Source organism: Lepisma saccharinum, chromosome 15 (assembly GCF_977018435.1).
Source record: "Lepisma saccharinum chromosome 15, izLepSacc3.1, whole genome shotgun sequence".
Taxonomy (NCBI): Eukaryota; Metazoa; Arthropoda; class Insecta; order Zygentoma; family Lepismatidae; genus Lepisma; species Lepisma saccharinum.
The window spans coordinates 26,821,156-26,893,244 of NC_139243.1; the positions used below are offsets into that span (position 1 = coordinate 26,821,156).

Here is a 72,089-nt window from a genome sequence, read left to right on the forward strand (position 1 = left end):
TTTAAATGTTCATGTAGGAGATAAATCAGAAATAAATTAAGTACGCACAGCAAAATCTAACTTGATTGAAATTAAAGATGCCAAAGAGATAAATTAGTCGAGAAGAAACTCGTTAATATGTCTGACAAAAATTGTACAATTCATGATGGATAAAAAAAAGAAGATGCTTTTTTTAATTTTGCCTTAGAATATGCTTTTAAGAAGGTAAAAGAAACGAACGAAGTACTGTTAGCATATGCAGATGATGTAGACTTACTGGGGAATGATGTAAATACAATTAAGAATAATACTAAAAATATTTTTTTTTTCAAAAAGCAGCTTAAGAGATAGGTTTTAGAAGATAGCAATGAGAAATCTAAAGATATGTGCTTACAGGCCGAAACCAAGTGATAACAACTTGTTTGAACCAATTTTCCAAATCCAAATACTTAGGAGTAATACTAACAATGAAAATGATATTAAAGAGGAAATGAAAAGAAGGCTTAATTCATGTTACTTTTCTCTTCATAAAACTTTTGTCTCCTCGTTTCATATCTAAGGAACTAAAAAAATTAAATATATATATATATAGATCTTGCTCAGGATAAGGACAAATCGAACTTTCGGGTTCAAGAAGGGTAGAGAATTAATTAATTAATATTCAATGTAATATGGTTTCACATATTAAACAAAAACAAAATTAGTAATAAGGCATTCATATTGACAAGGGAATTCTTACAAATTTATTCTCTTCGTAAGTTTGCCAATAGCATTTTCATCATTCTGTGTTATTTCAAATCTTCAATTATGCAATGCAAAAAGGAGAAGAATTTCCATGGCATGATAACATGAATTTGTACGTTGAAAGAAAAATGAAAACGAAGAGCTGTGATAAAAAAGAACGCTTGACTCTGACGAGCGGGAAACATAATAGAAATCAAGGACGGAAAATATGAACAGGGGAAAGGGGATATTCAAAAGAAGGTGGCTCTTCCATGATAATTTTTACTTTTCTCAATCCGAACAAATTCATAAACATTATCATCATTGAATGTTGTTGTTGTTGATGAGTTGGTGTTTTAAGTCCACTTTATGCACAGTATGACTAATCGAGACTGGACCTACAGTTTAAAGTGGGATCCGAACCACGATGTGCCTTCACCAGGTATCAAACCTGGAACCCTTTGATTACAAGGCGACAACGCTACCACTGCGTCATGGGGAGGCCCCATCATTGAATGGTTGGTTACGTTGTCCCTCCGAACGAAAGACGGAATGCATACAAGCCTGTGCCTCCTAAGTTCATCGTGGCTTGCGAAATGAAAACTTCCGATGATTTTTTTTTTTTTTTTTAACATGCTTCGCTAGGGAGGTCAAAAGTACAAGTTCCGTAATTCGAATAACTTGTTGATTTTATTACGAACGAAGAAGGAATGCATGGCACTTAAAATGCTGTAGTATTATTACATCAGATCATCTTTTTGTCTTGCTCGCGTCGATTAGTCTCCTTACGTTTCTTCTTCTCCTTGTCGTTTTCGTCCAGAATCGCTTCCATCTCTCCTGTTATTACATTCGCGACTTCTAGATTATCACTTTTTTCTCCCTGTAATTTTATAAATATAGTTTTTTTCATGATCATCTAGAGAACACCGGATAAATTTCAGCAATATCGATCATCTAGAGAACACCGGATAAATTTCAGCAATATCGATCACTGAAATGGATATCATCATCTTCGTCCAATACAATTCTTGAAAATTTTATATAGCACTTCCAGGAGTAGGTCGGTTAAAAAAAAAAACGCGAGCCCGAAGATTCAACTTTTATCTTGTTCTGTCTTGTTTAACCGATTTTGAATTTGAGATTTTTTATTTTTATTTGCCATTCACAACACGTTCGACTATTCGTGACAATACGTTTCAACCTTTCTGTATAAACGTTTCAACGTTCCGGTAAACGTACTTAATTTATTTCTGATTTATCTCCTACATGAACATTTAAAACGTCATTAAAGTAGTTCTTCCATCTATTTAAAATAGTCAGCCATTTTTTTTATGAAGTTTACTTTAGGTTGCCACCCCTTTCTCAATTCATTTGCACCTCTGATACTTTTATTTCAATTTCGTTAATTTTATTTTTCAAGTAATCTTCTAAACATGGTGTTCTTTAACCACCTAAGTCTATTTCTATTAGGTTATGCGAACCATGGCTTACTTTTTCTTGATTTATACTTTATTTAACTGCTGATTCTATTACACCCTTATAGTTAATACAACAAAGAGCATTAGATATGAATCATCACAATGTTACGTAATAACTTGTTGCAAAAACGTTGTGCAATAGTATACCCTTATAAGTAATACAATTAAGAGGTGCTTAATATGAGTCATCACAATGTTATGTAATAACTTGTATTGTAGGCTCCACGTCATCGCCATGTTACGCTCGCCATGGTTTTTTTTCCAAGTCCATTAATTGTTAGGTTAAGTTGTGTCACGTAAGATTGTGAGCCTCATTTATTAATTGTTAGGTTAAGTTGTATCACGTAAGATCGTGAGCCTCGCCATAGTAAATCGAACGGCTCATACTTTTCTGTTTAGAAACGCTCCAATTACCCTTCTACTCTGGAGCACGTAGAGGCTCTCGTGTAGTTTAGCACGTAATAAAAAAAATGCAAAATACCCCGACAACGTTTCAGCTACTAGGACCTCATTACCATGAGCCTAATCCTAGTAAGCCACATACACACCTGTTCTTCGTATCGCATATGCTAGTAAGTCAGATGACATACTGGGAGAATCACATTTCGCCCAATGATCCCACCACAACAAACGTCGCACATGCTAGAAGAAACAGGATCAGGATATTTTATGCTAAATTTACGGCTGCCTGTATGCAGTTATAGGCAAATCATTAAAAGAGCGCTCTAATATACAATAATTTCTCCTACCATGTACCCTAACATACAATTTAACATAACACGTAAAATTTCGATTCGTCTATATATACTCAACAAAACTCAGAAACTGTCATACGCGAGAGCTTATATTTTTGCAACAACTATAATTACCCAACACTAGCAACAAGAACAAAAAAAATTATATCAATTACTTGTATAATATTAATTAGTAACTTTAGATAATATTAATTATTAGTTTTCAGTTGTAATTAATTTAAAAAAAAACAATTAATAACATGTTAGGTGATGATAACCAAGTGCAAAAAGCATTGTACACACAAACAAAGCACCACTTAGTTCATCGAGTCTCGGTGTCGTCTCTCCTCCCATACCAGGTCGTCATGGAACCATTTTTTTTTTTTTCATCAATCGAAAATTTTCTAAGTCCACAGCGTTAAAAAAAATCTTAAATTGCAAATATCTCGAAAATGGTAAGAGTTATCGAAAAAAATATCGAAAAACACCCCCATCCCGGTAGCGAAGCTACCCCCCCTGTCGATTTTGGAGGTGGAGAATACGTGTACCAAGTTTTGGTGGTCCTGGGGCCAAGGGGTAAGAAGTTAGCCCACCTCCCAAAACTTTGATCACTCGTAACTTTTGAACGAATAGTTGTAGAGAGGTCGGGTTTAGTGCGTTGGTCGAGTCTCGGTATCCTCTGTCCACCCATACCAAAATGAACATAGGTCGTCATGGAACCAAACTTGACCCCCATCTGTCGAAAATTTTCCAAGTCCAGCGTTAAATTGCAAAATGTCTCGAAAACAGTAAGAGATAGCACGAATATCCTTCCCGTTGACCCTCTTGTCGAGTTTTGGTGATGCAGAGTACGTGTACCAAGTTCTCGGAGGTTCTTGGAGGTCAAGGGTGGGCCAATTGCCAAAAATGTTTTTGATCACTCTAAACTTTCGAAAAAATAATCATAGTGAGCTGGGATTTCTTGCGTTAGCATCGTCTCGGTGTCCTCTATCCTCTCATAACAAAATTGGCGTAGGTTGTCATGGAACCAATTTTTTCATCAATCGAAAATTTTCCAAGTCCAGCATTAAAAAATCTTAAATTGCAAATATCTCGAATTTTTTGACAAACAGGGTCATAGAACCCTCCAATTCATGACTTGGGAAAAATATGTTTGCTGATTCATCATGTACACCTATACGTGAGAAAAAGTATGAATAGAATCTATGTTCGGAAATCCAAAATGGCGACCGGAAGTGGGGTTATCTTGGAAACGGTAAGACTTGGGAAAAATTTGTTTGCGGATTCATCATGTACACCTATACGTGAGAAAAAGTATGAATATAACCTATGTTCGGAAATTGAAAATGGCGACCGGAAGTGGGGTTATCTTGGAAACGGTAAGACTTAGGAAAAATCTGTTTGGGGATTCATCATGTACACCTATACGTGAGAAAGAGTATGAATAGAACCTATGCTCGGAAATCCAAAATGGCGACCGGAAGTGGGGTTATCTTGGAAACGATAAGACTTAGGACAAATCTATTTGCGGATTCATGATGTACACCTATACGTGAGTAAAATATGAATAGAACCTATATTCGGAAATCCTCACAGAGCGGACCTTTACCTTCAATTCGACGTCGTGAAGAAAGAAAACGGAGAAGCGTTTCCCGCAGCAGCAAATTTGATACTCGTGGACAACTTCGTGCCTCACCTGTTCTCGCAGGTGGAGGTGAGGAAACACGGTACCGTCATCGACAGAATAGATTATCCAGGCATCACGTCGACGGCAGTGGGAACGTTGAAATTATCCAAAACGGACGCGGCGTACTATCAGGCGGGAGGATTCGAAGCCGGGACGAAAATATCGACGACAAGTCACACGGTGCTCTTTCCCATGCGTCTGCTGCAGGGATTCTTCTCCGACTACAAGGAGATCATGTGGAAGGGAGGACTGAGAGTCACCTTTCGAAGAGCGGCCAACGACAACGACGCACTGATGCGATACACCAACTTGAACGCCGACGGCACGCCGATAGCCAACACATTACCCGAAGCGGCCAAGTGCGTCATCCGGAGCATGGAATTGAGAATGCCGATCGTGGAATACGAAACGAACTACGCCCTCAAGTATAAAGCCGAGATATTGAAGAGTCCGCAGGTGCCGATTCACTTTCACGGTTACCAGTGCGTGCAGAAATTGGCGTCCGGAAGTCACATGGAATTCGACGTGACAACGCAGTTCAACAACATACAGTTCGACATGCCAGATTTCGTCATTGTACTCTTTCAGACCGGGCGCGATAACAATCAGGAAAAAGATTCCAGCAAATTCGACGACTGCAAGATCAAGAACGTTTATCTGAAGAACGGCAGGAACGAAGTGTTCCCGCGCGAAAATTACAACCTCGACATGACCAAAAACGATTATCTCAAACTTTACGAAGCGTTTTCTGCTTACAAGCGCGTGACCGAGGGAAGCGTGGACATGTACTACACGCCCAGCGAATTCAAAACCCACAGACCCATGACCGTCATCAACACGACGAAGAGGAAGCAGGTGGTGGTCAACGATCGCACCAACATCAAGGTCGTCTGCGAGTTCAACAGTCCGTTGCCCGAGGATACTCTATGCAGTGTCATCCTGGTCGCAGAGAAGTCCTTCGCGTACGACGTGAAGAACGAGAGGGTCACGGAACAGTTTTAAAAAATAATTCGTAAAAAAAAAAATAATTGCCACATACTAAAAAAAAATCAACAAGGTTATATAAAATACAATGTAAGTTAGTTCGATGCGCAAATAAAAAAAATAATAACTCGTGAAACTCTATACAGAGGCAAATGGCTTCGATAGCCATGATCATTTTAGAACTGGTGTTGGGCACCACGCGCACCCCCCCACTCTCTCTGTGGCGGGATATTATTTTTTTATTCTTTTTTTTTTTTGAGGGTCTTAACAAAAATAATTTTGATTATCGCGCACACACACACACAAAAAAACATCGTAGCAGATTACGCTGAGAGCACACAAGGTCGTAGTAGATTACACTGAGGGACCTTTTACAGTAAGAGGAGACAGCAGACTTATAGGAAAATGTCGTAAGTCATTTGAAAAGTGTAGGTCAAAAGAGCATAAGAGCAGGAGGAGCTTAAAAAAAGTGATGCCAGAGCTCTTTTTTTTTCTGTCCACTTTTCTCTCATTGTAGGTTAGATTAATCCGTAAAACATCGTAAAATAATAAAAAAAAATAGATCAAAAGGATGGTTCCAGAACGTACCATACCAACCTTCGTCAGGCACGGAACGTGGAGAGAAAGTGAGGTTTTTGAGGTTTTTTGGCGAACCTCAATTAATAAAAATGAGTTTTTTTTTTTTTGAGATTTTGGTGAACCCCAATTGGTCGAAGTGAGTTTTTGATGTTTTGGTGCTGTTTTCTTCGCTGCGAAACATCGTCAGCGCAATAAATGAGGCGCGGAACGTGGAGAGAAAGTGAGTTTTTGAGGTTTTTTTGAACCCCACTTGGTGGCTTTGAACCGGGCTGATTACACTACTAGCACGTAGAGGCTCTCGTGTAGTTTAGCACAAAAAAGAGGATAGGTTACGTTATATCACGTAAGATCGTGGCATTCGTACCAAGTATGAGTGGGAAAAAAAGGGAAAAAATGGGAAATTTACAAAAACATCGCTAAACGCTAAAACGTCGACAAAAATTGTCAATATATGTCAAAAAGTGATATTCAATTGATAAAAAAAGAGGCTAAAAAAGAGCTCGTACCAAGTATTACTTTGAAACAACTAATTAGCACTACTTATAATTAAAGTGACGGTGTTCAGAGTGTTACAGTACGGGCTGTAATGAGAGTAGCAGTCTGAAACTTCGTAGATATGCTAATGAAGCAATGCGCTCGTGAATTATGCAAAAAAATAATTAGTTCCAATTCTCGCCACCAGGGTAAAAATGGCGCTGTAAGGAGTCAAAACTTGGTATAGTTACAGGAAAAATACTATAAATCGCAGAAAACAATACTCTTTGTAATAAAATATCGCTACAACTTCACTATTCGAATTACATGAACATTACTAAAGGAAAAAGCAACAAGCGTCACCAACCACAACCAGGGAGCTCACACAATGGTTAGGCAATGTCACCGACTTTGACGTCAGAGTTACGGAAAATTCCACCTTTTGACTGCTTACAGCGCCAATTTTTATCCTGGTGGCGAGAATTGGAACTTTTCTTTTTTGCATAATTCGCGAGCGCATTGCTTCATTAGCATATCTACAAAGTTTCAGACTGCTACTCTCATTACAGCCCGTGCTTGTGTACACTTAAGGAACCACTGCACGACACGAATAAGAAAATTATCCTGAAACAGATAAGCCACTCTCTAGTTTTAAGTAGACAGAAGTCTAGAATATAAGGTATTGTCCCTTTCTAGCTCAATAAGTCTTTTTGGAAAAAAGTGGCGAGAATTTAAGATCATCATACAAGTCCTCCAATTTCCACAACTAGCCTGAGATGCTAATATTACCAGACTGCTAGATTTTCTCGCTCTAAAACAAGCCATCTTAACGTGACCATGCCAGAAGCAATCATCAGAAAGCATTAGTTTAGTAAAATATTAATACAGGGTGTTTCAGCTGATTTGACATGATTTTGATCTATTTAAAAAGTACTGCAACAGATACAAATTTATACAAGGTACCGTTCGATAGAGAAAGGTAAAAAGTTTATTTTAGTATAATTCAATATGACGACCATGCTTTTTGGTGACACGACGAAGGCGAATACACATGTCGAAAATATGTTTCAACGTTTCTCTCAAAATGCTTTCGAGTATTCCAACTAGTAAACTCTAGACTTGTGGGAAGCCACAACATGCCATAGTTCACATTTCAGAATATTGATTCGAAATTGTACGTACACCAGACAAGACATTTGAAACTCAAGTGGATTCTCGGTAGCCCAAAATCGAATGTTCTGTTTATTCGTTTTTCCGGTGAGATGAAAATAAGCTTCCTCACTTATCCGTAAATTTTCCATCACACAATCATCCGAGAATTCATGCGGAAAGTCCAGGAGTTTCCGTTTCCCTGTCTTCGACATCGACTACAGTTCAGCGCAGTGCGGGAAATATTGACAAACTGGTGGCGCCAACTATTTGTAAAACCTTGAACCTTCCCCTTTCCAACGGTGCCTCGTATAGGTTTGTATCCGTTGTAGTAATTGTTTTAATGAAGATTGAAATCAGAGCAAATCAGTTGAAACACCCTGTATGTTCATGAAATGAATAGCTGTGGTCATTAGTCCATTTAAATAGATAGCTATCCGTAAAACACAAGTAAAGCGACATACAATATACCTAGGATCATCTGTGTAGTATTTTAGATTCTAATATAAGTACCAGGTGGTTATAATTAAAGTGACGGTGTTCAGAGTGGTACAGCACAGGCTGTAATGAGAGTAGCAGTCTGAAACTTCGCAGATATGCTAATGAAGCAATGCGCTTGCGAATTATGCAACAAAAAATAGTTCCAATTCTCGCCACCAGGGTAAAAATGGCGCTGTAAGCAGTCAAAACTTGGTATAGTTACAGGAAAAACACTATAAATCACAAAAAACAATACTCTTTGTAATAAAATATCGCTACAATTTCACTATTCGAATTACATGAACATTACTAAAGGAAAAAGCAACAGCGTCACCAACAACAACCAGGGAGCTCACACAATGGTTAGGCAATGTCACCGGCTTTGACGTCAGAGTTACGGAAAATTCCACGTTTTGACTGCTTACAGCGCTATTTTTCACCCTGGTGGCGAGAATTGGAACTATTTTTTTTGTTGCATAATTCGCAAGCGCATTGCTTCATTAGCATATCTGCTAAGTTTCAGACTGCTACTCTCATTACAGCCCGTGCTGTACCACTCTGAACACCGTCACTTTAATTATAACCACCTGGTATATTCGTGATTTTGGGTACAGAGGTTTGAGCTGTAAATGCATGTAAAAAGGTTTAACACTACCTTCCCTTCTTCCCTACTTTTAGGGGATGAATTTCGGAAAAGGCCTTCTAAGTGGGTGCCTAAGCCAAAATAAGAAAACACTCTAAACGTTCAGGTTTGTTTGTCCAGGAATTTTGCTGTACGTTGACAAGTCACTGAGCGAGAACAAGTTAATTAATGCTTAGTAAACAGTGAAAAAAATTAAAATTGCCATTACGTAAAAGACTGACCAGAAATAATATTTATGAAGTTATTAATAAAATAGTGTTTTAGTATTTTTATTTGAGTTACCTAATGCATTCCTGTAAAACGTTTTGATACATGAAAATATTTTAAATTCATTTGAAACACATATCTCACGCTGTCTTATGCTTTAAACTGAAATTCAATACCCAATTTATCTTACATCATTATTCTACATATTTTCATGGAACACAAATAGAGTTTATTATGAGACACAAGTGTTCCCATAGCATTTTTATATTTTGCCACCCGAGAATTCATGTGTAAAATCCAGGCGTATCTGCTATCCTGTCTCTGTCCCATGACTGGATATATTGACAAACTGGTGGTGCCAACTATTAGGAAAACTTTGAACCTGCCTTGGTAAAGCCTAATTTAAACAAAATTCGCAGCTCTTCTTGAACTAGTACTTTCATTACAGACACGATTGTGAATTTAATGTACACATATTTACAGATATTGCATAGCGTAAAGATATGATAATTGTGCATAAAGGGAAAGGAAGGATAATCATTGAAAATCAGGAAGAGGAAATTAGTAATATAAAAGATGTCATTTCTCCCAGACAGTTAACAATCAGCCAGCTAGGAAATATTAATTGAATGCTTATGTCAGTTATTGCCGAGTTGGATTTACTGAGGAGGAGAAGCAGGAAGTGTGCGAGTAGGAAGGATGACACCTGAAGAACTGGGGATTGTTATGTGGAAAGAGAGGAGAATAAAGAGTGAGGGGAGTCAATCGGGAGTCGTTGGTGAAGCAGGTATTGGGGAGGATCTGGAGAGTTCCAAGGAGAGCCATGTCTACCACTGAGACTGGTAAGAATCCTTACTTTCATATCCAAATATGTGTCGGGTCCAACCATGACGATAGAAAATGCATTTGACTGTGCGAGTTCTTTAAAGTTATTTTAAAAGTTGTGTTTTCACCTCTCGCAGCTGAGGCTATGGAGGCTTATCATTATTTATAATTATAGCTCTTTTCAGTTCTTACGGCTGGCGCTCTAGAAGCTGGCAGGGGTAGTGGGGAGCGGGAAGCGACCAATCCAGCACGGTAAGAAACGTAGCGGCCAGTAGAACGAGTTTCACGTAGTACTTTTTCCGGCCGCGTCGTGTCTCTCGGTGCCACTGCTGTTGTCTGGTTGGTCTGTTGCATAATCGCCGCTCCCCACTTCCCCTGCCAGCTTCTAGAGCGCCCGCCGTAAGAACTGAAAATAGCTATAGTGTGTAAATATGTACCGAGAGTATGTTACCCAAGGAGGCGAGCCGGTTTTTACGTCTTCCTTCAGCTGGCATTTGTGCGTGTGCGCGCGAGGATTGAACTTTTGTACCCCTTCAAACGAAAAACTTTCCAGGGGCACTGAGCAGGTGTATCTTTATCATATAAATTTATTAAATTGTTGTAAAATAGTATCACAAACTTTTCTTATAACAATAAAAAAACAAGTTTTGGTGTGTCTTAACAAGGAAAGTGTGACATTTCCACGCTCCAAGTGAATCTGAAAAAAAGTTCAGGATAGGGATTATATAATTAATTAGGCTGAATTCAGGAAATGCATGTTTCTTTTCTCTTCATAAACTTTTGTCTTCTCGTTTAATATCTAAGAAAATAAAAGTTAAAATATACAAAACAATAATTTTGCCTGTAATATTATATGGATGTGAAACTTGGTTCCTTACATTGAAAGAGGAACATAAATTGATAGCATTTGAAAATATGATACTTAGAAAAATATTTGGACCTAAAAGGGATGAGGAAACAAGTGAGTGGAGAAGGTTACATAATTTAGAAGCACCTAATTTATATGCTTAGGTGGGCAGGCCATGTGGCACGAATGGGAGAGGAAAGAAGAGTTTACAGGATACTTGTTGGGAAACCTGATGGTAAGAGACCAGCAGGAAGACCAAGACGAAGATGGAGGGATAATGTTGAGATGGACCTAAATGAAATTGGTAGGGATGGAAAAGAGTATATAGATCTTGCTCAGGATAGGGACAGATGGAAGGCCTGTGTTCCTGCAGCCATGAACCTTCGGGTTCAAGAAGGCTAGAGAGTTACTTAGTTAGTTCTAGGGATTATAGTATATTGACATGGCTAACTTACCTCAGATACGGATGACCCCTGAATAGTGATGATATTTCGCGTCACATCCTTTTCATTGTTCTTTCCACCCCTTCTCCATCTTCCACGCAGAAGAACAATAGCATACTCCAACAATGCAGCGACAACAAAGGACATGCATGCTATGATCCACAACTCCACTGGCTTCACCCCTAGGGAAGGTCGAAGCTTCTCCCTGGTTGAACATTAAAAAAGAAATCTGAAAAGATTACTTTTCCATCATCCTTACACATCTAAAGTCCAAATATTAACTCATTCATAGCAACAAATGTAGTACATTTTCAAATATGGTAATTTATTCCACACTAGGGAAACTTGAACCGTAGGTGAATAATAGTGGCCAAATGAAAAACAGAATCTAAGAAGACCACTTTATTTGTTGTCAGTGGTAGTAGAGGCAAAAGTTAATTGTATCATAATAATCTAATAGGGCTACTGCTAAGTCATTTCAAATACAGTAAAACCTCGTTAATCCGGGCCCCGATAATCCGGACAAGCAAAAGGCAAAGGAAAAGCAGAATGCAAGGTTTTAAATGTGGCTAGAAGTTAACACGAGAACTTCCCAAAAAAAAGCACTCAACCACTGATGAAATTCTGTTTCCCGCAGACTTTGTACTGTACTGTATAGTGTATTTAGGCCTATGCCCTTTAAATACACCATAATAAAAGTGTTTTGTTTTCTGTAAACTGAGTTTTAATTCACTTTCTACCGACATTCCACAAACCGGTCAACTTATCCCCCCATTAGTTCGGATTAACAAGGTTTTACTGTACTATTTTATGCATCTCTCCCTTGCATCAATATCACTACTATCGGATTAAAAATTAAAGTTACTCGAGTTTGGACTCCAATTAAAAATTAACGGGTAGACCTACAAAAATACAAATTACATCAAAATTTAGCTTTTTCAATTCTGCGTTAATCTATGCTAACCAATTTGTTTTTCGAGCAGGCCTTTCATTTTTATCGTCGTGAGAACAAAAAAGGGCCGGTTTTTTTAGATTTGAGTAGTATAATTGATGCTTTAACCAGGACACTTATAGCGTAGAAAAGAAGAGCTCATATGATTAAACAGCCCGATTTGCCCACACTTAAAACTATGCCAAGATGCCTATAAGCCCCAATCGGCCATGTGTGTACATATTTAAATCTAAAGAATCTTGAATCCTAGTGTAGAAAAGAAGGACCCTCAAAGACAGATTTGCCCACACTTAAAACTATGTCAAGAGGGGGCATATAGCCCAATCGGCCATGTGTGTACATATTTAAATCTAAAGAATTTTGAATTCTAGTGTAGAAAAGAAGAACCCCCCTCAGACAGATTTGCCATGTGTGTAAAAGCTACATCTGCCAGATTGTTGTCCATAAACTTGTCAAAAATATGCCCCTCTTGATTTTGTTTTGGCTACACTTAAAATTAAGGCAAAAAGCCACTCTCACCCACCCACACCCATTTATATTTACTTCCGGTCCGGTAATATGCAGAAATCTTCTAGAATTGCTCTGTGACTCTCTCATTTCTTACATCATAAACATATGATTTTTCACCTATGAGAATAACACTACATATGGTGTCATCAGGTAATGCCTCATGGAATTCACAGATAATTTTAATGTTTGTCCTGTCATTAACCACAACTTGTTTTCTTTTTGAAGTGTTGATGACAAACATGGGTCTCTGTGCTTTGAATTCATCTGGTGTGTAATACATGTCGGTACTGCCAGTAGTGACCCTTTTGTATGCTGTAAATGCTTCATATAATTTGAGGAAATCATCCTTGGACATGTCTAAATTATAATTTTCTCTAGGAAATACCTCATTTCTGCCATTTTTAAGATATATGTTCTTGATGTTGCAGTTATCAAATTTACTTGAATTTTTTTTCCTGATTATTGTGTCTTCCAGTCTGAAACAGTACCACCACAAAATCCGGCATGTCATATTGTATACTGGAGAATGAATTTGTAGCATCAAACTCATAATAAGTACAAGCGGCAGGCTTCTGTACACATTGATATGTATAAAATTGTAAAGGAATTAATGGATTTTTTAGAATATCTGCTTTGTATTTAAGAGCATAACTGGCTTCATATTCAACAACCGGGATTCTTAGCTCCATAGTCTGAATAATGCATTTGCCTTCATCAGGTAGGGTATTGGGCAGAGCTTCCCCTGTAGAGTTTAATGTGCTGTACCTCATCAAAGCATTATTATCATTGGCAGCTCTTCTAAATGTGATTCTTAAACCACCCTTCCACATAATATCTTTGTAATCTGAGAAGAATCCTGGCAACAGGCGCATGGGGAACAGCACTGTGTGGCTCTTAGATATAATTTTATCACCAGCCTCAAATCCACCTATTTTGTAGTAAGAAGCCTCGGTCTTGGATAATTTTAGTGTGGCCAAAACTGTGGAGGTAATGCCGGGATAATCTACTCTGTTTATAACAACACTATGTTTTCTGATCTCAATTTCAGAGAACAGATGTGGCACAAAATTGTCTACCAATCTTATATTTGAATTTGCCGGATAATCTGTACCATCGAGCTTTACAACATCAAATTTGATGTATAGATCTGCTCTGTGGGGGTGTATAAAGCCATCCCCTACATCAAGATCAACCTCAATCTCTGTGTTGGCTTGACTTAAATTTGCAAATGTCCTCCTGTTTGGGGGGAATGATTGTAGCTCATAACTCTCAATATTTTCCATTTTTTTGTATGTATTTTTATTTAAATATTAATCTCTAGGATAGCAGTTGTTGTGGCTCCAGCAAAATCAACTAATTCTTCTTTTTCATTAGTGACCATCAATTCAATGTTATCTATTCTATTATGGCACACAGGAAAATATAATGTTGGGGATGGAGTGTAGATGATGGGCTCCATAAATTCAGAATTAGGTTTAAATGTTGCAATGATGCCAGTTTGTTTGTGAGTGCCTATGCCATTTGATTTGGTGATCATACCCTCAGCCACATTACAGTGAATATTCAGAGTCTCTATTGCTAAGAATTTAGGTATATTAATAGCAGTGTGTTTGATGGCTGGATCAAGTTTTGTGTTGTTCTCAAAGCCTAACAGCTCTCCTATAGTACCCAGATCCACTGTTTCTGTAGCAGATACAATCTCTACTCTGTGAGTGACAGAATTTTGAGTTAATACTATACCTCTGGGTAATTGAGCATTTAGAGTGGACAGATTATATTGCCCTGGAGTGATGACAATTTTTTGATCACCAACTGCAATTGTGTTGTTGTGGTGTGTAATATTAGGGATCAAGTGCATGCCATAAAATGCTCTGAGAGCTATTGTTTTGGGATACACTATATCATCATGTAATTTGAGTTTCAATATTGAATTTTGGCTGGTGAGATGGAATACCCCCATGATATTTTAAATACCACAGGGCCTTTTTAAAATTTTCAATTGATGGTTTATTTATTTGAGACATATATCTAAGAACAGATAAACACAAATGTCCACAATTGACATCTTTGAAGTTTTGAACACGGGCATTATTGTAATAAAGATTAGTTGATTTTAGATATTTTATTAAATTTTCAGGTGGAATACCTCCAAATGAATCAAACACAAATGCCTCATTGTTTAAATATTTAAGATAAAAAATCCAGTGAGTGCCCTGATTTTTGTACTTATCCAAATTAACAATGCCACACTCTTTGTTGAGTTGCAGCCTCTTCTAATTTCTTGTCTGCAACATGTCTCTTGTCAAGATCAGAATGTGTGTTGTATGCTATGTCATGGTCTCTACAAGCAGCATCTAGGGGATTAACACCAGGATCACCTCTGTTTAATCTATGGTCCAATTTTGTGCCTGGACCACAATACTGATAGCCTGGAATGTGTAGTTCAAATGGCAGCTTGTTTATAATGTCATTAACCAGTCCCCGGCCCTCAGAAATATTCCAAAATTTAGGTGGTAGAGTATTAATAATTTTTATAAGATATCCAATCCCCTTAGTGTCATTCACTATAAAATTAGACAATTTTGTGCTTATCATGTCCATAATTCCAACCTTTTCATTGTAAAAATTGTGGTTGCCAGCATTTTCCTCCCCAGCTATCACCAATAACCTATCTACAAGTTTCCTGACATCATCAACCCAGACAAATTCTTTAGGCAGGGTGTTGTATTGTTTGATTCCACTGACTGTTTTAATTTGTGACCATATGGGCTTGATTAAGTTGTTATATTTTGCTCCACTGCTAGACTTGACTCTTTTTTGTGTGGGATCATTGTTCTGGTATAGAGCATCTGATTTTATTAATATTTCTTTGTAATGCTCATAATCTTGATCTGTATAGCTGCCAGGCCTTTTCCTAGTCATCAGTTCCCACAATCCAGGTGTGCCAGGATATTTAACAAAACCACCTTTTTCTCCAAGATGAGATTCTGAATATACAATTAGATCATCTCCCATAAATGTTACTCTGAAATTGACAATTCTATGTATGATGCTACCATCACGCTCTGTGTCAGCATATAAGCCAAGGACCTCATCTTTGTTGTCTTTAGGTGTGCTTAAATATTTTTGAGCAAGAAGACCCAATTCAATAGGATCCTGAGTAGCTTCAATTCTTCGAGGAGCAACAGGACTAGGTGTATGAATACTAGAAAGTGGGGTGATTGGATAATCTAATATGTTCCTAGCAGCTACAGGTACAAGCTCTGTAATCAAATTTTGATTTTGCTCTGTAACAGTTTTGATATTTTTACCTAACTCACTAATAGCATCAATAATAGGCTGTTCTGTTTGTTTGTGTTGTTCATAAATTCCTCGGTTCTCTGATTTCCATCCCTTAAATCTTTTTACAAGATAATCTCTTAATTTAAGATCATCAATGATTGGCCTTTTCATGGTTATTTATATATGTTTCAATGTCTAGAAAATTGTTGATTTTATTTCTGTATTTGCCACTATTGGGTTTTCTTGTCATATCAGTTGTCACAAACCCATAACTGTTTTGTTTCCAGCACCTACTGCAAAACTTGGAAAAATCATTGTAGCTCAAGTCCCCACCTACATATTCAACATGTATGTGTTTGAGGTTGGTATGATCTTGATGAAACACACATATAAAATTGCTGTTGTCTCGGATCAGCTGCTTCGGTATTTTAGAAAAAGTCTGTGCCAGGTAGAAGCAATCAATGTTTTTGTGTCGGCCCTGTGTAAAGAAATTTCTAACCTTGTTTTGATTATCCAGTATAATGTCATCAAACACAACAACAGAATTATCGAGACATTCATGAAGTGGCTTAACATCTGATTCAAAAGTGGCAATATCCAGTCCATCATATAGCTTCATCAGCTGCTGATATTTCAATTGTTCCAAGCTCTTAGAGAAAACATACAAGTGCCTGTTTTTCCAGTCTAACCAGTTGGGTGCCAATAAAAAATTATCAATAATTAGTGTAGTTTTACCACAAGCTGATGGCCCAACAATAAGACATCTAATATTATCAGGCAGCAACTTGCCATTTCTCTTAATCTGCTGTTCAGGTTCTGGCAGCCTTTTTATAACATCCCAGGTGCTCATATTATCACTTTGTCTGCATCGATCCAGCTGTGTTCTGGAAGTCCTAGCCGTTTGACAAATAATTTGTTGCCTTTTCTGCGGATGATTTTTTCTATGAGATATGTGTCAGGCTGTTTAGTTTTGTTGAGTTCTTCTTCATAGAACCTGCCTTTGAGAATTTCTCCTCGGTGGTCTTTTATTATATATGTGTTAAGGGTCCCAGGTTTAATTTCAACCACTGTAAATAATTCAGTGCTCCAGTTTCTTGTAAAGCCTCTTTTGAATAAGTGCTTATATTTGCTGATTCTTACTTGATCACCCACCTTGTATTTGGCCTTTCTTGTTTTTGGCTGGTATCTAGGATAATAAACAGTCCTGATCAATTTTTGCTCATCAGATGAAGTTACTTCAGAGGGTTTCATGTTGATTGTGGAATGGAACGAGTTGTTATATTTATGTAGAAGTTCTGGAAGAATATTAAGCCATTTATAATTACCTTGAAGTGTAAATTGTTTATACATAAGATTTTTAGGGTTTTGTTGAATCTCTCTACAATTGAGGCCTTGAGATCACTGTAACTCGAATAATGTTGTATTGACTGGCTTTTAATAAATTGTTGGAACACAGAATTATAAAATTCCTTGCCATTATCTGTTTGCAAATAGCGCGGTGATCTTCCACTCTGATTGATGATTGTCCTGAAGGCTTCTGTAACACATTATCCAGTCTTGGATTTGAGTGGCACAGCCCAGGCAAATTTTGAAAATGTGTCTATTACAGTGAGTAGATACTTGTAGCCCTTGTTCATTTTGTCTAAGTTTTTCAGCTGTCCACTTGCCATCTCAATCAAGTCGCTCTGCCAAAAATCATCTATGCCTTTTGTAACTACTGGCAGTCTCTTATAATTATGTCTGGCTTGTCTGTGTAATTCATCAACAATAATTTGTCTAGACATAATATGTAAACAGGAATATTGCACCTATGGGGTGTTCAGCAGCTGATACTACAGGATTTTCTAAATATAATTTGTCTCCTATTTGTGGGCCTCCCCGATGGCGCCGTGGTAGCGTTGTTGCCTTGTAATAAAGGGGTCCCGGGTTCGATACCCGGTGGAGGCACAAGTGGTTCGGATCCCACTTTAAACTGTAGGTCCATTCCCGATTAGCCTTACTGTGCATAAAGTGGACTTAAAACAACAAATCAATCAATCAAGTCTCCTATTTGTATATGCAATTCCAGAGAGCCATCATCTTCAGCATAAGATGTTTCTAATGTATTGGGATCTGTAAAATCCTCTAACTCTACACTGGTGACCTTTGCTTTGTTATTAGCATTTGTTATTGATAAGGTAGGGTAGTGGTGTGCCTGTGGTTGTAGCCAATATTTGATCTTGATTGGTCTAAGTGTGCCCCCAACAAAAAACTGGTAATAAAATTGTGCAGGGGACAGCATATATATTTTGCCACCTGGTGTAAATGGTGAATCATATTCTTTGTTGGGGATGCTGTACAATTCAAGAATTACTGTATGTTTTGGATTCTCAATTATGCCGGTTATTTCTTTTTCTGCTGTAAGCAATCTGCTTGTTACAGATTCAAGGTGCTCATTGATGGTCCTAACAACATCATCATGGCCTGGCTTGATCTTTATGTCCACAACAAGTTTCTTGTATTGTTGCACAATCTCTTGAAGCTGGGTGGCAAAAACAGACAGAGCATTTGCTTGATTGGATTCCATGGTCCCTAGCTGTTGCTTGATATTAGCTACAATTTGTTGCAAATTTTCAATAACTACCAATTTTGAATTTTGAGCAGTAAGATCATGGACCTGTCTTCTGATATCCTCAAACAGGGCATGCAGTTCATTAATATGTTGATTAGTTGGTAGAGTGGCCACTGTCTGAGTAAGTTGTCTGATCTCTGTCTGGATATTCTTGATATCTTCTGATTTCAATATGCGATTCACTGCTCTCTTAATATTTTTAAGTTCCTGTGATGTAGGCAGATTTGTTACAGTATCTTGCAAAGATTCAAGTGCCAATTTCACATTATTTAATTCAGAAGCATCAGCCACATTTTGCATAGCATTTTGGAGCAGGGCTATATCTGCCTGAGTGGGTGTTGATTGTTGTAAAATTTCAAGTTTTGTTTGGATATCATCGATCAAGTGATGAAAATGAGATAGCTCAGATTCAGTGTTGAGGTTTTCAAGCTTTGTGATCTGTTGCTGGACACTGACAAGTGTGTCTACAATACCAGGCAGGCGGGATTCTAGAGATTCTTGTATATTTGTCTAATCACTTTGCACTGCTGCTATTGTACCCTCAAGATGGGTTATGGTACTTTGAATTTTTCCAAAATCTTCATATGTTTCAAGTTGCAGCTTAATGTTGGCAACACTCCGAGTTATAGCACTCAAAGCATCAGAAGATGGCAAGTTGTTCATAAAATTTTCAAGTGTCTCAATTTTTTCTTTAACCTCGGCAATGACATTGTTCAAGGGGTCCAGATTAGGTATCTGGAGTGATTGAATCTGTTCCTTTAGAGTGGAAATCACTAGATCAAAATCTTCTTGTGATTTTATGCTTTTGACAATTGTTTGGAGCTGTGTCTGGACATTATTTATCTGCTCTTCCAATTGCTGTTTCAATTGCTCAGAGTTGGTGGCCTGGGTCTTAAATTTGGCTTGAAGAGCTGCTACAGCTTCTTCTAAACTTTGAAAATTATCCAATGTGGCCAAGTCAGTATATTTTTGAAGCAGCAATTTGAGTTCAGAATCAATTTTAAGAAGAGGGTCCATGCATTGTGATTGCAAATTTGTAATTTCTAGTTGAAGACTGGCATTCAGTGTGGTTTGTAAAGCTTGTAAATCACTTCTTAATTTCTTGACTCTGACATCAAGCATCAGAATCTCATCACTGTGATCTTCATGTCTTGTATGGCCAAATATATCATTAGGCATTTTTTGTTTTAGTGGTTATTTATTACTGAATATCTGATTCTTAATTCTATAAAAAAAAGTATAAGCTTGTCATAGGATCCAGGGACCTCAATATATAAGCAGTCACCAGCAGAAACAGTATAAACAGTGCCAGAAATCATGTTTGAGTGCTTAATTCTATAAATATTTCTCCCTATTGAAATCTTGACATTACCCTCAGGGGTTGTAATAAATTGCAATTGACCACCTACAGGTAATTGGTAATGATTTAAATTATTGTTAAATATGTACAATGTTTTACCTGTTTCATCATCAACATCTGTAAGTATGCTGTTCAGATGAATAATTAACAAAGCACTTAGTTTAGATATCATATCAGAAGAGGGTTGTGGTGTTGGCAGGTCCATAATAGCCTGTTTTTTGAACCCAAATAAGTTCATAGGCATGTTTATTTATTTCAAATCATGCTCTGTAATTGGGCATTGATTACCACTTTTCAAATCACAATGACCCCATGGTAGAGTATGTATGCCACATGATAAAATGCATCTCTTATCATCATGTGGATCCAGAGTCACTTTTCTTACAATATTTGTAGTCAACAAGTGATCCACACTCTGAATTCTGGATTCTGAAGTTCTGATTGTGCTACATAATTTGAGGCAATTTTTGTAATCTTCAAATTCAAGCTCTTTGTCTACAGTCACTCTGCCAATGCCCTTGGCCTTTTTGGCAACAGCGCCACTACATGTTTCAAAACTGTACATCTTGGCCCTTAGCCCAGCAAATGCCACAATAACATCACGAAGTGTCTCATCTTTTAACTTGCCAGGCACTTTTTGTTGTGGGGTTTAATTTTTGAATGTTCAGTGGTATCAAAATATTTAAACAATTCAGGCTGTGTTATATCTTGATAAACATCTTCTGTTTGAATATCAAGAACAAAACTATGTGTGTCCATGTACATCAGTTTTACACGATCCTTATAAAAAGGCTTCAACACATTATAAAACAATTTTAACATGTGTAATTTGGCCAATTCCAATATCACAGCCCCTACATAAATAGGCTTATCAAACTTAATCTTTGTTTTTTTCATGTTGAAAAGTGCCATATTTTCATCATAAATTCTTCTATAATTGAAGTTGGGCTTTGCTATCAATTTTTTGCTCCGGCTGGGGTCAGTAATTAATTTAACATCAGTATATTTTCTGACATTTTCTATTGTTTTGCCATACACAGAATTGACCATCAATTTAAACAAGGTCTTATCAAATTGGCTCATTGCAGATGTTCGAAGCTATGTGTTTGTATCAATATATGGTTTCAACCATCTTGAGTGCCTGAACCTCAAAACTTTTCCAACTTTGGTCACTTGGACACCATGATTTATTAGGAACTGGAGGTTTTTGTAATATAAGACATAATCCTGTTTTGGCTCTAGAGTCATCATCAATTTCTTCTGTTTAGAGCCAGGTGAGCACTCAACCTCAGGAATTGGGGGCAGATCAGAAAATATGTTGTGTAAATTATCAGGAATTGTCAGATCAACCTCTAAGAACAGGCCATAGTTACTGTCATCAAAATCCTTAAGATTTTCAATATTGAAATCTTCAATCCACTCAAGCCCTGCATATGGCAGTTTTTTCATCATAGCATAACCATAGAGGCTGTTGGCATCTACATACAGTATATAATTTGATGGCAGTGCTGGATCATAATCAGGAATATATTTGTTATTTGCTCTGGCATATCTCTGACAACATTGCACCATGCCTCCTCTTATACATTGTTCCATAAACAGATACATATCTTGATCCTGGATCAGATCCAATTGCATTTTAGTGTTTAAAAACATTGCAGACCATGCTAGGCCCGGAGCACTGTAAAAATACATTGGATCCAGCTTATAATTTTCCATGGAAGATTTTCTAAATGGCTGAAGTATATCAGCTAAGAGGGTCACATCAAGTTTTAAATATGCCTTGTGATAATCACCAAATGTCTGGCATTTTAAATTGTTCCACATCAACTGGGCATGGTGATAATCATCATCAGTAATTCCAGATGCTCTGATTTTGCTGTAAAACTCTTGTTGTGGTGGCAGAGAACACTCATCAAATTTAGAAAAATCTGTAACATAATCATATGGATATACACCCTTCCGCCTAATTAATTTCAGGTCCTGATTTGGAAACAAAGCACATGTGATTTTGAATTGATCATCAGATAATTGAGTGGCCAGTGTAGCCAGGCTAGCAGACAGAATTCTGTATGAATCAAGAAATCTTAAGTGAATAGGAACACCATTAACTTTAATTATTTTGCTAATGGCAATATATTTCTCATTATTTTCAGCTAAAATATTTAAATTCTGCTTGTCAAACCCCTCGTACCTGATCAAATGATGAAAATCATAATTGGATGCACCATGGCAAAATATGGGGACAAATTTTGGTCTCTGGATCTTAATATTACAGCTATTACACAGGGCCATTAAGAATTTACCATCTGTATGGGAATGGTGATGAATCTTGATATTTGCATCTGAAAATTCAGAATCACATACCGGTCATTTTTCTGCATTGTTGAAATCTTCAATCTGTTCCTCTGTTAAAGGCAACATGGGTTTTGATTTTAATAAGACATTAGATGCTATGTCATGGCACTCATTTTCTATTCTATGTGCAAATTCTTTGATGGCATCTGCTCCCATGTATAAATATTCTTTACTAACAACACCATCCTGTACAATCAAATAATAAAAACTAGAAGGTTCATGTAACTGGTATGGTGTAATTGAAGATTCCTCAGGATCTGGGCTACAGAATGCAAGAGGTTTGAGATTTGATTCAAAATCACAGACTATATAAGCTGGGTGTTCCAACAAGGCTTCAAATTTTTTGAATTTGGCATTTTCACTTGGATTAGGCATCACCATATGAACAGGTTTATGGTTGCCACAGTATTTCAGATGCTCAATTAACTTGTTTTTAGCAATTTCTGCATTTTTTCACGAACCCCATTTACCATTTTTTGACCATCAAATACAGTTAAACATCTTCGGCACAACTTAAATGTTCTATTAAATTTGTCTAGTTGTGTTCTGACTAAAGCTTCAAGATTTTGTATCATAGTATAATGGTGTGTATCATCCCCTTCAATTAAGAGCAGATCAATCGGAACAGCAGAATCATCATCAAATGTACTGATTCTGAGAGGTGCTATCAAGCAATTGCCACGGCCAGTAGAACAAATAAAAACATTAATAGATAATTGTTTACCATTGATATTCCTGGCCTTTTTTTCAAATTTATCAATATTCTGAACAGACATTGGATATTCTAAACCCTCCATTGCTTCATCAAAATCATTTTCATGTTGTTTATAATAACTTATTCGCTCAGGATGCCTTGAAACTGGATACAAAGCAGCTAAAATACACCACAAAAAGGATTTCTCATCATTATTTTTTATATTAACCACGGCTTGTTTGTTTTTAATATTGGCAGGCAATGGCAAATATGCAGATCCTTGTAATGGGCTGAATTCAGAAATATTAACATAGAGCTTGTGTGGAGATCCGCATAGGCTCCATCCAGACTCTTTTCCAGCAAATTCAGAGTGTTTAATATTCAATTGATCTATCAAACTGCTTATTATTTTGTCTGAATTTGCATTTGAATATACCGGTACAGTTTCTGTTATGTGGGGCTGTGTAAATTTTGTGCCATTTGGCTTCTTATATTGTGTAAACAATTTGAGGGACAGCTTATAAGAGCCATTTTGTGCATTTAGAATTGCCTGCACATCAGAATTTATACTGTTCAAAAAATTCTTAATGTCACATTTTGGCTCTGATACAAACCGGTGATCCCTAAGTTGGCCATTAAAACTGCTATGGATAGGTGCATAGCGTGGCTGCTTTGCTGCTCTAGCATTAACAGGTGCTTCATGCTTCATTTTCAGACCAGATGTAGATGGTTGTGGGGGCAATGTTGATGACTGTTCATAACAAATACACTTAAGCCATTTGTAATAAGCCTTGCTTAATATTTGATGGCATCTTGGACACATTTTTGTGGCCTTTCTGCATTTCTTAGGGTCACAAATATGCCGGTGTCTAGACCAATTACAACTAGATATATTTTTATTCCACTGATTGCAATATTTTTGATTTGGCATTTTTATTGTTTGTTTATATAAAATTTCTTGCTCCAAAAAAAAAAACAGAACTATGGACAATATGCCAAAACAATTATAACAGCAGTTAGTGGCTGAGCTGGTGCTTTTATACCCAAACAACAGCAATAACTAGGCTCTGGTGATCCCCAATATAAAATAGTTTTGCTCTTTTATGCTGTTGTACAACACACTTTACCAGGTTTCAAACCTCAGCTGTATATCAGCTAGCAGTAAATATTCTCAAAATCTCACGTGTGGAGATATTATTTTGCCACATGTATTTCAATCTTACATATTTTATCAGGACTCAAACCCAGAGCTCTTGTTTACAAGGCAACAATATTAACACTTTGCCATCAGAGGAGACCTCACATTTTACCAGGACTCAAACGCAGAGCTCTTGTTTACAAGGCAACAATATTAACACTTTGCCATCAGAGGAGACCTCACATTTTACCAGGGCTCAAACCCAGAGCTCTTGTTTACAAGGCAACAATATTAACACTTTGCCATCAGAGGAGACCTCACATTTTACCAGTGCTCAAACCCAGAGCTCTTGTTTACAAGGCAATAAGCCATGAGACTATGTCCATATTCTATTGAGCATCAGAACCCAGGAGTTATGAGCTCTATATCAGCTAAATACAATTCAAAGTTGGACTTTGAACTGTGCAATGAATATTCTGTAAGTCTCACTCGGGTATATATTATCAGAACAAGGCAAAACCTGAATCCAATTCAGGCATATATGACAACTAAGAATTTCCCTTGGAGTCAATGACATGATGGCATGTATGGGGAATTTTCCCTGAAAGGGCACAGTGTAGATTTTATCTCATGCATGCAAGCATATAAAATCTCCCAGGCGTGCATAATTTATTGCTGGCCGGGACATGAAACTGATCAAAGATTAGAAAAAACATGAAACCAATTTGCTTGCCTGCCCTTGTCCTATTGTATTGATCTGTAAGTTCTAGAGGATGAGAATAGAAGCATTTTTGCCCTAGTTTTAAGTATAGTCAAAACAATATCAAGAGGGGCATATTTTTGACAAGTTTATGGACAACAATCTGGCAGAGGCAGCTTTTACACACATATGCAAATCTGTCTGAGGGGGGTTCTTCATTTCTACACTAGAATTCAAGATTCTTTAGATTTAAATATGTACACACATGGCCGATTGGGCTATATGCCCCCTCTTGACATAATTTTAAGTGTGGGCAAATCTGTCTGAGGGGGGTTCTTCATTTCTACACTAGAATTCAAGATTCTTTAGATTTAAATATGTACACACATGGCCGATTGGGGCTTATAGGCATCTTGGCATAATTTTAAGTGTGGGCAAATCGGGCTGTTTAATCATATGAGCTCTTCTTTTCTACGCTATAAGTGTCCTGGTTATAGCATCAATTATACTACTGATTTGCAAACGGTCGCTCTTTTCAAAATTCTATAAGTAAAAAACGGGTTGTCTGATCGTGATGAAATTTTAGTATGGTGCGAGCAAAAAGGTTTTAAATATAAATCGTAATTTTCAGATTTTCAAAATTTGTTAAGAAACCGTTATCAACAATTTTGGAAAACAACTTTTTCTTAGTATTGGGTAGTCTTACAAATACAATATTGGTCTTGCTTTGAAGATCTTGGAATCTGTTTGTTTAAAAAAAAAACAATATCGTTGTCAATTCACACTGATAAACCGATTTTATACAGACTTTTATTCAGCGGAATAAAGATGTTCGCGGAACACAGCGATATGCGATGAACCGTGGAAACTGCTAGGCTGGCTGGCACTGTTAGTCCGTGCTTGCGTTTTTTATTATGGTGCATTTATCAAGATTGTTTTAACTAAAAAAGTACAAATCAGAATGTTTCAGTCGTAAGAATTATGATTAACGTACCTGAGAGAGTTGAACATGGTAACTAGTGTAAGTAGAGTTGTAATCATGAAGGTAATTCTTCCTGGAACCAGTTCTGGCTTAATGATGAAGCTGCACCAGGACACCACCACCATAAGTCCACTCGGGAAATATATCATCAAGAGGTGGGTTGAGAGTTCCCGGTAGAGATAAAGCGTAAGACGCAGCATCTTGGGAATGGATTCTGTAATACAAATTTTGTGTACCCGTCAATCATTTCTGTTATGGTATGAAATTTCAGAACTCATAGGTGAATTATTGAGTCTGGCATGCAAGGTTACACTCCATTAAACCTTTTCTCACTAGGGATGGTGAGCTTATTACATAGCGGTTCGTATCTTACTTGAAACTGCTAATCCAAGTCCCGATTAGCCTATCTGAGCAAAAAGTCATTTTCAACTAATAGAACACTTCTGAGTCAAGTTTAGAGTGTTGACAGCAGTGATTTGGGAATATACTTTTGATTGATTGATTGAGTTGCTGTTTTAAATCCGCTTTATGTCAGGTGTTATATATAATGCAAGGCCGACAAATATATTTTGAGTCATAACTTCGGAACTAAGAAAGATAACATAGTGAAACAACTTTCAAAATAATCATGAGAAACACTACTTTACTTTTTATCATAACCATATTTTCGATCTGACTGATATTTACCATGTTATGAGACAAAACATAATTTGAGAGCCAAAAAAATATATACATTTGAAAGTATTTTTTTTCTATAATCGAGGGATAGAAAGAAAACTTAGTTTGATGGTAATCTTATACTTCGTTGAAGCTTTGTCTTTCGAATGACACTAATTTCGCAAATCTGTCTAGCATAGTAACGTTTCAATCTTGAGAAATTGTAAGCTAAGTGTACTTGACTTGCCGCCATTTTGAATCCAGTATGGCGGCCACCGTCCCAGGTTGCGAAGTAGGCAACATCACTCTTTACACTCTCTATGATAACGTCTTTCAGAAAAATAGTGTTGCCGCTTGTGGCGGTGACGTTCCCACGAGGTGACAAGTTTTGGCCAGTTTGTCGCCCTACTAAGGCTAATTGGGACTGGACCTACAGTTTAAAATTGGCTCCGAAACACTATGTGCCTCCACCGGGTATCTAACCCGGACCCTTTCATTACAAGGCGACGACGCTACCACTGCGCCATCGGGGAGTTTCTTTTGAGAATAAAGTGCTCTCCCCTTGGCACCTAGCTCGAGTGGATAATCCAAAACATACAGAGGCCTTTTCCTATGGCGTCGTGGTAACATTGTCACCTTCTAAACGAGGGAACTCGGATTCGATATCCGCTTAAAAAAACACACATAGTGATTCGTAGAACACTTTAAACTGTAGGTACAATCCCTATTATCCCATCTGTGCATAAATTAGACTTAAAACAGAAACTCAAAAATCCAAACCCGATAGAAGTAAGGAGTAACATATGCTAAGAAAAAACCATGAAGTTTTCAGATCTGTTCAGTATTTTGTTTGTACGGGTTTGATTGTTAAGTATGAGTCCCATTTTTGTGTTTGTGCTTTGTTACATATCGTAACAAATGCTTTCAAAGTGGACCAATCAAGAATTTTCACTGAAACTGCTTCCCGTCTGCATTAAACTCGCAGCCGCCACCCCAATTTTTCCAGTGGATTCATCCAGATAGCTCATGCGCACATGCGTGGATGGCCATGAATAACGCAGACGTACTATACATTTGAATGTATGATATACGAAGATATCACCTTGATTCAAACTGGCTTGTTATACGACCTATTCACATATACAGAAAAGGTGACTGATTACAATTTATAATTATAATTTATATATTATTTATTTATAAATGTAAATAAGTGGGCGGCTCGAGAGTAAAACTTGATAACCCACATTCCGATCAAAATTGAGTTAACATTGAATTCAGTTTCTACACAGTTTGCAGTTGCTGTACAGTCAGAGAAAGAATTACCTTGGCCACGGGGCCTAGAATTTCGTAACGGCTTAAAGCCTGATGTTTATGCAACCCAAATAACAAAATATTGGCTTAAGTTTGTCTGGTGGATCTGAATTCTCTGGAAGGATTGAGCATTTATAGCATGAGTCACATGACTCATGTCCAAGCCACAACAAACAGCTGGCTGCTACGAGGCCTCCAGTAGAAAATTTCAGAAACTGGTTCCTTTAACATGAGCTACTCGTAAGGAAATATTATTTCCTGTAACATTAGAGTCATTGTCAATAAGGTTCATTGAAATGATGGTTCTCATCACAGACCACATTGCCATACGCTAATTGTTTAAGTCCAGTTCATGCACTGGACCTACAGATTAAAGTGGGAACCGAACCAAATGTCACTCTATCTGGTATTGAATTCGGAAGCCTTTGATTACAATGGCGAAGACGTTACCACTACGCCATCGGAGAGGCAATGGAACGCCTTGAGAAAGAGACTGAAACCATATTTGGCGTAAATTTTAAAAATAAGACAATATTTTGTGGTAACAGGTTCGAACCGTGGGAGAGGCATAGATTTTTGTGCCATCGTCTATTTCAAGAGTTTATAATTCTTCCTCACCGACACGATTAACACGAGTGGTAGAAAAAAACCACAGTAAAATAACTGAAACAGAAATAAAAGGAAAAAACGAAACAAATTTTATCCATAATATTCTGCAGTCACTTCAGTCGTATTCACGGAATGCCGTGGTCTCTAACTTGTCTTTTCCCCTTCCTTTGTGCACTCGATTTCCTCTGTCACGATTGGTCTAACTAATTAATGCCACGTTAATTAAACAATCCAAACAATGAAACAATGCACAATCAACCGCACAAAACAACATTCCAATTGTTTTAGAATCGGAAAACAATTGAGATGCTGTAAAATGAAGCAAGATGCAGTAATAAAGTGGGATTTTGGTACGGTATTGAATTAATTCGGTGAAGATGTTCGATTTGATTGGATGTTTGTTATTTAGTGGCACTATTCTTTCACTTTTGGCAAATAGCGACGATGAAGGTAAGTAACGAGTGATGATATAATGACATCGATTAAGGGACACTCACCAAGAACACCCATGGTCAAGCCGAGATTCGAACCAAGGGCCCATGCTGTCGTAGCGCGCTGTGCTAACCACTCCGCCACGGAGGTCGGTTAGGATTGGACATTATACCATATTTTGTGTGCGCAATTGGGATCAATCAATGGAATGACTAGGCATATTATATTATTAATATATTCATATCATAATATCACGTCATATTATTCGGCACGAAGTAACATAAGAGACATTCAATATTTCATTTTTGCCTTTCAACTAATTCTTCGACTTCAAGTTAATCACATCAATAAGATAAATTATGAAAGAGATGATAATGAATGTGGGATATTGACAGTTATTACGAATTACCTGACACAAACATCATTAAGCAGTCTCGGTGGGCAAGCTCATTAAGTGATCGACATTCAATCTCTTCACCAAAGTTCCCAGGTTTGAGTACCGTCCTTGTCACAGGTTTTTGAGTATTTCGTTATTAATTTCATGGAATGGTCACTCGTCAGCGACTAGGAAGAAAAGTGATGTTACATAACAAAAATAATAAAAATAAACATGATCGAAGGGAACTTATTTCATCTCTCACGAAATCTCCTACAAAACAGGGATATATGAAATATACGTATCTTCACATACGTTTTCGATTTCTATATTTAACTAGTCGAGACCGAGAACAGGAGAGCAATTTTCAATTCTAGAAACCGAGAGACGGAGACACTGTCAAGTCTTGTTTCTTTCTTGACATCTTCCTAATTGTGTTGTTGTTCTGTTTGTTATTGGCTTTGTATTGGCGATTATTGTCATTATTCTTCCCCTGTAGGTAACCCATTACGACGATTTATGATGAAAGTCATGCCTGGCCGGGACTTCAACCCAGAACCTTCCGTAACGAGATTTGAAATTCTGGAGAAGGCATCCGTGTTTCGCTTGGCTTTCTCTTTCCTCTACTTCTGTTATTTTATCATACATGTATAATTAAAATGGATTTGAGAAAATATGTTGCGATCCATAACTTTGTTGGTTAGATGCTACAGATGTGAACTCCAACATGGAATAAATTATTATTTTTTGTTTCGTATGTGGTTGGACATGAAATTTTCTTACACTGAAAATTTATTATTTTAGTTTTTGTTTTGTGCACAGATAAGCTAATCGGGACTGGACCTTCAGTTTAACTTGGGATACGAACCACTATGTGCCTCCACCGTGTATCGAACCGGGATAACTTGATTACAAGGTGATGACGTTATCATTACGCCATCGAGGAGGCTCCGTGACAAAATGTTATTCACTTGATCTCTACAATAATTTATTTCAACATTTACATTTTCGTTTTCTTTTTCTTCTTTCTTTTTGTTAACTAATCTTAAACGGCTCTTTTTTGTGTCTTGGAATTTCTTCTTGTTTCAGGAAAAGAAAAATAATACATGCAGGCTGTATAAAAAACACCCGTGCAAATAGATAGAATGTTCACTCTCGAGAACTAATTTATAAATAACGTAACTATTAGGAAACTATTCGAAAGTTAACTGATATAATTTCAGATGAAACAATACTTACAGATGCTAACGAAATATATATTCTTGTATAAGCTCACACGCAACGAGCTAAGGTCACTGAACCAAAGGGTGGCAAACAGGCGTCTGCTCTGCGAAACTAGGGTTACAGACGAGGCCACGTGTTCCTGTTATTGATGTCGTACGAAATAAGGAGGAACGCAGCTTTCGTATTAAACTATTTCTTTTAGACGTATGTGGTGGTCCCGTCATTGCATGTAGAACACTTTCTCGTCGTGGCCTTGAAGGCCTACGTAAAGGCTTCTCTGCAAGAAGGATATCTTCCCATTGAAGGGGAGGAAAAGTGTGTGTGTATCGAGGTCCTTCAACTTTCGTATTCTTGTTGATTTCAGAACGCGTGCTGTATCGTCGACTTAATCCAATTTATCCGTTGTAGGTTTTAGGTTATGTTTTTTGTTCGGTAATTTCACATTGTCTTCCTGCTTATGTTATTCGTGACGAAGGGTCTGGATTCGATAATCTGGACAATAACGGGATTGTGTTGGTTGGTTGATTTGGTGTCTTTAGTCCACTTTATGCACAGTAAGACTAATCGGGAATGCACCTACAGTTTTAAGTGGATCCTAACCACTATGTGCTTACACATTACTTTGCTACTAGATATTTGCATGCTAAGATATAGGAAGTGCTACATTTTCAGTCTGTGGAAATTGAGTTATTTTGGATACGAAGGATCGGACAATGGAGTAGTGGGAAAGGATCACCTCACATGTTTGAATTATACCCCCCCCCCACACACACACAGGATATCGGCCGTGATTTTTATAACGAAATATAACATGGATGAATTGTGATAAGAAGAACTGGAGCCTATTAACATCCCTACGGAACTTGGAAGAAAGTCCACGTAGAGATTAGAAAGTTTTGTTCCGACAAAATCTGACGTATAGTAAATGAAAATGCAAAGTGCTACCTTGTGCTTTGCACCAAGCCATGAAGGCGGTAAGGGGTGTGGAGTTAGGACCCTACACTTTCCTGTTACGGCCGAAGGTGGGGATAATGTGATGAGCACCACGCCCCTGTCCGCCTTTACCCCCACCCCCACCCCGAGTTTCCTACAGGTACCCACTTTATACGACGCTGGGTGGATGCCGGAGCCACTTGAACAGGTGGACAAAATTCCAATTCTCCCCAGTTGGGGATCGAACTCAGATCTCTCGCATGGTAATCAAACGCCCTAACGACCGAGCTACCGCGGCACATATAGTATAGTAACCTATGTAATTAAAGCAATAATTATTTTAGATTTTCGTTCAACGCTTTTAGGCGAATCATTTTCGGACATGTAACGTGTAGCTCTTTTCGGTTCTGCGACTTGGCTTGAGAACAGGCAATATTCTGACGAACAACATTTCACCTGACAAGTCACGTGACTTTCCTACATTTCCTGTGTCTGTTGGCTATTGCATGAAAGACGAGTTGCTCTTGAGACAGACAGAATCACCCGATCACCTAAACGTGCAATGTCTGTTGCCTACCTTTCCGGCATTATTTACTGCCATTAAAGTCTTATGAGGAAGAACTTTTTTCCACCACTGTACACTAGTGAGTGAAATTCCTTCAGTAGCCGATGAGAGCCAGAAACACACTGGAACATCTGGTAACCCATAAGCAACAATGTAATGGACGAAATTTCACTTGTGTCTTCTCAGTTTCATACTTTTTGGGTTATCAAGTTTTACTCCCGACTCGCTCTAATAGTTTATGTGTTGTTTAATGCGAAAAAAATGATTACTTAATTTTGTTTTAATAATTACGTTTTACAATTTTGAATCTGAGCCATTCTTTGTGAAAGTGGACAAACAAGGTTATTTTTTTTTTCAAAGTATTACTTTCTATTTGTAAAATTAGATGAAAAACTGAAGAATTTGTAATTTTTAATACAAACATTAGTTTCTTGGCTTTTCATTAACATATATATTGATTGCTTGATTTGCTTTATTTTACTTCACTCTTTGTGCCAGTTTTGGCTAATTTGCGAAGATGGGATTGAGTGATGACATGATGATATGGATGAATCGACACTCACAAACATCCATGTATAGGTCAGGATTCTAACCCGCGACCCCTGGCGTTGTAGCGCGATTTGCTAACAACTCCGGCACCGAGGCTGCCAACATACATATTTTGTTTTAAAACTATTAATTTTTACAGTAGAAGTAGGTTTTCATGTGTGGTGTTTCCACTTACTTTAGTTTCGTTATAATATAGTAATACACCATAAGAAACTAAATTAATTCTAATTTCTTTCTAATTGTCTCATTTATTGTTCCTACATCTTATACTTTGAGATATCGTACTTAATTTCTGAACAAACCTTGAAGAATCTATTCATGATAATTTTTACAGCCTCTTCATTGTTCAATAACACTACAAAGTAAATAATGTGCATGGTGTCACACCCGTCACAGGCAAAAAATGATTGTGAAAATTAGTGTTTAGTAATATATTTAGAAACTAGAAACTTATAAATGTCGAGTAAAATTTTCTTTGTGAAAATAAAATTAAATTGTTTCAGAAAACCCACAAGTTTCACACAGAGTTTTCTGAAAGACTGAAGAAAAGCCCCAAAGTCAAGTCTCAGAAGAGTCATTCCATGCCAAATCAACACAGATATGTGCAATTTCTAACCTGACCATCTCCGATTTTCATGAAATTTGGGGAGTTGAAACAATGCATAGAACTTAGTAACTACGAAAATTTTTAGTTTCGTGCGTCTTGTAATTGTTAAATTATTCAAGGTCAAAGTTAGCAGAAATTGCCCTTTTTGAGCCCGGTTAGTTATACTAAATGTACTGTAACTCCGCCCCTATTTCGCCTAGAAAGATCAAATAAAGCTTATTGTACAGGGAATTAAACAAGCTGTCCAGTGATATATAACAAGCACACCTTTTGATAAGAATATAATTTTGTCACGTGACCTTGACTTTTGACCTTAATCTCAAAACATGTCATCACCAAAAATCGTGAAAAAAATATATTTGGTCCCTCATTCCATACTATAAAACATATCAAAAACTCATTCTGGGACTGCAATGGGATCAGAAGATACAAAATAATATGTGTAACTATGTGACTGATAAAAGCCTCATTACATGAACTATGACGAGTCAAAAGTTCTTTAACACCCCCCTACAAAATGTAAAGGAGTTATCCTGGTCATGAAAGAAATAGGTTAGGCACAGGGAGATCCCTAGCTGCGTGTGTCAAGCGCAGGTCCAGCACATTTTTGACCGCCATATTGAATTCAACGCAAAAGTTTCAAAGGAAAGGGGATGATGTGATATATCAAATCAGGCTAGAACTTCACGAGAAATGAAATGGTGAAGGTTTTTCTAACTTATTTTTAGGCAGCAAAACGTTATACACATATCTATCACTTCCGATATATGCACATCATAGTGTTGTCAATATTCTTTTGAGCACACTCATTGACGTCTCTCACACTCACATAGTAAAAATTTGGCAATGTAGCAGGTGCAACATCATCGCAAGCAGCAACTATGCCTTCTCTCAGATGGTCAATATCAGAGACTTTCAGTGCATGCACCGTTCTCTTCAAATGTTTCTGAAGGTAAAAGTCCTCCTAAGATGTTAGATCTGGGGAATGTGCAGGCCTTTTAAAACATCCCCGTCTGCCCATCAATCTACCTAAAAATTTACCATGAAGAAATTGCCAAAATGTTAACATAATGTGGTCACACACTGTTCTGTTTCAAAACTTTGGAAAAAGTGCCATGTCCCGTAAGCAAGGATGAAAAACCTGTTCACTTAATACATCCAAGAAGCCCTCACCATTTAAGGTTCCGTTGTTGAATATGGACCAACGATTCCCGTTCTCCATACAATATACCACATCATTAGCTTACCAGCAACAACCATTCGGCTGGGATCTGTCTACTGTAGATTATCAAATCACAGGTATTGCATATAATTTTTATTAACTTTACCGTGAACATAAAAATTAGCCTCGTCACTGAAGAATTTTTCATTCCAAAGGAAGTGTCACGTAATTGTTTGAGATATTTTTCCCAATATTCTCTCCACTAATCAAGTATTTGGTGAATGTTGCTGATTAAAATCATATGCAATGGTGCGTATACTTCTTTCTCTCCCAAGATGTCAGCGTGATCTCGACGAGTTCCTAACACGTTAGGAGCATTCTTAAAACTTTGTTTTTAACACCTCGAAAAGGAGAAAATGGTTACAAGCATGCAGTAATAACTTTTTGCTGGTTAAAGATACTTTGGATAAACCTTCGCTGCTTTATTTCTCGTGAAGTTCTAGTCTGATTTCATATATCACATCACCCCCTTTCCTTTGAAATTTTTGCGTTGAATTCAATATTGCGGTCAAAAATGTGCTGGACCTGCGGTTGACACACGCAGCTAGGGATCTCCCTGTGCCTAACCTATTTCTTTCATGACCAGGATAACTCCTTTACATTTTGTAGGGGGTGTTAAGGACTTTTGACTCGTCATAGTTCATGTAATGAGGCTTTTATCAGTCACATAGTTACACATATTATTTTGTATCTTCTGATCCCATTGCAGTCCCAGAATGAGTTTTTGATATGTTTTATAGTATGGAATGAGGGACCAAATATATTTTTTTTCACAATTTTTGGTGATGAAATATTTTGAGATATTAAAGGTCAAAAGTCAAGGTCACGTGACAAAATTATATTCTTATCGAAAGGTGTGCTTGTTATATATCACTGGAAAGCTTGTTTCATTCCCTGTACAATAAGCTTTATTTGATCTTCCTAGGCAAAATAGGGGTGGAGGTACAGCACATTTAGTATAGCTAATCGGGCTCAAAAAGGGCAATTTCTGCTATCTTTGACCTTGAATAATTTAACAATTACAAGACCCACGAAGCTAAAAATTTTCATAGTTACTAAGTTCCATGCATATTTTTAACTCCGCAAATTTCATGAAAATCGGAGATGGTCAGGTCGGAAGCTGTGTTGATTTCGCATGGAATGACTCAGAAGTGTCACACCCGTCATAATTAAAAATATGTATTTTATATAGCTGAAAATTGAAACGGGTGAGGAATATTCTGAAATTAAATAACTTTCATCAAGGAAAATGAAACTTCATGGATCGATAGAGTTACATATTTAAAGGTGCTTAGAAGATAATTAAAAAAATGAATGTAAATTGTCTGAATGTCACCCCCGTGACAATGAAATTGCCAATGTGCTGTTAAGATACCAGAACTACCGTGCGTTCATTTCGATCTGCAGCCGAGAGATCGGGAGAAGCGTGGCGGGCGGCGCTGACGGAGATGCCGACATTTGCGGCCTGTAATGCCCGCTTATTTTTATAGACATATGCAGACATTTATATAAATATTGCAAAACGATTACTAACCTGTGTTATAACACGCAAAAGTTCTTCTGTAATTCATCCAAGTTCTGCTCTTATATACACAAATAAATACGCTTTAGAAACGATGTTAAGAGCCACAGATAATAAAACATTTTAATCATAGTTTTGACCAGTAACGTCCTGCTTAAGTTTATATCCTTGAAAGAGTTTTGTGCCGATGGGGTTCGTTTGGAGGTTTTGAATGTGCAACACTGTATCAAGATTACGCTGTAGAAGAAACCGTTAAAAGTCAATAGTGTTCGTGAGCTTCCTTGCAATCCGAAATCTCCTAGCTCGAGTTTTTGTTCCTTCGCGACTAGATGAAGACAGAGTTGTAAATATAGTGGCGAGCAATGTAAACCAAGAGCGTGTTAATTTCGTAATGTGCGCAAGAGTGTTATTCTTGGTTACTTGCAGTTACTTGTTTGTGTTATTGTAGTGTGTATGTGTGACTTGTCAGTGAGACGATTGGAATGCCAGCCGCAAGATTCACGTTAGAGCAAAGATTTTTTTATGTATGACACGTACCTACGTGAAAACAAACTCGTGTCGAGACGTGTGTAGGTAATTTGTACAGAAATTCCCATGCGTTTCAACTCCACACAGAGATACGGTTAAACATCTTGTCCTTAAATTGCGAGAAACTGTATCGTTAAATTTTAAAACACCTAAGCAAAAACGACGGATTCTAACCGAAGCAAAACTCGATGATATTGGTGCAGCGTTAGAACGTTCTCCAAACAAACCTCTACGCCGTGTTTCACAAGAGGTGGGCGTGTCAAAATCATCGGCACATACAGTCACTAAGCTACTAAAATTAAAACTATACTCTTATAACACAGGTTAGTGCTCGTTTTGCAATATTTATATAAATGTCTGCATATGTCCATAAAAATAAGCGGGCATTTCAGGCCGCAAATGTCGGCATCTCCGTCAGTGCCGCCCGCCACGCTTCTCCCGATCTCTCGGCTGCAGATCGAAATGGACGCACGGTAGATACGTATTTACAACTCCACACGAGACCGTTTACGAGGCTCTTATTGTTTTATCATGCGTGTTCGAAAAATAGTCAGGGTTTGATAACACGATACAAAATCTAGCTACTAAGATATCACCGTATTTAACAACAATACCAAAGGAAGTAATACAATAATTTTGTTATTTGTTACCCTTATACGTAATACAATATGACACTATTTTTGATTCAGTTTCATTATGGAATTGCAACTTTCATACTGCATATACAGGGTGAGCATAAAGTTTTTCCCTGATTATGAATATTTATATCTCAACTTCCACGGTAGATAGGCAAATACAACCTATGACAATAAGTAGTGCAATACATCAAGTTTGTTTCCATTCCTTTGTTTTGTTTGATTCCTATTCTCTTGTCTGATTTCTTCTTCTCTTGTGTTTCAGGTAGCATAATTTAGATGAAGCGACGTTTCACATATCCGGGAAAGTAAACAGACATAATGTCCGGATACTACCATTACGTGAACAGTTTGCCTGGACATGTTGAAACTTTACGTTGAGCCTCAGTTACAGGAATTTCAACCATGGGTAGTGTTTCAACAAGATGGTGTACCGCCACACTGCGAGTAAACTGTTCGCCAGTTCTTCCATGACACCTTTCCAGACAGATGGATCGGTAGAGACGGTACCATATATTGGCCACCGCGTTCGCCGGACATAACCCCTCTTGACTTTTTTTTATGGGGTTACGTTAAGGACACAGTGATTAGTTCACCAGTTCCTGATATGCAAACTCTTCAGACACGAATACGGGATGCTATAGAGACGGTGACGGAAGAGATGTTGGCAAAGACATGGAGAGAAATTGTGTGAATCGCCTAGACGTTCTAAGGGCAAGAAAGGGAGCACATGTAGAAGTGTACTGAAGTGTACTGATAACTAAATATTATATTATTCCAACAAACCGCATATCTGTGTCTAGCATAGTTCTAGCAATAAAAGTTTGTAATCAAGTAAAGACTTTATGCTCAACCTGTATATAATATACGTATATTATGTAATTATATACGTAGTGTTATGTGATTGTTCATATTATTGTAATAAATATGAACAAATACAATCTTTACAGAAAGAAAATTAGCGGTTTTTCTAATGCTGAATTCTAAATTCTTGAATTTCTAATTCAAGTGCTGAATTAAAGAAAATAAATAAACTAGCGAATGTTGTATCGTATATCCTATGTGTTTGATTCTTGTTTTATGTCAATATTTATGCACTGATGGGTTAATGGGAGCTGAACCTACAGTTTGAAGTGGAATTCAGACCACTATGTTCTACTACGGTGTGTCGAACCGGAGACCAGTTGAAAATGTTATCACTACATAATTGAGGAGGCATGTGTCCTACATGTAGAGACGTTTTTTCACTATCTAAGATGTAGAAAAACGTTAACCATTATCCGAAATTGCTTATTGGATACAACGACATGCTACACACACACACACACACACACGAAAGTATTTGAATGAGGGGATAGGGGCGAATCTCTCTTTGTAATTTATATAATACACTGATGTATCAAGAGTAATTATTTATTGGAAATTTATCCAACTGGAATTCCTCTTAATATCGCAGTGCATGTATGTACCTAGGTATGTATGTACGATTGGGTTCCAAACGTTTCGGGGTAAGGTGCCAAAACTGTGTGTGTGGGGGGGGGGGGTGCAAGGACAGTTTACTTTACCTTGTTAGATAATGTTTATCATAGTACGGGGGCAAAAGTGGAAAACGGTGTTGGGCAACCTGCACCCCATGCATCCCCAAGTCGCTATACACTGTTCATGTATATGTGTGCGCGTGTGTGTAATATACAGGGCGAGTAAAAAATCAGGTTACATAGGGATTTTTAGTGTATCTGCAATATGTGCACCTTGAACATCAATGCATTTGTGCACGTGAAGTTTCCAGTTCTCCAGAACCTTTTGCAGAAGGTCCGGCATGATCATGTCTGCACGTTGCTTCACGCGTTCCTTCAGATGCTGGATGATCTCAATCTGAACTGAGTAGACAAGCACCTTTAAATGACCCCAAAGGAAAAAACAACATAAGTAGCAGGTCTGGAGACCACGGTGGCCACTCAACGGGACCACGGCGACCGATCCATGCACCAGAAAACTGGACATTCAACCATTCACGGACAATTAACGATAAAGGGAAAACTTCCTATGTAACCTGACTTTTGACTCACCCTCAACAAGGGGAGAGGGGGACAAGTGAGACCCCTTAAGAAAATAAAGGTCATATTGTGCACTTAATTAATTTGAGAGGAAACAATATTTTACCAGTCTACACGTAGAACAGTTATGCACTTCTTATCGAGTTCAAATACAAGAAAAATAATTAACTCCTCTGTTAAAAAATTGAAATAAATCAAGTCCGCATATGGAAGCACTTGCCCCATCGGGTGGGGCAAATAAGACCAGCCAGACACAGAAATTGAAAACTGAAACTTTTCATATAACTTTCACCAGACAAGAGTTCTAAGTCACTTAAATAATGTGTCCAGATTAATGGAGAACTGTCAGATAACTCTTGTATTAAGCTTAGGGGGAGGGGGATGTCGGGAGTCTTTCCGACAGCAACATTGACTAGAAAAAGAAATGAGTGAGGATTCCCCAGAAGGCAAAAAATTAACACGCATTCTGCTCAATACACATGGGGGCATTGTCGTTGAAATTAACCTAACGGTAGTAAACCAACGAATAATGACCTATTAATGAATCAATGAAACTAGGAAATGCGACCGTCTTGAATTCTAGGTGGATGCTTTTACCATACTCCACATGTTTTATTTACTCAATCCCTGTATGCGAGTCTAATAACGCTACATTCACCGCATGTCAGTATGAGGTTCATACGGGGTGAGCAAAAGGTAACTGTGCACACTACGCTTCATTACGCAGAGAAAAATTTCCCTTTCTTGATGGTTGGTGGTACATAAGGACATGAACAGTTGGTTAGTAAGACACTCATTGTTGTCAGTCACTCATTGTTGTCAGTCACTCATTGTTGTCAGTCACTCATTGTTGTCAATCACTCATTGTTGTTTCTTTAGTTGTTTCTTCGGAGCGTGATCTTGCAATGCGTGGAACTGCATGAGCAATGGTTTTGTTACTCGAAGCTCGTGTGTTTTTGGTGGAACAAGTCTTTCGACATGGAGGTGAATATACGGAAGGAGTTCGAAATATGTTTATGGAAAGATTTCCTGATACAGATCCACCACATCGTAATAATGTGCGGCGGTTGATCGATAAATTTCGCAGAACGGGATAAGTGAAGAATGTGCCTAAATCAGGAAGGTCACGAGTTCTAACAGAGGACAAATTACAGGGTATTTCGATTAGAATAGAGAAATACCCAATGAAGTCAATTCGTAAATTGTCACAGCAAGTGAGTGTGTCGTACGGCAGCGTAAGAACCATACTGAAAAAGCACTTACATTTACACCCCTACAAAATAACAGTAGTGCAGAATCTTGAAGAAAGGGACCACGACAAGCGTGTTGAGTATTGCCACTGGTATTGCCTTGCAAGATTACGCTCCGAAGAAACAACTGAAGAAACAACAATGAGTGATTGACAACAATGAGTGATTGACAACAATGAGTGACTGACAACAACGGGTGACTGACAACAATGAGTGTCTTACTAACAAACTGTTAATGTCCTTATGTACCAACAACCATCAAGAAAGGGAAGTTTTTCTTTGCGTAATGAAGCATAGTGTAGGTGCACACTTGCCTTTTGCTCACCCGGTATTATGCAGTAAATATATTACAAGTGTTAAAATGTATTGACGATATGTAATGTAGACATCTGTATACACCATTATTCATATAAAGATAATACCAAAATATACATAAAATTGTCAATTTTCAAGAGAGCGTACAACTGCTTCATACACAGCCTCTTCAGCTTCAATGACACCAACTAGCTTCTCGCGGGGTCATTTCATGTCATGGTCTAGAATTCGTCTAGGCTGGACGCACTTGCCCAACCTGTCTCACTTGCCCCACCCTCCCTTATATATTTTTAGAAATTTAAAATCAAATAATGACCGTTTTGTCCGGAAGAGCAGAGTCAATGTATTAACCGAAATAGTCGCCAGTCTTACATTTAAATCAACAAACAAAGAACAACAAATTGAGCATACATGTTGTATATCTAAATCACGGCTGAGACCGATGAAAGTGCAAAACTTTCAAGAAAACGATAACGGATATTGCAAACTGTTGAAGAGTTTCATACATAGGTAGTATCGCTATCATGAACGTTTGTGTACATCACGCTATTTGTAATCAAAACTATGACAGATATGACCACATATTACAGTGATGACACCAGTTATGGACTACTTTATGTCATTCAGTATCATTCCTGCCTAACCAATAAACTCCTTTAAGGTTGACTTCGTTCTACATTGTGCGAATGTGAATGTTCTACATTGTCATTCTTGAAGTTACTGCATTATCCCCTATTTTCTAAGTACAAAATTTAAACTGAAAAGGAATACAAGTTACAAAGGTTCCGAGAACTTACCGGATATGATTTCTTCTTCTCTTTGAAATTTGAACTGAAACATCGGAAGGCCAGACAGATTATTTTCTATCTTGCTTGCATTGGTGAGGTCGTTTTCTTCCACGTACCACGTGAGGTTTAAGTATTTCATTGCGACACCTAAAGTAAAATGCGAAGAAGCAAGAATATTGAAGATTATATAAACACAAAATAACACTAATTTTAGCATCATATGAAGATATGAATTTACATATAAACTAGGGCTGAGCCGATACCACTTTGAACCGATAACGATACTTATACCGATTCCCACCAATACAGATACTTGAAAATTACAATAATTAAAATTTGTTCAAAATATTGACCAATATTGGTGTAAAAGTATTCTTCTCAGAACACAAAACGTGTAACATAATATTGACTCCAGTAGCACATAAACTGCAAATGATGCACTTTTTAGTGCATCAAAACACACATAGAAATGCAAAAAAGGGGACTTTTATCAGCTCGTGTTTCGTGTGATGCACTAAAAATGCATCAATTAGGAACATCAGGCAAGATCGTTCCAAAGATAACAAAATCACACATTTAGCTGTGTCATTACAAGTGAAATTGTCTTACCTTCGAAATGATTTTGTGTGGTCTTCCTAATTGATGCATTTCTAGTGCATCACACGGAACACGAGCTGATAAAAGTCCCCTTTTATGCATTTCTGCGTGTATTTTGATACACCAAAAAGTGCATGATTTGCTGTTTATGCACGTCAATGTGTTATTGGAGTCAACATATAAGTGTCATTTGACACGTTCTGAGTTCTGTATGTACATGTATCGATTTACCAAAAAAATTGCTTTAGAATATTCAAGAATTACGTCAGAATATTAAAATAGATATCAAATAATCTCAAAATATAGTTTTTCGTGCAAAATTTGTGGAAAATAAATAGAAAGTGTGAATTTTGCATAATTTCTAGGATACATCGGTATCGACTCAGCCCTAAATAAACCTGTTTCTTTTTAACAATAATGCTAATAGCAAAATATATTTTTATTTGAAGATGTGGTTCACTCAACTCTTTCAGTTATCCAGTGGCGAAACCACAACAAAAGGTGAGGCACCAACACTGATTTCAATACTGCAAGTTCTTAATTGTTATCAGCCAATTAGAAATTGATTTCTAAATAGATCTCACAAGGCAAGCTTATCATCGAGAAATACTTGTATATATCTTGATTGTTGGCTAAATAAGTAACATGGTGCTACAAGTTCTTTTGATGGGAAAATCAACATGACTAAGGATTCTTCACTGTAATTAATGTGATGAATAGCAACAGAACACTCCTGGTGTTAATACGAAATTGAAGTCCTTCAGGACCATCTTTGGTGTATTGTTCTCCTATTGGTTACCAAGGGTGAAAGCGTACCCGATGAAGGGGGAAGAAGGCTGTCAGCCCCACCATCTCTATTTTTTCGATTTTTCTACTGTGAAATTTGAAAAAAAAAAATGAAAATGATTTACATTACTCCCTAGGCTATTCACAGTATTTTTGTATTACTTATGTTCTTAAAACATAAATGGAAGGCAAAATTAACTTAGTGGGCCTATCAGGCGCCATCTTTGAGTGCGTATTATTGAATATACTCATGTCAGTGACAGTGTACAATTGGGTGGTAATTATGGTATTTTTTGTAATTATTATAATTAATTAACAACTGCCTCTGTATAAACGAAAAAGCATTAATGGAGAATTATGTTTCTTGTGAATTTTTATACAGTATCGTATTGTTTCTAGTTTTTATAAAGGTAATAACACGAATATACATTTATTTACTCCCAAAATAATGTGACGTTGCACGTCTCAATCTAATGAATGAAATCACCTTTAAAAAATAATAATTTGAACACTGGCCTCATCTATTGGTTCAACACTAATCCAGAAAAGAACACATTTTTTCCAATATTTTTCTTGTTCAGCTGCAAATGGACAGTTGTTTCATTCGTGAGTTTGAGTTCTTTTAATTAGAATTGTGTAATTTCTTTAAGTTTTATTTGACGAAGGTCTTCTCACTTTCTTTCCATTGTTGCTAAAATATTGCAATAGTTCAATTTGTACGAGAGGCCTTTAGCCTTTATCCGGCCAATGGGTCACATATAACCCATAGAAAATATAGGCGTAGTCGGCCGATGGGTCACTGGTGCTTTTAGCACCTTCATACTTGTATGTGAGGTTGTAAACGCTGATTGATGTTCAGATAAAACTTTGAAATGTCATGTGGAGGTAAACCCACCCACCCAGGACCCCCCACTCCAAAGTTACGTATGGAAGCTGGCGCGAATTTTAAATTTGTACACTTATTTGACAAAAAATGTTATAACTCGTAGACTATTTGACCAATCTACTTCGGATAACTTTTGTGTTTCAGCTAAAACATCAGGGCATGCAACCGTGCAGTAATCAAAACGCCAAAGGCAATAAGAGGATTTACGTGGACTGCGGTCCCCAACTTTCAATGAAAAAAACCTTAAAAATGGGGAGTTTGCTCCTTCTTTCCCCGCTATTTTAGGAAGAAGAGGTAAACTTAGCCTTATTTTCAAAGAATGGTTCTTTCTCAACCGAATGAAAGTCATTTCATGTTCCTGGGTGCATTACATTATCGAATATGTGAAAAAACTCCCCATTTTATGATTTGTTTCATTGAAAGTTGGGGGCCCCGGCCCACTTAACCCCTCCTATTGATTTTGGCGTTTTGATTTCTGTACCGTTGCATGCCCCGATGTTCTGGCTAAAAAACAAAAGATACCCGAAGTAGATTGCTCAAAAAGTCTCCGAGATATAACATTTTTCTGAAATAAGTGTAAAATTTAAATATCGCGCGCTAAGGCGGCGGTCAGAGAGAGGTTACTTTCGAAAACCCGCTTGGCGGTCTAAAGGTTATATTACATGTACGGTATGACTATTTTAGACTGAAAATGTTTGTGACTAAAGATCAATTGAATGACGATAGGTTTAAAAAATATGTTGTTAATCTTAATGTAACTACTTGACATTACATTTTATGTTAAATGCGTTAGGTACGGCAATGATATTTTCATATTAAGTCTACCTGTATTTAACACAAATAAAACTAACTGAATTTCTTGGCTATTGGTACTAACTTTACAATGTTTAACATAATGGTTGAACGTACGTATACAGCCCTTTAAGTGGAAAATGTTAGCTGGAGGGATGTTTGAGGTCCAGCCATGGTGTTAGCTGAGGAGATGCTTCTATGGTTTAACATGGTGACAATGGGATGCTTTGTGGAAATTTTGCTAATTTGATGATGCACATCCTCCAACACTTTGAGCACTGGTTGCATACGTGATACGTCTGTCAATTATCATCTTTTTGTCAAGATCGGCTTAATCTGAATTTTATTCCAGTTGCTAAATCATACTAACAATTATAAAAGCCATGTAAATACTTACCCTGCATAAAAATATTCCACGTGCACTTGTGAACGTCCATGGGATAATTGTCAAATCTCATCTCACAGATTAAGTTAAGAGAACAGCTGAAATAGAAATAAATTCATGATTATTTTCTGTGGTGATAATATAAATTCATTGCATTAAGCTATTGAATTTTAACCATTTATGCTCTGATCGTTTTGTGTTAAATATTTTGTAGAATAAATAGACAAAATATATACCGTTACAAATCTTACTTCATCAAATTCAAGACTAAATGACTTGTTGCAAGATTAAATTGTCTCGGTATATAGTGCAAAAGCCAATATTCATCTTTGAAGAACATGTTTTTAAAAATATGAACCGAGCAATTCAAAGATTACCTCAGACGGTAGTTAATGTGTACATTTTCGTTTTCATCGGACACCAAGAACCGAGAATAAGGATTGCATCTTCCATCGGTCAATTCCATGTCTTTCGAAGGGATAACGCTTACTTCTGGCAGCCATATTTGACCGACATTCTCCTTGGAAATCAACAACAGGCTGTCTGCCTTCGTGGAGAGTCTGTGGTCGGTCCAAACGAATTGGAACACCGCATCCAGTCTTATTTCCTGTAATGAATGGATTGAGATGAATATAGAAAATAATTGTAAAAACAGAAAACTATTCATACAATTCGAATATATAATGCACTTACAAGCGTATAACCAGAAATGATTATTATAGATACTCGAGTGTGTGACGTTTGTGGCAACGTCAACCGGGCTGCGTTGCTTAGTTGGAGACCGACCTCTCTCCGGGAACGTTTGTGTCATCCCTCACCTTTCGTGCAAATACTGTCAGTTTGTATCACATGGATTCCAAGGAGCAACTCTACAAAAAGATCTTCCATTCTCTTAAACCTCCGAACACACGAGGTTGTGCTCCGACGTGGCAACAGCGGGAACTTCTGCCATCGCCTAATTTCATGACCGTGCATTTAGTAAGCAATTTACCTCTCTGTCCGTTGTGCTGTTCATCATTTTCAGCATATTTCCGTAACCGAAGATAGTTCAAGAGAAATGGTTGTTTTCGAAGTTGAATAAAGGCAAGTGAAGAAAGTATCGACTACTCCATAAGTGAACGAAGATACACGAATCAAGCATTGTCTATACGATAATTAACGAATATAGGCAAGGCAAGCATCGGCTATTCCGACAGTCAACGATAATAGACGAACTGAGCATTGCTATTACAAAGGTCGACCAAGGTAGACGAATTAAGCATCGGCTATTTCAGAAGTGCACAAATATTGTTGACGCAAGCAATTCAACAAGCAAGAGCCTGACACTTGCGAAGGAGGGTAGTCGGAAATACACTAAATACAACATAGTCACAGCACAGAACTTCATTGAAACGTTATTAGGTTGTAGTATGTAGGGCACGTTTGCCTCTGCTACTATTGTTTTGTAACGATTATCCTTGTGTTGGCTCGGCTACTAGTAAAGTAGCGATCACCATAACATTCAATTTCAAAATGCGATTTAACTTGCGAGGTGGTTTACTTGATTAAAAGGAGGCAAAACAGTTTCAATATATATATATATATATATATATATATATATATATATATATATATATATATATGCGTCCCCGATGACGCAGTGGTAGCGCCGTCGCCTTGTGATCAAGGGGTCCGGGTTCGATTCCCGTTGGAGGCACATAGTGGTTCGGATTCCACTTTAAACTGTAGGTCCAGTCCCGATTAGCCTTACTGTGCATAAAGTTGACTTAAAACACCAAATCAATCAATATACGTGTATATATACCAGGAAGCTGCAACAAAACAGATTGAATGATAAGCCCTCACCACTTTATCCTGAGAATCGCATAAAGAATGAAATCCGCGAAGATAGCTGTGGATATCATGACCAACTTTGTAGTCTCGCAGTGACGTTCTTGATTGATTGATTGAGTTTGTGTTTTGCGTCCACTTTAAGTAAGGCTAATTGGGACGGACCTACAGTTTAAAGTGGGATCCGAACCGCTATATGCCTCCACCGGGAATCGAACAAGGTAACCCTTGACTGTAAGGCGACGTCGAGGAGGCTACAGTGACGTTCTTGTCCGTACATAAGAGTGCTAGAGGTACCAGAGCGATCGTCTAGCCGCTCTGTATGTTCAACCCAAGACTCTCGAGTACACCCTTTTCTTTAGTATGCCCTCAAGGTGAAAAACAAAAATGTAATCCTTATTTATACCTTTCCTCGCCGCGATTATTACAGCAATACTCCCAAGGACCTACCAATATTTTCATGTACTTTGAAATAATATAATTAAGCAATGATTTTGGGATTAACTTAATTTGTTTATTGAAAATAATCAACGTGGATCAAAAAATAGAAAAAAAGTATTATCAAAGATTAATATCAATTATCACACGATATTATATAAATATATATCCCTCATAAATAGCTTATATGTAATATTTCTTATACAGATCCACATACAGATGTATAATCTATTACTTTCCCAAAAGTAATATTCTGACTAATTTATACAACTTTATAGGTTAAATTGAATTGAATTGTTGTTTTAAGTCCTCTTTATGCACATAAAGGCTAATCGGGACTGGACCTACAGTTTTAAGTGGGGTCCGAACCTCTGTGCTATGTGCCTCCATCGGGCATCGAACCCGGTACCCCTTGATTACAAGGCGACGGCCTACCACTGCGCCATCGGCGAGTCTCAACTTTATTGGTTAAACAAGAGGAGGCAAATTATTATCATAAAAAAGTTCCATAAACACAAACGATATACATATGTACACTGATCAGCAAAACTTTAAGAGCACTCATGTTCGCTTGCCGGTGGAGGCATATAGTGGTTCGGATTCCACTTTAAACTGTAGGTCCAGTCCCGATTAGCATTAATGTGTATAAAGTGGACTTAAAACGCCAACTCAATCAATCAATCAATTAAGAGCACTCATATATACCTAAATATCATATTCGCACTGGTCGTTAGCGTAGTTCTGTTATTTTCGAACCCATCAGAACAATTTGAAAGAGGCTGCAGGTTGGATGTATGCAATTTGCAACTGCGTAGATCTTTACAAAAAAATGAGTATGCACCTAAGTTGAAAAGAAACAAACTCCCTTCGATTAGAATGCACCTCATTTACTCACAAAGAATTTGTAGCTGTCAGATACCTGGGTTCACTCGACGAAAACTCTATACTCCATGCAGACAAAAACATTTATCACCATGTAAGCCAAGGAAGCATGGGTTCGCGAGACCCCGACCTTGTATTGAAATCCACTTACGTGTTCCAAGACACAACGGCAACTGGCAATTTGATAAGCGTTTGCCAGCACAGAACTGAGGAATAGTTTTCAAAAACTGCCAGTAGAGAGCAGATGAGAGCAGACTATGCTCCTTTGACGTCTGCGGGCGAGAACTTGAATACATCAACCTTCATTCACATACAAGGGTGGGATGGAGGCCTGTTCTGTGGTGAAATTACGTTTTATAATTATGAAGATACGTAATCACCACAAGGTCTATAATCTGTTACCCTTTGCAGGGACTGGCTTGAATGAAGTTGTACTTACCTGCTCTGTTTCCTCAACTATAGGTTCTCTCTGAGTGTATATTTCCATTTGCACGAACACTGGTATAACTAAAGAGAGACCAAAATACATATTAGAACAATTTTAGGAGAGACTGTGCTACCCACACGAATTAAGTTCACGTAGGTAAGAATTCTATAGAATTTGCATGGTTGACTAACGAGATAGGTTGACACCATAATAAAAAAAATTGATCTTATTTTATTTAGAATTAGAAATGAAAAAATGCAATGCTAATATTATAAGTATAAGTATTACCATCCCTACCAAATATTTCAATAACTAGCAATACAAAATACGAGGAGATACCAAAAAAAAAAAACCGGAATCATAATGTTGCGCGGATTACCGATGTAGTTACGGCTTGTGTCGCTAGGTGTCATTAGTATGGGATATCTTGCATCAATCTGCAAGTTGGCAATATTCTATGCTGAGCGGTTCGTTCGTAGTGTTGCATTGTTTGTGGTGTTGCAGCAAGAGTCTGGTGATTTTTGAGTGATTGTTGAGATGGCGGACCACAAGGAACAAAGGATCTGTGTTAAATGTTGTTTCTTGTTGGGAAAAACGGCTGCTGAGACCGTTGTTATGCTTCGCCAAGCTTTTAATGAAGCTGCTTTGGGAAAGACACAAGTCTACGAGTAGTTGTCCCGGTTCAAAGATGGCTACATGTCAACTGAAGACTTGCCAAGGCCTGGCCGTCCTTCGACAGGCAGAAATGAAGAAAACATTGGAAAAGTTCGAGATGCCATTAATGAAGATCGTCGAAAGACCATGGAGCAAATTTCTGAAGAAGTGGAGTTGTCCTGGAGTACCTGCCAGCGCATTTTAACTGACGATTTTTAGATGCGACGGGTGTCTGCTAAATTTGTGCCTCGCTTGCTGTCAGAGGAGCAGAGGAAGAATCGAGTGAATGTTTGTCGCGACTTGAAGGCTGAACTGCACCAGGACCCAAATTTTCTCAAACGAATTGTGACTGGGGATGAGTCCTGGTGCTATGGGTACGATCCTGAATCCAAACAAGCATCTAGCCAGTGGAAGACTCCAAATTCACCTCGTCCCAAGAAAGCACGTCAAGTTCGATCCAATGTGAAAACAATGTTGATTTGTTTCTTTCATGTGAATGGGATTGTCCAAAGGGAATTTGTTCCCCAAGGACAAACAGTGAACCAGCAATTTTACCTGAATGTGTTGAGAAGATGGCGTGAAAGTGTGCGACGGAATCGTCCAGAACTGTGGAGAAGTGGAATGTGGTTACTGCACCATCACAACGCCCCAGCCCACACGGCCATGTCAGTGCGACAGTTCTTGGCAAATACCAACATGGTGCTTGTGCCCCATCCCCCGTACTCACCTGATTTAGCGCTCTGTGACTTTTTTTGTTCCCGTGGATGAAGAGGAATGCGAAAGGGAAGCGATTCCATGACGTCAATGAGGTCAAAGACATTACTGACAAAACCTTGAAGAGTAATGCGCCAGAGGAGTTTCGAAACTGTATTCAACAGTGGGTAAAACGTTGGGACAATTGCATTAAAGCACATGGGCAATACTTTGAAGGTGACTAGAGTAGACATGCTTACCTAAATGCACTTACAACATGTACATGTATGGTCAAAATAAAACAAGGGGACAAAATTCGTTTTTTTTTGGGTACCTCCTCGTACATGCATTCAATCTACAAATTAAAAGTTTATTGTTTCTAATTCAAATCTAATCGAATACTTTTTTTTAACCCAAACATGCTGAATCTGGTCACACGTGCTCTGTCCTTTCTTTTCAAGAAGCACTTCGGTTACTGTAATATTTTGCACACAAGACAGTATTAAGTAGCGAGTTTCAACAATATGAAGTAGCAACTTTGAAAGAAGACAGACATATTAATCTTGAAGGGTAGTCCAGATGAAACTCTGTAAAGTTTCGAGCTGCGTAGTTGAAGTTTGAGCTTAAAAATATTACAGCTTCTGTCTGTAATATTTTAAGTACTGTAATCACATGTTTTTTAATTAGTTTCGTAAAGGTCTCACATTATGCCATTTAAGTTCATAAAAGTAGGGCAATATATATCAATTCTTTTCAAATTAAGTGCTTGATTCATTGATTCATTTGGTTTATTTATTTTACTTTTTTTCCACTTTCTGGCTAATCTAGAAAATCATGATTAATGATAATATGATACTTTTAGGAAAGGAACACTCACAAGGAACACATATGCTCAGGCTGGGATTTTTACCCGGGACTCCTGGCATCGTAGCGGGTTGTGCTACCCATACAAATTAAGTGCAAAATGGTAGTAAGAGTTCTATATTTTTGTAGAGTTTTCAGCATTTCATTTAGTTAATTTAAAGACACAAATCACGTCACAATAATGATAGATGAGCAGAAAGAGATATTGGGCAAGACGTAATTTAATTTCAGTTGAGAGTAAATGTGATGATTTATAGAATAATTTTAGTATGACAGATCTACCGGTATATACGAGGGTGGATCATTAAGTATCGCACAACATTTTTTTTAAAAAAAAAGAAGTTTAATAGGTAAGACAACATGTTATACACAATGAAACCACATCTTCTAGCTACTTTTCGACATAGGAGCCAAGTCTTTCAACACATTTTCCCCATCGTGGCACTAGTTTAAAATATACCCTGTTCGTAGAACTCCGGTTTTGGGAATACAACCATCTATCCAAACCTATTTTGGTAATCTGTGAGGTTCTTCGTTACCCAGCGGGCACTAACTTTACGAAAATTCAGTTTGTCATGCACGATATCGCATACCGTAATGTAAGAAATATCGAACCGCCCTGACAAGGTTCTCAGATGGATCCGCCGGTCGTTGAGAATTGCCTGCTCAATGGCTATAATATTCCGTTCCGTTGCAGCTGTTATTGGTCACCCGGAACGTGACGAGTCAACAAGGTTCACACGGCCTCCTTGAAAGAATGTGCACCACCTGGAGATGTTGCTACTGTCCAAACAGTCTTCCCCATACACGCCCAACATTTCCCTGTGAATTTCACTAGGGTTTTGTCCTTTCGCCCACAAGAAACGAACTACAGCTCTTTGCTCTTCACTCGTCGACGACAATAACATGCGCGCCATCTTTGCTACGTAGTTCACGCTTCTGCCGCAAGAGTTATACCTGATCGAACAAATAACGTCTATAGCGCGAACTTCAAACTATACGTCTGTAAAATTTCAACGTCCCAGGCACAGTAACATCGCAGGAAAAATTGTTGTGCGATACTTAATGATCCACCCTCGTATTTTACTGTTGCGTAGCGTGAAACAGTATCACAATTAATATTGATAACACATTTTTTTGACTTTATTTAAGGCACTTATTAGGGTTTATTAGGGTTTATTACCAGATCAATGCGTTTATTAGGGTTTATTACCAGATCACTGCGTTTATAATAGTTTTTTGTACCATAAAACATACTGTTCAGAAGATCAGATTTTGGAGTTTCTATTGGTTTAGTCTATTGGTATCATTCATTACGTGTGGTCAGCATAACAATGAGGCACCACATTGTGTTTTACAGGCAAGGGTAAATCACGCACAAAGAGGATCTAGGTGCAACTCCGAAAGGTGTGAATTGGGTGCAAGTTCTGAAGGAAGTTCTTAATTAAATGCAAGTTCTGAAGGAAGATCTTAATTTCATGCACGTTCTGAGGGAAGTTCTGAATTGGATGCAAGTTCTGAGGGAAGTTGTTTATTGGATGCAAGTTCTGAAGAAAGTTCTTAATTTCATGGAAGTTGTGAGGGAAGTTCTGAATTGGATTCAAGTTATGAGGGAAGTTTTGTATTGGATGCAAGTTCTGAGGAAAGAGTAACCAGTAGCACTCGTCCAGTTAGTTATGAATATCTGATACAGCATTCTTGAGCAACTCCCTTCCACTTGCTTAGGTCAGCGAACGCTCCGTACGTTGCGAGCGTGTCTCCTGCACATTGAACCTCAAGGCCAACATGCACCAGATCGGTGGGAGAGCCGCTAATGACGAGAGCTAAAAATTACTACGAATGAAGACTACTTAATGTTTCTTCTAACATGATTACGATGCCACGCTGCACAGTTACTCATGAATCAAACAACGAGAGGTCTATCTCTGGATGGACGCAACCGACGAAGCCTCCGGTACGAAGACAACGTTGATGTGCTTGTGTGGTAACGAGTACAAGCTGAATTTGATGCGGAAATGTTTTTTTGGGAGGGTTTATGGGTTTGGGAGTATATTTTACTATTAATTTATTTCTTTGTAAGCAGTGATATACAGGGTGGCCCATAAGTCAGTTGACACTAGCAATTATGAGAGGATACAATAAATTGCCAACTGGCTTATGGACCAACCGGTAGAATTAGTTATTTTGTGTCGGTGCACTTCCCGTAACAATCATGGTAGGAAACTTTGCATCATATCTAATACAGGTTTTGATGTTTCAGTGTGTACGTTGGACTACCTGAATTATTTTAGAATAATAACAGTAAATGACATATTTAAATTGCCTCTATTGTTTTTTTTTCTTGAAGGAGGGGGATATCTTTCACTCAAATCAAGTATGAGTTTTGATCAGTACATAATATAACCATCTATGAATTTTTAGAAACTTTGATAAGTATTAAAAGTTTAGACACGAAACTGTTGGGGAAAAAAACATGTCAAACGAACCCTTAAAATCATATTAAGCACCATTCCAATGTAATACGCTTTTACGTGAACGAATTTCACATTCGCGTTTACTAAAATGTCTAAATCACGTGTTCCTATTTTGCAGTGACGTGCACTGAGGAGTAGCTAGTCTAGCAGAGATAGATTAATCAATCTCACATCTCTAATTATCTTCAAATCACAATATTTATTGTCTTGTTAAAACCACAGTTCATATGCAACACTTTCTTTTTCACGCGCTTCTCGTCTATCGGTGTGATCCGCGGCAAAACTGGCCTAGCTCGCTCTTCTTCCGCCCTAGCAGTATCAGGTAGAAACGGCCGCCCGAAGGGAAAGGGAAGATTTCTGCCTCTACCTTTCTTGCCCCCTCGCCCCCGCTGCAATGGTTGAAAGCCCGTGCTTTCAGGTCCTCCAGTCTATCTCCTACAGGACAGATAGGGGATTGGTTTCTCATAGATTGTTTTGTAAATCCTCTAAAGAACTCAGGGTAAAATTTTCTGCAGTACTTATGTTCTCTGTATTTACACAACCTTTTACAAGTTGTACAATATGTATGTATAATATGGGATGTAGTTTTATTATTTATGAAATGGGAACGTGTTATGTGCAGACAATAATGTTATGCTTTCTTTCTTTTTTTCTTTTTCAAATATGGAATATATAATGATTAAATTACAAATATTTGCTCAGGCTCTCTCTCGCTCTCGTTTTAGTACCGTTTTTTTTAAACATACTAATCTCTTGGCCTCCAACAGATATATTTATTTGGGCAAGAGAACGCACATTCATATTGTTGTCGGTTTGGTTTATTTTACTTCGCTTTTCTGCCACATTTGGTTATCGTGAAAATGAGGATGAGTGATGATGTGATGAAATTAATGAAGGGATCTCGAACAATCCAAGCCGGGATTCCAACCCGTTATGAGCGTGCATTCTTGTTCCTGTGTTGTACTCTGCAGTGAATAATGAAATAATTTTGAATGAAAAATGTGTCTCAGAACTCAAGAAGTCAAATGAATATTATTGAAGAAACTACAAAAAAGTGTGTTTTGTTACCTGTTTTGTTTCTGTGCATAAAGTGGACTTAAAGCATCAAATCAACCAACCGTGGGGGAGTGGTTATCACAGCGTGCTAGGACGCCAGGAGTTCCGGGTTTGAACTCCGACCTGGGCATGGGTGTTCTTTTGTGTTTGTCCCTTCATTAATTTATCGTATCATGTTCGCAATTAACCAAATGTAAGAAAAAAGCGACGCTAAGTAACAAAAAGCAAGTCAAATCATTGATCGAGTGCTTGATTTGGTTTATTTTACTTCGCTTTTCCACAGCTTTTGGCTAATCGCGAAGATGATACACCATAATTGATGAAGGGACACACTCAAAGAATACCCATGGCCAAGCCGAGAATCGAACCCAGGATCTCTGGCTTAGTAGTAAAATCAAATCTTGTTTATTTTCAAATGGGGGTGGGGGTTACGTGTACTTTTTTAAGTACTCATTCATCATTTTGCAATCTTTTCCTGTTATTGACGTTCTATTTTTAGGAATACTGGGCCCTAAAGAAGGGAGTGGTATGAGCCACACCAACCCCCCCCCTCCCTTGAGCACGCCACTGATTGCTACCCCAAGTGTCGACGTCACCGCACGTCACTGCTATTTTGATACATATTGTGCGGCATATCTGAACAAGATCGGGTCAGAAAACACTGAGCTATTTCATTGGTCGGACGCAGAGAGAAGGCGGGGTGAAAGATGGGGATTCATTTTCATAGTTGCCATCTACTTGTCTTTCGGGTAGTCGAAAGCTCTTACAAAGTAAGGGGAAAATTACGCTCAGTGGCTAAGGCAGCCTGTATTTCCTTCCCTCGTTACTTGACACGCACCTACTGACATGTGTGTAAAGATCATAAGGTTGATAACAGTTTTCGTCTCTCTCCTTAATCGGACATCTCAAGCTTTTTCATAACAACTTAATTTACAGTATATCTTATGCGTCTAGGAAAACAGCTGGAAATTACTTTCCTAAAACAGTTTCAAAATAAAGCACTTCAAACACATTTCCAATATTTATCTTCCTATATTTTGGAAAAGCAACACAGACAGAGTGTTAAGTTTTATAAACGTTAATAACTTTAAACACTGAAAAAATCATTAACACCGAACTTAGAAATTGTTACAATCCATATCCTTGTCATTTACAACCAACAATCTCGACTATCACATTTTTAAGAGTTCAACATAAAGGTTGGTACATCAGCGCGCGCTCTTGCAATTACGTCATGTGGTTGAAATTCTAGTAGTTACTGACGAGGTCGTTGCAGAGAGGATTAGCCAGTGATTACTTGCAAAAATACAGCTCGTCGGTTCTATTGCGCTCGTCCAGTCTTACGTCGGGCGGTCTACATGCTGGCAAGGGAAGTGGAGAGCGGGGAATACGCAGCAGACCAACCAGACAGCAGCGGTGGCGTCGAGAGTTACGACGTCGTGGGAGGAGTTTCTGCACGCACCTCAAGAGCTATAGTCAAGATGGAGTCGTATTCAAGTAAGAGATGAACGAAAGCTGATAAAAAAGATTCTAAGGAAATAATAGTCAGGAAATAAGAAATAAAAGAAGAAAAATAATTGACAAAATCCGTATATTAGTAGATAAACTAAACAAGCGCAAGCAATGTTTATAATATAAAAATGGATATAAGCGAGAAAAGGTGATTTTTTTTTAAAATTCTAATTTGATCTGCTTAATTTGAATTGAATACTTACTTGAGCCGTTGACGACTTTGAAGGGTGGACGATTTTTGTCATATTTCCGTGAGAAATTAACCGGGAAAAAATTGTCAGTGTCTTCCTCTAGTCCTCCCAGATCAAAATGGAAACTAAAAATAAGAAGCACGAATAAGAATTGTAAGTTCTATGAATTTTGTGAGAGAGACATACGTGTTGACAGCTAAGCATGATCAACTAACTCCGTACAATGAACCAATTCAATATTAACCTATCTACTTTTAGAAATTAATGGATATTAATTTATTAATATTACCTTTAATCGACCATATTTCGGTCTCTGGAAACCTAACATTCTTTACTAGAATACCTCATACATGAAACTTCGTCAAGTGAAGAAATTTCCAAATTTCTGTCTGATGGAATATTTCACATCTTGACCGATAATATCTACAATTTTGATCGAAACAATTGACAGTAAAATCGATATTACAGGACCTAGAGTTACAAAATTACATATAGAAATAGTTTGTTTGTGTACTGAAATACCGATAACTAACTAACTCTGCGTCAGCTCTAATCCCGAAGAGTTATTCCCGCAGCAACATATGTTTCCCACCCGTCATTCTCCTGGGATAGATCAACCAACTCTTGACAATATTTTCCAATTTCCTTCAGGTCCATATTAATATTGTCATTCCATCTTCGTCTTGACATTGCCAAAGGTCACTTACCATCAAGTTTCCCAATGACAACCCTACAAACATAATGCGTGTTACAAGGCTTGCAAAACGAAATTTTCTTGATTGAATTCTTCTCATTATTGGTATCATGCAGTTTGTTATACGTATTATGTTCTTTCATCAACATTTCCCATGTTCTTGCTTATCGCTTCAAATGTGTTTAACATTATATTTCACAACTTTATAACGTTTATTCTTCCTTTAGTGTAAGGGACCACTTTCCACGTCCACATACAATCATAGGAAAAATTACTGTCTTGTAGCGATACTATATTAACAGTTATGTGTAGTTTATTATTAAAAGTTTAAGAATATAAAAATAGCATGAATACATTATTACGATACTTCACAACCCATTTCAAAACAACTCAAATTCACTTTTAAATTAAAATATAACGCGTATTTAAGTCACTTAAGCAAACCTCTGTGATGGAGTGGTTAACACAGAGCAACAGGACACCAAGGGACCCAGGTTCGAATCTCGGCCTGGTCATGGGCGTTCTTTGTGAGTGTCCCTTCATCAATTTCATCATACCTTTACTCATCATCATCGTTGCAATTAGCAGAAAGTGGCAGAAAAGCAACGTGAAATAATCAATTCGATCAATAATCCAGGTTTCTTATTTCCTTAAAGAAATTTCTATATCGCTTGTTAATTCTAAATGTACGTACACTTTGTCCGCAAGATGCTAAAATGAAGGCATAACATTAACCTGGTGGAGAATAATTTGCAGGTCAATCTCGTAATCATCATGTTGTGAGACTTTTCTTTTATTCGGATTTTTTTATAATACATGTGAGATGTCCTTACACATTTGCAGAGCACTTTTATAAAGGATTTGCAATAACTGTATTGCATATACGAGAATAGAAAATTATAGGCCAGGAAGAAAAACTTATTGAACAACCCTCGTATAGTATGAAATGCAATAATGATAATTCTAGAGCTCTCGATTGATTGATTGATTTGTTTCTTTTTAAATCCACTTTATGCACAGTAAGACTAATCGTGATTGGACCTACAGTTTAAAGTGGCATCCAAACCACTTGTGCCTCCACCGGGTATCTCTCAGAATCTAATACGTTATACCAAAGCTATATATTTCCACCAACCTTAATAGACAGATGATAATAACGATGGCTATTCCATGTTCATTCATCTCCTACAGTAGCAGCCTATGTTTCGCCTGAAAGAGAGGATAATATATCGTTGAATGTATTACAATTAAAGTTTGAAGATCTTATGATCAGAGGTATCATTTGCAAATATTGCATACCCATTAGCGGAAGCTCATCCAATAACACAACAGTGTGGGAAACCACCGTGTGTTATACAGCTCGCCATATACGCTTGTCGATAAATCCGTACGCGCGGTACAGAGTGGAGAGTCACGTGACTACTACAGCCAATCCACATCCTTTACATTGAAGCTGCTTTCAGCGAAGGCGTTGTAAAGAGCTAAATAAGATTAGTTTAAACTTATTTGTTCTAAGAAAATTTGCCTGATAACGCCAGTTACGCCTGCAGATCACTTCGGAATGAAATTTCTATACCTTATGACGCCAAGTTGAAAATGCTTAATTTACAGACAACACCAACCACTTTCCATAATAGCAACACTAACCCAATTTACAGACACATGCCGAATTCCCCCCTCTGAAAAGAAAGAATTAAACATTTATGCACTGTCACGAACAACCAAATACATATGAAAGAAAATGTTAAAGAATGGAAATATGAACACAATGAAACAATGAGCCCATTTATTGAGTTGAACATTTACATATGTTTCATGCTTGTATTGTCAGTCAGCTGATTTAAGAGAACTTGAACAGAGTTTTTCAACCTTAACTGAAGCATATACTATTTTTAGTACCAAGGAATGTATCTCCTTATTGAACTAAAATATGTGAATCAGCTGTCAATACGTTGATCGTGAATATTACCATATATGGTCATGAGACCTTCAAGAATTTAACAATACCAAATGTACACCATGCAGTACAAATCTGTGATATATAACGTCCAATATTTATCATACCAAAATTACCATTTTATATATAATCAAATATCACACGGGTTTCGCTCGAGATGTTAAGAATTCAATTTTCAGACATCAATGGCGTCCACCCACATCGCGCTCGTCCACGCGGTGCAAACAATGATTTATTCGTTTTCCAAAGTACCACACGGATCACACGCTAGCATGCTATGAAATACGTTAACAAACGGGTAGATCTACCAACGAACGTCTATACATGAGCTCATGCAACGCTAAAAGTACATATGCAGCTTACCTCCATTGTGATATCACGAGGCAAAATCAGTTCCTCATCCCACCTTGTTTTGTTTCAGCATTCCAAGTCCAGCTGGCCTTCCCAATGATCCGTGCTTATTCAAAACATTCACTCGACGTTTATGGCCTTTAGGCAGAGTAATGTAATCGTGCAACTCAGGCCTACAAGCAGAAATCCGCAGATATTCGTCACCGTTTCTTCATTCCGATGCCGTTTGCTCAGCGTCCATCACGCGGGAATCCTCGCTCCCCTTCCCTTTCTTCCTCTTCTTCCAGTCCTAGTTTCCCCGTCCCTTTGTGCACAGCACGATTGTCTTTGCCAAATCAACAATTTACATGTTTAAGAAACCACACGTTAACATGCATGTGTATGTGTTAAGAATACTATTATAATACATATTGAAATAAACTTTTTACTTTTAACTATACGATGACACTTAGATCAAAACGCTGTAAATTTTATAATTTTCCGCCATAACTGCAAATTGCCCATGCGTGCAGCGGCCGGCACTTCAAAATGTCCCCGTGCATAAGCAAACCGCAAACAAATCGGATTTCAAACAAAGGAATTTACTTTGTTAGGCAACTGACAATTAGTTGAGGCATAAATCGAGCATTTACAAGTTAAATATGTACACCGGCCAGAGCCATCTAGCAACTCTTCGCGTAACCACGGAAGCAACAAAGTTTTATTACTGCATCGACATTCCACCTGTCGTGAATTCTCCACACAATAAGAGTGCATCGTCTTTGGACGTGAGTTGGGCTACTTTACCCCAGCAAACACGCACGAAACTCAAATAACCAGAATGCCTTATGACAGCTCGTCATAGCGTAGACGCCAGGAATTCTGGCAACATCATTGGTCTGTCTCACCAGTGTCTATACGTCATCGGCCATCAAATGTGGCGAGCAGTATAGTGGATTTATGACCTCTATTTGTGATAAATCTCCGTATATTTAAAATTCCAAAATACATGATAACACATTGATATTACTACTAATAATGACAAGTATATCTAAACTAGGGATGAGCCGATACCACTTTGATACCGGTACCGATACTCTTACCGATACCCACTCCGATACCGATACTCTTGCCGATACCCATACCGATACCGACACTTGAAAATTGTAAGTTGTTAGAAACATAGTTAATATTAGTGGGTGTGTGTGTTTTACTCCAATTATATGCATACATTTACCAGAGTTGTGCTTTAAAATATTAAGAAAAATACATTAGAATTTAAAAAAAACTGTTACGTTATCACAAAATACAATTCTTTCACATAATATTGGTACAAAATCAATGTAAGCATCGAATTTGGCATAACGTCCAGGATAATTACACTCCGTTCAAGAAAGACTCCGATTCTTCAGGCCAACTTCTTTGCAGAGGGGAGAGGTACCACTCAGGGGTACCCATTTTCCCCAAGGCCAGTGGGGCATCCTCCCTAAATATGTTATTAGTCCCCTCAAAGCATGAAATAATCTCCATGAGGTATTTAAGTACGACTGCTTAAGGAACATTCTTCTTAGCTTTACTAAATACTATACTCGATCTGCCCCTCCTACCTAAACAGGGGTGCCGATTACCCAAGACCATGGCTGCATTATCCGCACCCCCAAAAAACTCTCATCATAATCATACCTCCGGTAATTGACCCTCTGATAAATTACTTGTTAGTAAAAATTAGCGAAATAAATATGCATATTTGTGTAGCCTATTTCCCCCCAAATACGAATCGATCTGTATACAGTTCCTTCTATCAAACTTTAGAATCACTTTATGAGCAGGGGTCTTCCCTTATTATTGCAGGGGATTTTAACTTCCCTGAGATAAAGGGGGCGGATCACAATCTCTTATTTTCAAACGAAGCTTGCGTAGAATTGAGTCATTTCATGTCACTCCACCTACTAAACAGCTTCAATGACATAAAAAATGATAACCAACGAACGTTAGATTTGATTTTAAGTAACGTTAATAGCATAACAGTCACAAGGGAATCCGATCCTCTCGTACCAGAAGACATTCATCACCCAGCTTTAAATATTGACATTTCCATGACTAAATTTAAATCTATCACGAAAAAATCAATTAAAGCAGAATATAACTATAACTTTAGGAATACAGATTTTTTTAAAATGTATAATCTTATGAGAGCTGTAAATTGGAATGATCTGAAGAAATACACTAATATTAATGCCGCTATTGATAAGTTCTATGAAATCGTGTATGACATATTTAACAAATGCGTACCTTCAACGAAAACTCAACCGAAGAAATTTCCGAGCTGGTTCTCACGGGAAATTATAAACAATATCAGGAAAAAAGCATATCATAGGCAAAAATGGAAAAATAACGCTCCCCACACTGGACATCATCATGAGAAATTTAATGAACTTCGCAATATTGTTAAACGAGGGATTCAAAAAACATATACGCATTATATTTCAAGCACAGAGTATAACATACTTCATACCACTAATCTCATCTTCAGCTTTGCCAAAAATATGAAAAAACAAAAAAGAGCAGAACCTTTTCAATATCAAGGTAAAGTTCTTTCTGACACTCTAGAAATAACAACAGCGTTTGCTAAATATTTTCAATCGGTGTACCGGCAGGATGATGGAAAAAATAAAACTTTGAATATTCAATCTTACAGTGAAATCGATAAACTAAACCTATCAGATATTAGTCTTAAAGAAATCGAAGATGCCATTAAAAATCTTAAACCGAAAAAATCTATTGGTTCCGATAAAATTCCGCCTTACATACTTAAAGGATGCGGTGAGATACTCAAATACCCCCTGCACACGCTGTTCAATCTTGTACTTTCCACCTCAACATTTCCAGATATTTGGAAATTAGCAAAAATTACCCCGATACCAAAAACAAATAAGCAAAATGATGTAGAGAATTACAGGCCGATAGCAGTCCTGGCAGCACCTGCCAAGCTCTTGGAGCAAATTCTTTACAAGCACATTTCTTATCACATACGATCAGTGATCTCTCCTTATCAACATGGTTTCTTATGTAAAAAGTCTGTCTGTACCAACCTATCAGAAATAACTCATTTTATCGCAACCGCGATGGATAGCGGAGCTCAAGTAGATGTAATATATACAGATTTTTTGAAAGCGTTTGATACCGTAAACCATAGAATCTTAATAGAAAAACTGAAATCATACAATCTATCGAATCCGATGTTACAATTGTGTCAATTCTACTTAACAAACCGCAAACAGTACGTCACGTTTCAGGGAAATACTTCCGATGAATTTGAAGCTACATCCGGAGTTCCCTAAGGCTCTAACCTTGCTCCCTTATTCTTTCTCATGTACATAAATGATCTTCACGAACATCTGAATCAATCGGGTAAACTACTTTTTGCGGACGATTTAAAAATATACAAAAGAATTTGCAGTTACAGTGACTGTACCGAGTTACAAGCGGACATAAACAGTCTTGTGGAATAGTGCGAAAGCAACAAACTAATCTTAAATAGCGAAAAATGCTACCAAATGTCATATACTCGAAACACTACATCAATAAAATACGACTATTGCATAAATAAACAAAAATTAAAACGGGTAGAAACAATCAAAGATCTAGGAGTTCTGTTTGATTCTAAACTTACATTTCACGCGCACGTTAACTTTGTAACAAACGAGGCTTACAGACTTCTGGGATTTATAATGCGTACATGCAAAGAGTTCAAAAATGTCGGAGGCTTAATGATGCTTTATAATGCTTACGTTAGAGTGAAAATTGAATACGCAAGCATAGTGTGGCACCATCAAACCCAGCAAGATATAAACAAAATAGAACAAATTCAAAGTAAATTCTTAAGACACTTAAAGTACAAACTAGATGGTATATACCCTCAAATGGAATCCCGTGAGAACCTTCTCAGATATTTTAACCTAACAACTCTCAACAACAGACGCATCATGCATCAGCTCATTTTCCTCCACAAAATTTTAAATAATCTCATTGAAGCTCCTTTCGCCCAGTCACAGGTTGACTTCTACGTCCCCTCAAGCAAATTACGACCAAGAAGGCAACTCTTCAGCCTCCGTCGTAATAAAACCAACGCTCTGACAATATCCCCAATTTGGAATATGTGTAAAACTTTTAATGATACCATCAAAAGTGAAAACAGTGTGGACTTATTTTGCCCGACCGCAATTTTGAAAAGGAATATACTAAAATTACATAAATTACGATAGAACCTAAGATTTATATGTTTGTTAAATGTTTTCTGTCTATATACTACATTCATCTGTGCAATATTTCAATAATGTTATCACAAAATTATTGTATAATGAACGCCATTAATGGGTAATATACCTGTTGCGTTCAATTTCTGAAATAAATAAATAAAATAAATTAATACGTAATAATTAATGTTTATTTGAATACAATAGTTAAACTCTCCACATATTTTTTAATTGCTTAATTTTCGAAATAACGCAAAGCTAGCACATTTATTACTTAAATGTAATAAATTAAATTACACAAAAATGCATTTAAAAAGTGTTTGTGAGTAGAAAATAAGATTTTTAAAACCCAAAATTTGAGTATTAACACAAATTTGTTGCACAACTTAAGACAGAAAATTCAGCTTGGAGCCAAACCAAACAACATGCTGCAGCCGTGTGACCGATTCAAGTATAGCTAGAAATTCCTAAGCTCAGGGCGAGAATATAATAGGGCTCCTCCTTCAAAGAACTCGCCCTTCCGCTAAGGGTAACTGTAATGATTTCAGTAATCCATAGCAAACATTTTGTGGATTTTATCTTCAGTGAAAATTTCACTTGTTAATGAAAAATTGCACAGTAACAAGAAGTTAATTTTTGTGTGTTGTTGGGTAACGTGCAAGGTGTTATTGGATATCATATGAAGAACACTCAGTACAGGTAGAGGAAATCAATAATACCCTGCTCAATAATATCAATAATAATTATATTGCTAATAGAAGTATATCATCCAAATGACGCACCTGCTTCAAATTAAGCAGTACAACAGGACTAAGCATTACATTTTAAAAAGCAATGTTATTAATCAATATCAAGAATATCGTTCATATCTTGTAATGCAGCTATAGTATAAAACTCAACATTCACCTCAGTAAGACGCCAAACACGAACATTATTGCGAGCGCAGATAGCATCAAAATTCTTACATTTATTTCTTTCCAAGCTTGCAAGGATTTTAACTTAATGGGGTGTCAATACTTTCTTAGGATCGCGCGATACTATTTTCCAGCTTCGCTTTTTGTACATTCAGCGCCGAAAACGTGTGGATAACATATCGCTAAATACAGTCCACTAATTTTAATATTAGTCCACTAATTTCCTTCACTACATAAATCCATTGACAAATGACAATCTAAGATTTAACATTTTATCAAGAGCTTCACATCTTTGTTCTTAAATTTAATACTTAATTTTCCAATCTAAAGTTTCATCCAAGTTTAGACTGTTCATAATGAAGAGTGGATATTGCTCCTCCAAAACAAATAATTTTGTCCCACATCAGAATTTTCGCAACAGTACAAGACAATAGCAATACACAAGAATTGGATACCCTCTCAACTTAATGGTCAATATCCCCCATAACTAATCATGTAAAACTTAACACTGATATTGAAGAGTTGAGTATTGCGCCCCCCCTAACGTTTAATTCTCAATCCCCCTAGAATCCACGTGTCAATTTAAGGCTTAATATGTAAGAGTTGGATATTGACCCCCGATAATACATATTACCCGTTAGAATTCCCTTGAAAGTCTACAAATTGCTATGTATATAGCAGCAATGGTTAATTGATAACGTAATTCAACTTGTGTCCAGTGCTATATTATTCACGTGAAGTTTCCATCATAACCACCCTCTCCCCAAATTAGGTAGACGTAACATGCCCCTAAATACTTCCTTTTCTTCATTTAATGCAGTGGTTCTCAAACAATTTTTTGATTGTACCCTTTAGTCGTAACCAAACGTCTAGGACATTTTGGTGCCGGACATTTTACTGCCAGGACATTTTGGTGCCAGGACTTTTTGGTGCAATATATAACTGGTGCACAGAAAGAAAATAATGTTCTTTTGAATTGACCTCTCTTTATTGTGTCCCTTCATACAAGCAGTTTTACATGGAATAGTTACAAGCAACACCTCGTAGGTAGGGAAAACGATGTCTGTCCTATCATATGCAGCAACCAGTGTTTCAAGTCGTACACAGCAGTCTTTTTATCTCTTTTTTGGTCGCTTGACGTTTCCACTGATTCTGTCCATAGTGAGTTTTGTTCAGAGCTACTTCTCGAAACTTCCAGGAACCACCAAATCGTGGGATGGTCGGCTGAAACATGCGACTGGAATCCTAGATGCCAGCCCTCCACAGCATTGTTTGTTTTTCCATTTAGTGATTCCAAAGTCCGACGGAGAACTTAATAATCGTAATGGACCGCTGCTTCTTTCTGCGTAATGTTCTTTTTATCGTGACGATAGGCGGCAGATGAGATGCCACTTCAGATTCAGCAGACTCCAAAAATCTCACCAAAAGTTAAGAACTATTCACTACAGAACACATTTTTGAAGTGATGAGGAAGTAACTGACATTCAGTATTTATAGTCACTGAAATGTGAAAGTAAATGACAGAGATCAGAGGTAAAAGGATATGCCGAGAAAGACACCAAAATGTCCTAGCACCAAAATGACCTGGTACCAAAATGTCCTCACCAAAATGTCCGGCACCCACCCCCACCATAGGTTTTCTCCGAATAGTGGGTTTGGCGGATTTTTTTTTGACTGCCTGATTGGTGGGGCGTTTTCGATATGTTGGAGCCGTGTATCTGCAATAGAGCAAGCAAAATGGAATTCGGATTGTAGTTGAAAGATATTAAACAAATAAACATTAGAATCCTACTTTTGTTATTTTATTGAGTGTTCCTAAGTTTACAATCTTTATGATTAGTTACAAAAGTAACAATGTGAGACACATGTATGCTAAGAAGTAATAAAATACTTTAATTTCCATATATTTTCCCAGAGTTTTAGAAAATAAAGTAACTAACAAAAATTAGTTTGTAATCAAACTGTCAACTAAATTGTTTTAGTTTTTATTGTAAATCCTCAGAGATTCTAGGAGAAGGATGTGCCTGCATAGCATGACAAAGTTTGGATGTGCACTTGAAACTTTCAAACGGAGATTCTGCTCCAAATATAGTCCTATTATAGATTTCAAATGAGTATTTTATTACAAGACATACGAAACAAAGATAAATTCGTTAGTGACAAAATGAGCCTCATTTCCCTGTTGAGTGTTAAAGATATGAAGTCTGCTCTATAAAGCTCCATAAAAATGTTGTCGTGTGGGTATTCTTGACATTTCTCTTTCGAGCTTATCGCGTACCACGTTCAAGTCGTTCATGTACCCCTCGTAGTACGCGTACTGAAGTTTGAGAACCACTAATCTAATGGATTAAATATGATGCCTTTAAGGTGCAAACTGTTTCTTACATATATTTTAGAAAAACATACAAATTTTCAATTTTATATTATTAAGAAGGTAAAAATTTACCCCCAACCAAAAAATTTCAGTGTGCGCCATAATGCTCCCCTGTGGGCACTCCTGATTACCACGCTAGAAAACCAAGGGTCCTACGTTTGAATCCTGGATAATTGTCATATTGTGCTTTTGTCCTATAAGAATACCTACTAATCACTACTCATTCTTGATCGTCACGATTGACCAAATATATATATACATATATGATAATAATAATACTAATATATAGTAACATATAAATACTTACACAAATACTAAATTTCTGAGAATTCCACTTGCATATTTTCTGTGCTTTACCTCACTGGCTTCATGTTAAAGTGACATGAACAACAAATGTTTCTCTACATATGATAAGCAGATACATGATGCACTCAATAACAATATATTGACGCCCAGACAAAGTAGAATGACTGATCATACACTTCTAAGCCCAATATTCATTATCCTCTTAGAACAGTTGTCGAAAACAAGAGCAGAAATTCCCTTAATAAAAATCTCGTTTCTCGTGCATTTACTGCTGGCGTGTTCAATCATTCTGACATGTCCCTTCCGTTATTATCACTAAATATCTACCGCGCAAACACTCTGTTTCTCTCTTCCTCAATGGTTACATTACCATTTCACCATTGTATCGATTCAGATAACAGACAAGGTCCGTTTGACCATTGTTATCATGTAGACATATCAACGAAGAGAAAATGCATACAATTGTACAATCAATATCGTCTGCGTATGTATTTTATTTTCCTTCTTCCTTGTTGATTTTAACGTCTAACTTCACGTGCTCTATTTTTACAAGAGAACGGAAGTCATACAATAGAACAATGACGTAATTAATGACATTTGGGTCTCCTGATATAGGGCTTAATAGGTTACGCCCATGTAAATTGATTATGTTTGTACTTCTCATTATCACCCTGTCTAATTGACTTACCTGCGACATGTTTTTAAAAAAAAATTGAACTTTGTAACTTTATTTAAGCTAAATCCTAGTTCAGCCAAGGTGGTCCAGTGCTCTGTCGGTATCTGTGGCGAAGTGAGTCAGGGTCCCATGTTCGAGTGCTGGATTTTATTTTGATTGATTGAGTTGGTGTTTTAAGTCCACTTTATGCACAGCAACGATACTCGTAACTGGACCAACAGTTTAATGTGAGATCCGAATCACTATGTGCCTCCACCGGGAATAAAACCCTGGATCTCTTGATTACAAGGCGACGACGCTGGATATTTGTGTTTTTCTATCTTGTTGAAAATTAAAAGAGTAAAAGCAAATAATTGGAAACAAGAAAACTGAAAAATAAGATATCAAAAGATTTTTTAAAATGTTGGCAGGGCGTCTGACCACCACGCGAGAGACCCACGTTCGATTCCCGGGGTGGATGAACTAAGATGGACATTTTCCCAACACATACACACACATAGGAAGTCACAATACAAACTTTCACAGTCCGTGGAGCACAACGAGACACAACTGTAGTTAATACTTCTCTTCGACGCTTAAACCTCTATGTACAGTGTCTCTCAAAAGTTTTAGGACAACGACATTTTAAACTAGGCAACCCAATTTACACAAGGCGTTGGTGGGTTGCGTGTAGAGTTAGGCTCAATTTCAGGGTTGCCACATGCACAATAGATATTTGTGAAATACGCGAAAGAAATAAAAAGAAGTATTTTTGTATAAAATTATTAAAAAATATCAATATTATATCGCAAATGACGAATTTCTTTCTAAAAGAAAAGAAAGTAGGTTTTCTAGTATTTCATCGCTGATGAGCCTAAGGAAAGGATAAGAGGTTAGAGGAAACGAAAGACGACAAAGGAGAAAGAGAAAGTGAAAGGAGAAGAGGAAAAGTAGAGAAGAGAAGAAAGAGAGGATAGACGAGGAGAGGAGAAGTAGTGAGAAGAAAAAAATATCGAGGAGAGATGAGGAAAATGGAGCAAAGAAGAGAGGAGGAAACGGAGAGGAGAGGAGAGGAGAAGAAGAGAAGAGGGGAGTGGAGAGTAGAGTAAAAGAGGGTAAAAGGGAAGAATGACAAGAAGAGGAGAAGAGTGCAGTTGAGTCGGAAATCTAAGACAGGAAAGGAGATAAGAGGAGTGGAGAAGAGTAGGATGGAGACAAGGTGCGAGAAAAATAGAGAAGGTGATATGAGATAAAAGCAGAGGAGAAGCAGGGGAGAGAAGAATAAGAAGGAGAAGAGAAAATAGAAGAGAATGTAAACGAAAGGAGAGAAGAGGTAGTTGGAGAAAATATCGTCTCGGCGTCAAGAATTGATGCATTGATCAAATTATCGACATGAAACAAAACACTCAATAACATTTTGAAAACATTTAACGGAGAATTGCACATGTTGAAAACTTTTCATTCGATATTGGCGGAGGTATCCTTGCATTGATCTCGAGTGGGAAAAGGGGTAAATTGGGTTGCCTAGTTTAAAATGTCGTTGTCCTAAAACTTTTGAGAGACACTGTACATGGTGTGGAAAAACGAACTCAACGACGATTGAGGGCTTGTAGATGTCATAAAAACAAGTAACTTTTCCTCATAAACATTACCTCGAAAGCGATTAGTTTCTGCTACAAGCGCTGAAACTCTAACCTGTACCTATGCAACCCAACACTGAAATAACATACAGGGGCTCGTGTCAGGGTGGCTAAGGGACACGCCTATCCACAGATAGACTAATGGGGACTGCATCTACAGTATAAAGTGGGATCCAAACCACTGATCAATATGCCTTCACCGGGTATCGAACCATTGAACATTGAACATTTTAAAGCGATGAAGTAACCCACATATACATGACTTGAGGGGTTACCACTTGAAAATGGATGCCACTATTTAACTCGGTAAATAGTGTTCCCTCTTCAAGCTAAAAATAATGAGGTGTCAATGGGTCATGAGAGGTTATATAACCCCTCAATATTGTCATTTGAATAAAAAATTGCAAAATGGAAATTCGTGACGGCTTTGCTTCTTTGAAAGAAAGAAGTGCTAAATTCTAATTACTTTCTTTCTAAGATATCAGCCGGATATTATATATATTTTGTAAATTTTGCTTAGAATAATGTGTGGATACAGAGTTTACAACGATTTTATTTTTCAAGCAAATTTGAAGAATTTTAAATTACAAATTCTTCAATTGTTCACTATTATTTATTTTAATAATTATTCCTAACCTTTCTTTCTTATTTAACTTGTAGGCTTATATTCTGGTAACACATATACAGCGTGTTCCTTTCGAACCTCCCACACTTCAATTTATCATTGCTAAAAGATTTTGAAACATAATGCAATGCGAGTTAGACTAAAGAGAAACTCAAAGAATTTTATTGCATGACCTCGAAGTTCACCGTTCTCTCACTATGCAGCGCCACAATCGCATAAAGCACAATGGCGACTCCGCAGCAACGCGCACAATCTGTATTCTCGTATGCAGTGACCAAATCAATTATTACAGTGCAAAGAAATTACCTGAGAGAATATGGAGGCACGTGATGGGAAAACCATTAAGACATGGTGTGAGAAGTTTGAACTTTGCGCTGCTTGGACGCTCGGCGAAGTGATTTACGCGGGGTTCTCTGAAATCATGCTCGATTTTTTTCCAGCCTGCCTCCGTGGCGGACTGATCGCGCCACAACGCCAGGGGTCCCGCTTTCGAATCCCGGCCTGGACATGGATGTTTGCGAGTGTCCATTCATGGATTTCTTCATATCATCACTCATCCCAATTTTTTAAAATTAGCCAAAAGTGGCACAAGAAGCGAAGTAAAATCTAGCAAATCAAAAATCAATCGAATTTCTTCCACTTTCTCCTCCAAAACACGTCGACGAGAACCTCCGGATTGTTTATTAACACTTCCAGTCGCCAAAAACTTCCAACACCATGCCTTAAAGTGCCCTTCACGGTCGAATCGTCCGCGGAGTGGCAGCCATTACGCCTGGCAGCGAGAGCTCCTCTGCCGGCAAACTTGATGCAACATCTGCGTAACTAGATCCGCTAGCTGCGGAACGAATGAAGCTCGTACTTCCTTCAATTTCTCTCCTGATATTCTCTTTGAATTCTTATGTATGGCTTCAGGTTTAAAAGCTTGGTAGCTTGCCACACAGACGACTTAAAAATGTTTGTTGTGCAAGGCGCCGGGGGGGGGGGGGTTAAGGAGTATGTTCCAATCGTGCTCTAACCTCGCCTACTTTCTCCTCATTAAGCATACGCCGTATCACCATTCGCTTCTTATCAAGTTTACCAACACTGTCTGTGTGTGGAACAGGAACATCAGGGAATTCTGCTGCAAAACGCCTTCTAACTTTCCAATAAAAATTCGTAATGAGGTAAGAGTCGTACATAAAAATTCGTTGTTTTAATTTGTTCGTACAAGTGGCATTATTAGACTGCAGAAAAGCACCCGCAATACTTAAACTAAAACAAAACACTTTAAAACACTTGTTAACACCTTAACACTTCACAAACACGTGTAAACTGGACACCAGATATCTGGATACTGAAGCACTGACGCATCCAGTGCAAGGGTCAGCGTGCAGCCGTGGGTCTAAATGCCGGCAGACGTGCTCCCACCTGCGGCGCACTGCCGCCGCTCCGTGAACGACTGGTTCGTGAAAGACACTGTAGAATTTTCTGTTTCCCAAAGTACAGTACGAGTAGTAATAGTACGTTCTTAAATATATTATTCGGACACTGTAATAAAACTAAACTATTCCTAAATATGCTAAAAAAAATATATTAAATTAGATGTACAGTCACGGACACTTCTGGGTTGTAACGACACTATTAAAGAAGCACTGAAGCAAGCCCTCGATGTCTGACCACCAAGCGCCTTGTGAGTAGACAACCCAACCAACATTACAATTCTGCGGCTTGTATACCAGTCACGGGTATACATATCTGTAAATTGAGCAGTGATGAAAAAGAGAAATACGAGATGAAAATTGTCGGAAGTAATGTCTCGTGTTCTCGACATGGAATAATACCCGGTCCCCGTTACGTTCCTTTATTTAATGTTGTTTGGGAACGAACCTGACGGACTGGGTTTATATTTTTACTCCTTGCATTACACTAAGTTCTGTGCCCGACCCTGTGGCCGAGTGGTTAGCACATCGCGCTGCGACGCCAAGGGTCCCGGGTTCGAATCCCGGTCGGGCTTGGTTGTTTGTGAATGTCCATTCATCAATTTCATCCTTTCATCACTCATCCCCATCTTCGCTAATTAGCAAAGAGGCACAAAACGCGAAGTAAAATAAACTAAATCAATCAATCAATCAACTAAGTTCTGTATTTTACAAATATATTAATGCTTTGAACGAAAGTAATACCTAGAACAACATCACACACACGTTCACACCACTCTTGACACACACATGCACGTCAAAACAAACAGACAAAGCTAAGTTTTATCTTCCAAGTGAATGTCCAAATAACAGTAAACGGAGAAGCATGATGTGCGGAACATGGGATATTTCACGGAAAGGTTGCTTCTCTCTTTTACATACCTGGCTTCTATCAATAGACAATGAAACAATTATCAGTGAAATTAAGATGTATTTGCTTTTTCAGGTGTTGAGGAAGGAAACAAACTGACTGGAGAAAATAAAATGTAGTGTTATTGATAGTGTGTTGGTAGCG

The 72,089-nt window shown here is 37.6% G+C and overlaps 1 protein-coding gene across 1 annotated transcript; it reads right to left on the reverse strand.

Annotated features, from left to right (window-relative positions):
* Positions 1-9,267: 9,267 nt before the first annotated feature.
* On the reverse strand, positions 9,268-45,872 carry LOC145999177 (glycine receptor subunit alpha-2-like). The gene is made up of 7 exons (XM_083136108.1): positions 45,837-45,872; positions 45,223-45,452; positions 44,858-44,943; positions 41,409-41,546; positions 25,832-26,033; positions 11,245-11,437; positions 9,268-9,279 (listed from the first exon to the last, which is right to left on the reverse strand). The coding sequence occupies exons 1-7, from the start codon at positions 45,870-45,872 to the stop codon at positions 9,268-9,270; spliced, it is 897 nt and encodes a 298-aa protein (XP_082992234.1).
* Between the last annotated feature and the right edge of the window lie 26,217 nt (positions 45,873-72,089).

Coding starts and splice junctions, on each gene's coding strand:
- LOC145999177 (XM_083136108.1), bottom strand. CDS start 45,872: ATGCTGAAAATGATGAACAGCACAACGGACAGAGAG. Junction 44,944..45,222: donor CACATTAACTACCGTCTGAG/GTAATCTTTGAA, acceptor TTTCTATTTCAG/CTGTTCTCTTAACTTAATCT. Junction 11,438..25,831: donor ACCATGTTCAACTCTCTCAG/GTACGTTAATCA, acceptor ATGTTCAACCAG/GGAGAAGCTTCGACCTTCCC.